This window comes from Sparus aurata, chromosome 23 (genome assembly GCF_900880675.1).
Source record: "Sparus aurata chromosome 23, fSpaAur1.1, whole genome shotgun sequence".
NCBI classification, from domain to species: domain Eukaryota; kingdom Metazoa; phylum Chordata; class Actinopteri; order Spariformes; family Sparidae; genus Sparus; species Sparus aurata.
Genome location: NC_044209.1, coordinates 25,702,812 through 25,774,900, shown reverse-complemented (window position 1 = coordinate 25,774,900; position 72,089 = coordinate 25,702,812). Strand labels below are relative to the sequence as shown.

At 44.3% G+C, this 72,089-nt stretch overlaps 1 protein-coding gene across 2 annotated transcripts; it reads right to left on the bottom strand.

Moving 5' to 3' along the window:
- Positions 1-23,608: 23,608 nt before the first annotated feature.
- On the bottom strand, positions 23,609-68,302 carry gcgra (glucagon receptor a). 2 transcript variants are annotated; one of them, XM_030408271.1, is made up of 14 exons: positions 67,980-68,302; positions 37,640-37,788; positions 37,070-37,166; positions 34,270-34,377; positions 34,031-34,125; positions 33,783-33,877; positions 32,805-32,997; positions 31,467-31,626; positions 31,312-31,372; positions 30,750-30,819; positions 29,648-29,736; positions 28,226-28,370; positions 27,147-27,188; positions 23,609-26,864 (listed from the first exon to the last, which is right to left on the bottom strand). In XM_030408271.1, the coding sequence occupies exons 2-14, from the start codon at positions 37,691-37,693 to the stop codon at positions 26,499-26,501; spliced, it is 1,575 nt and encodes a 524-aa protein (XP_030264131.1). In that variant the 5' UTR covers positions 37,694-37,788; positions 67,980-68,302; the 3' UTR covers positions 23,609-26,498. The 2 variants fall into 2 exon arrangements, with proteins under 2 accessions (XP_030264131.1, XP_030264132.1); XM_030408272.1 differs by having other exon boundaries at positions 33,783-33,874.
- Between the last annotated feature and the right edge of the window lie 3,787 nt (positions 68,303-72,089).

Genomic DNA, 72,089 nt, shown 5'->3' with positions numbered 1-72,089 from the left:
TATGACGTCTTTAAACTCGTCATTACAAACCTAATGTGCCTCCGCTATTAAGCAGCGGAAGAACAGAGTTAGTGGGATGTTGTTTTGCTCACACCTTGGCCTCTGATATAGAAGCAATCCCGGGGGGCGGCGGATGTCGGTCGTTAGCGGAGCCGCGTGTCGGCCGCCGGGGAGCGAACGCTTTCTGCCAAAAGTGTGACAGGTCAACGGGTGTCAGCACTCTGTATTCAGAGAGACACGGCGAGCTGCAACAGGCCGAGTCCAGGGAGGATAACTTACATTACAGGGTTTGTCTTCCTGTCATGAAGCGGTGAATCAGTATATTTACCCTGACGCTGCATGTATGTATGTACACATGTATGTTGTTTTGTAACGACAGCTGCTGGAGAACCTAGCTGATGAGACACAATTGGTTAAATTGCTTTGTGCTTCCTGTTCTGTTCTCGTTACAGTGAGTAATGTAAACTGATGTTTATGGCGCGTTCCACATCCATTTATGGCGAATCATGGGAGAGGAAACGGAGCGTGTGCCAGTGACAGAATCAGAATGGTGAAAATAATGTGTATGTATGTGTCTGTCCTTTAAAGGGATATTTTGGTATAATTTTAATTCCATGGTCTAAATCACCGTGAAACTGTGTTAGACTCCCTCTCGAGAGATCAAGTTAGCAGAGCGCTAATTTACGGAGTTTTATCAACCTCAGAAACAACCGCACTACAACAATACACTGCAGTAAATGGGTCCAAATATAAACCGCCACCAAAAAGCCACAAATAATGCTCAGAACAGCACCAAACTTCAGCAACAGTACAAATAGGGTCTCAGCACATAGTCCGGGGCATCTAACCTCCGCTAGCTTAGCTGGATTTCTGTTGTGAAGCTAAAAACAGATTTCAACTCTCCTCCATCAGCTTCCGGGTCGGGGAAGTCCCGACGCGACGATTACCGAGTGCGGTTAGAAATGCTCAATTCCGTTCTTTTCCCTGTCCGCTCTCCATAATAACTGTTATAAACTGGCAGGTAAGACACATATGAACTTTGATTGCTTTTCCATGGAGTCATAATCATACATTTTCATCCATGAGCCGCAGAACTCTACTGCACTCGGTAATCGACTCGTCGGGACTTCCCGTCAACAGGAAGCTGCTGCAGAAGAGTGGTAAATTTAGTCAGCTTTTCGTTTCTGAGGTTGATAAAACTCCGTAAATTAGCGGTCTGCTAACTTGATCTCTCGAGAGGGAGTCTAACACAGTTTCACGGTGATTTAGACCATGGATTAAACTTACACCAGAATATCCCTTTAAGATGTGAATCTTCACATTTATTTTAGGGTATTTCACATAGTTTGGAAGCAGTTCTGCCGTCTGCTCGCCCAGTTCTGGTTCTAGTGCCCATTTTGGTGCCGCTCCCCACCAACGTTCCCTGCTGGGTCGGGTATAAACACCAACATTCGTAAAGCTAACAATCTAATGGCAGCTGCAGTTCCTCTGGGGATACGCTGCCCCCATAATGCACTTTTAAAAGATTCTTAGTCTTTTTGCCTTGTGACCCCTTGTTAGGGAGTCCAAAAATTAATATGGATTTGTGTTTTGATTTATCTCCTGAGCCTTTAAAACGTGGCCGACCCAGACATTGGGAGCCGCTCGTAATCAGGATTTTAAATGCAGGACACTCTTCCTCACAGAAAGATCACAACCTGCAACAATATAACACTGACTCAACTATCAAAAAAGGAGCAAAGGAAAGGAGAGCATGGATGGTGCACTAGAGATGGTTTGCCAGTATGTTTTGAGACACTTGTGCAAACATCACTAAGCACACGAACCAAAGACGGATGATTCTCCCTACAGTCCGAGCATTCGTCTCTGTACATTTTCAAAGAAAACCTTCCACCACTGTCTCAACCGCATATCTCCAAGTAAAAGATGTCCTTTTATGCATTTTTTAAATGCCGTAATTGGACTGATTTATCGCTGTGTTTGGTTTTACACAACCTCCGCACCCAGATGTGGCCAAAAAAGGTGAAGGAATGTGGCGCGCTCTGTTTCCCACCGTGGGCTCTTGATGACAGTCATTCAGAGACAAGAGGGGCTGGAAAACGGAAGGGGCTTGATTTGCTTTTCCGCGGCCGAACATCAACCACTCTCATCGCCGGGGTTATTTGCATTTTATGTCCAGCTATTCAGATGGAAAAAAAACTCTCCGGGGAAAGGATGGAACAGGTAAATGATCCGGAGAAATGACACTTGAGAGATACGACCGGGCTCGATGGGGAACACTGCTTATCACGTGCAGCCGGCGGAACATGATTATAACCTGACTCGCCGACTATCAAGGTGGAAAAAAAAAACGGATGCGTCTAATGCAGCTTCAGAGCCTCCTCGCTGAAAACACCGGCCCGGTCATCACATGGATGGGCCCATTAATCCCACTCAGCAGAGGACAACAAGCCTCTAAATCCTCTAATTGTTTAATTATCTCTGTTGAGATTCGCTCTCACAAAAGACACTCGCACAGAGAGGAATGAAAATGTCAAAAAAAAAAAGAGCCTGCCGTGTGCGACTGTAAGTGTCTGTGAGTGGCTTTTATCGCGAGGTCGACGGGTTAAAGGAACAGTTCGTCCAAAAATAGAAATTAATTCATCATCTGCTCAGCCATCGCTCGTTGAACCAGCATTTGAACGCACGCATTTGCAGTTAATTCATATACTTTCCCGGCAACATGAAACCTTTTTGCACGTCCTTCTTAAATTCAAGACTTTTGTAGATTTTATTCATGAGTATGCAAAACACACACTGATTCAAAGTTAAATTAAGATTGCTTCCTTTATTATACGCTCCCAAATGCTATTAACTGTGCAACCTTTGCATGCAAATAACCCGTACTCATTAAATATGTCGGTGAAAGCCACATTTCAATCACGCTGCCCGTGTTTGAGGGAACAGGAAAAGCCCATTAAGTCCCTACTAATCATCCCCGGCTGCCCCTCGCTGCCCCGCTGGCGTCTCCATCAGCGACTCCAGCGAACTTGTGTGTTGTTTTGAATGGCCGCTGGACGGATCGCGTCACGCTGCCGACCACAACAAGGCAAAAAGATTAATTACATCTTAGCAGCACCCTTCTCACCTTCACATACCCCCAGAAGCAGTTATCATGAACGCCGCCAAATGAAAACGGGGCGAAAAAACATGCCTAATAAAACAGAGCCTGCAGCTGACAGCGCAATCATCTCGTCAGGGACGAGGCCGGTGCCACGGCACGGCCGGCGCTGTTAACTCTGGAGCATGCAGGGGAAAACAGCCCAGAGAAAACAGTGCCGGATTATCACTTTAACTGTTAAAGTAGAAGAAGTGACGGCAGGGTGAGGATAATTGAAAATATGGTAGTTGACCTTTACGTAATGAAATGCAGATGAAGTGCGAGCTATTCTACAATTATTTACCGCGTACGCTCGATGTAACGAGCGGCTCTGCGCAGGTTATAATCGTTCGCAAATGGTCCACGTCTGATTTTAATATAGAAAATCACAGGAAACACAGGAAGCACGGTGGCCGTTACATGAGACGAGAAAGAACCGCTTCAGCCTGAAAGAGTGCTTCTCATTAAAAATAATTGGAGATGATGTGTTTTTCATTCCTGAGCTTTAAGTGATGCGTTTTGAATAAGAGGTCTTTCGACAGTCGGTGATAAATTTGTGAAAGAAACTTCAGGGGCGGATTTTCTTTTCTCCCCGATTCAAACCAAACAACTGTCACAACGAGTCGCCTTATACAGAGAGATGAAGCTTACGGAGAGGCAAAACTTAACTTAAAGCTGCTTTAAGTGTTATTTTCTTTATTCCAACAGTGTTTTGGTCAGTAACACATATAGAAAAGACATTTTCTGGTGTCCCTGCTTGTTAATACAACTTTTTAAAATAAACGATCTAATGAGAAAATAATTCCTGAATGGCGTTTTGCACGAGGCTCTTTCTAACTATTTCCATCGCAAAACCACAGCGCGACTCCATTTCCAGTCTTGCAGTTATGCCAGATAGCCTCTTGTAATTGTTGTGTAATTGTTTGTTGCGCAGTGTTTACACCCGGCTCGTTAGTGCCGGCTGTGTGGCTCTGTGGAGAAAAAAAGCCTTCGCCGCTGCCCCGGGCGTCTCTGTCCCCACCGATGATGCAACGGCTCTAAATTAGGAAGAGCTCTGTTACAACTGAGCTCTAATTTGAACTGACTCAGAGCCGACCATGCAGGATCATGCCTTTAAGGTTAATATGTTGGACCTGAAAATGAGAGACATCCGCTCTGTGGGTCTAACTCGTGGTTGTGAATGCGAGGTGTGTGATTATCTCATGCCTGCTGTCAGTCCGTTCGACCGTCTGCAATCATGTTTTCTTACCACAACACAAACTGGGAAACCGAATTAGGAAAAATATAAACATAATCCCTTGGAGGAGGCCGTCCTGAGACGTCCATCAGTTGTTTCAGCAATCTCCAATCTGGTCTAAAACAACATATGCTTACGTCCACGTGACAAAAAGCCCTCTCCCTTGTCCCTCCGCCGCAATCCCCTGCTGGCCTCTTGTACGGACATCATGACGTTGTAGTGTGTGTGCATCATGCTACAACGTATGTGTATGTGTCGTTTTGGTCATAGACAGCCTCTCCAAGGTATCATGTTCATGCAAGGCGGCATAATTCACATGATTATACGTCATGTTCACGCTGTGCACCCGAGCAACTATTGGAACTCTTCCAATGCAACTTCTGGGGGGCAAACGTGCGCCCTAACAGGGAAAAATACTGTTCAATTCCTGTTTCCATCCAACAGTTGTTGTTTCTTTTTTTCAAAGATCACCACAATTGTTAACCACCATAACCACGTATTCATGATTCCACGCATGATCCATTGACCTTGAAGGGGAAAGTCTCATCTTAAACCACCATGTTTCCGAACCTGACACGCCAAATGGTTTGTTACATGGAAAACGGCAGGCGGTTTAAAAAACATCTCTAGTCACAGATTATTGGGTGACCACAGACCAGACCTGAACCCCTTGATTCTGGTGTCACAATCCTGCAACTGCGACTCCAGCGCAGTTCTTAAATGCAGTGGGTTTTTTTTAATCAGAGACGTGGTGCAGGCACAGTCTCCATCTTAAAAAGTCTTGGGTGTTTAGCGACACAAAGGCCTTAATTGAGTTTCTAATCAAGCAATGATCGGGATACAGATGAAAGAGGAATCCGTGAACCGCTTCAGAACAGCTTAATAAAAGTACTCACAGTTTGTAGATAAAATGCAGAGAGTAACTCAGCTGCGTTCAGACGACAAAGTCGACAGCAGATGAAGCGAAGGATTGGCAGAGTTTTGACAAACCGTGACAGAAACTTTTTGCGCTCCTGTCCTCTTCGCCTCACGCCGGACATGTTTGATCAGCTGACAGACATTATCCGCCTCTCCCTTTTCCACTCCACACTTCTTGGACTGCTCACCTAATTCCACTCAGCCTGCAGTCAGGTGTGAACCGCAGCAGTATTCCTGTGCCAGCGTTGAATTAATGCAACCTGCCTTCCAGAGATAACTACCCCCTTTCCTGCCGTCTAGTTCCCATCACCACAATACTCCCACGTGTCTCGCACAAATCTCACTCTGGCACGGCTGTAAGCTATTTGGACATCGGTTTCGTGTTCCGTCAGCCTCGCGAGGAATAAGGAAAACCGCAGAATCTGAGGAAATGGCCATTTTGTCAGGATGAGGATTCGTGGGAACTGACACTGTCGAGCCGATCAGGACCCCCGCTGGGACGAGGCGATGCAGAGACGCGGGACTCGTACCAGCTCATGGATGGTTTCATTGACAGATTGTGATGTTCTTCCTATGCATTAATTCATTCTCTGTTTGATACATACATTCATTGTTACTCATAACACATAAACAGGTAAATGGACTTTCTACAGCACATTTCCAGTCTACTGAGCACTCCAAGCGCTGCACTAACACAACAGTTAGAATCACTCAGTCTGACACACATTCATACCTGGATGACAGAGGGCGCCATGGAAGGTGCCAACGGCTCGTCAGGAGCAATCTGGGGTTCAGTGTCTTGCCTCAAGCAGCCGGGGGAACCAGGGATTCGAACCAGTGACTGTCCGATGACTGGATTACTTTACCTTATGAGGTACAGCATAACTCTATATCAAAAGTCCCCAAGTTACCTTCTTTTAATGGTGTTAAAGTATCAAACTTTGATTAATAACTAAATGAATTTTATAATAAATTGGAACTAGAATGGCACTCAGTAGAACACATACCTCCATAATAGCCCAACAGTCTCCTTTCCATGCACTTTTATTCTGTGAGATATTAACTAAAATATCGGGGAAAAAACGAAAAGTTTTTGGATCCGTCCCTTTATTCAGATCTGCACCAGAAGTTAACGGGGTCTATTCTGGGCTGAGACCCATCCTTACTTTTGTGTAATCCCTCTGGCAAACCTGACACTGATGAGAGAATATCCTCGTTGGCGGAGGTATTTCTGGGTGTTTACAGTAAGTGAAAAGCGAGACCTTCCCTGTCGCTCTTGCCCGTACAAGCCTGTGGCAAGCGTCTTCTTGTGTATTTGTTTCTTTGCGGAGGACTTTGGCTCGTATTTTCCACTACGGTCCAAAGGATGTGACTCTCTGCACGTTCTCGAGAGCCTCGTCTCTGCCTGAGATCGACAGCGGTTAATGTTGAAAAGATCCACAGAGGCCATTTAACAGACAAAATGTATTTTCAGTTGTTTTTGGGACAAAAAGCCCAGAATTAAAAATCTAAAACAGCAAAAAAAACAAACTGAACTAAACACGTTTTGCTCTGAACTCTCACGTCTCCTCAGGAGACTATAAAGATAAATCTATCTGTTAAATCTTTTTTATGTCTCCGCTCCAATTATTCTGTTGATCAGGGCAGAGACACGGTTTCTGCAGTTTGGGCTGCAGAGAAGAAGAAAAGAATCACTGGAGCGTTCACATCAGATGAGTTGACGCCCCCGCTGCGAACAGAACTGAAGATCCACAGAGGAACAACAGGGGAGGGCTGATGTTGTAAGGCTGTGGATTAATCTCAGACAAACACAACTGCAGAGGAGTGAAACTGTGTTTGGGTGGTTATATTAATATTAATCTCTTGTATCTGTCATGTGCAGGAAATGTTGCTCTCCTCACACGCTGCAGGGATCCTCTGACGTTAAACAGAGTCCATTTAAAAGGATGTTTAACTGCGCTACGCTTAACTGCAAAATAAATAATTTACCATATGTTTGCTGCGCTCGATGGATATATTTGGGAGTTTTTAATCTCCCAATAAAACAGCAGAGAAGAGACACAGTATGAACAACTGTCCTAAAAATTATAGCCTGCAAATTGCTCGAGGGCAAAAATAAATGATGATGATTATGATGCAGGGAAAATATGCGAACAGAGAATCTGACAAAATTAACTCCCAAAGATTTCTTGTTCTGGTGATATAAAGGAGAATTTATCCCATCCCGACCCACACAGACGACCCTGCACACATCCACCCTCTCATTGTCTCTAAGCACTCATTTTCTCTAATTGAATCAGTCTTTCCCGCTGTATTAAAATACGATCATCATTTTTCAGAAAATGAGCAGAGCAGTAGTGTTTTAGCATTAATATCTGCGAGCTCTGATGACGGTATACCCACTGATAAGCGATAACTCTAATTACACTAGATTGTGTTAATGGTACGTTTGGGATCATTGAGCATGCTTAACAGCAAGACTCCCCCAAAGTCATCTTAAAGAGTAATCAGCATCAATCTGTCAAACTTTAGGACAGCTAACTTAGATACACCGCATTAACTCCTCTCAAACTATTACGGCTCATGTGTTAAACTTTACGTTTCTCTCAAGACGCAGAAGCAGATTAAAAATAGATAACGGTGACGGATTTACCGAAGTGATCTCTGAATCAGTGGATCCTTCATTGTAGACAATAATGATTAAATGACGTGATTGACGATGTCTTTATTAGCTGTATAGCTAGCTAACTAAGCTAACGTTAGCTCCACAATTTGGTTGCTTTCATCACGGACTTGTTACGACTTTTTACGTTTTGCGCAATTGTTTAAATTCATCTTGTAAATATGATTTGATGGCAACTTAGCGAGAGGTTAAAGGTGGAGAAGTCTACGAAGTCTTACAGTTGTTTGCACTTCTTTTTAACCAGTTCTAATCATCTGGTTTACGTATTGCAGCTTAATACGTTTGAGGCTACGTAGCTACGTGTTTGTATTTTCAAGCAACATGTTTACACTTTTAATGTAACGTGCCTGAGAAGACCGGTTGGCTGTGGTTGCGCTCTAAATCCAATGAAGAGCCGGACAAAGCTGCTGCGACTTTAAACTCTATTGCTTCCAGACGGTACGACATTGTTGGGGTAACCTTAACTATGCAGGCCTGGTCGATGTTCCTCTTGGAAGTCTTTGTTACTCGAGTAGGTCGTTTGCTAGTTGGACTGGTTCGCTAACGTTCGAGCAGCCATGTAATGCATTCCTTCCAGTTCTTCTCTTCTGTTTTTGGTTTTTGGTATAAATGGAAGAAACCACCATAGAAACTCCACAGACGGTCACGCTAACTCAAACCCCAGCGAAGACAAAACAAAGGGTTTAGCGAGCGGTCACTTTTTATGATGAGCTGTTCCTGAGAGCTGCAGACATTATTTGGCGAAGCCCTTCAAAGCACACATAATGTCTTTATTAAAGTCCTCTACCGTTTTCATCTGCGTGCGCTTACTTTTTCGTGTTGAGGATATTTTAATTTGCGAGTTCTTAGCGCGGCAAACGGCCGCTGGCTTCTCTTTCAGCCCTTTATTCTCACGCTGGAGGGGCTTTCCCGTGTTTTGCGTTTGAAAATCACAGATTTAACGAACTGAGCGTCGGGGCTGAGAGGATCCTTCTATCGCATTTAAATCTAATCTGCAAGGCAAACTAGCTCTCGTTCTACCCCCCAGCGGCAAACGAGCCGATGTGATAACGCGGATGTGCAACGCTGCCGTGAGTGTTGGAGAGAGAGAGGCTCATGGGATGCTTCGTCACCTCTAAGCAGTGCAGATTGGAAACACTTAACCCCCGGGGCAGAGCATTAATGCCATACATCCATACACGGATGGAGGTAGCCAGAGATAACCAAGTGAGGGAAGGCAGAAACAGTGGCCTGATTCTGTCTACAATCAAGTGGTCTGACTGTTTCATATCTCAGCTGTTTCCATTACGGAGCCTCTCGTGGCTCCTGTGCTGCCTGCTGCTGAAAGCCTGTCACAGCGGGGGGGGGGGGGGGAATCTATAGAGCTGACAGCAACTCCACTTAATGAAGGTTTCATCAAATCCTACAGCAAGCAATTACGCAGGCTGCTGATTTAGTCCCTATATAACTTTAAACGTGATTAGACGTGCACGTTATTAGAGGGTTTTTATTTTGTCTTGATAGGTTGCAGCTTCACGACGGAGAGAAATTAATAAACGTTAAGATAAGGACGCCGCTGCCGTCCGCCACGAGCAACCCGTGTTATTTTCAGCCCCCGCGGCGGAACACGCGCTGATTAAAAGTGAGAAACTAAACGACACAGAGCCTGACATGTTCACACCTGGTGTTGTGGGAATATTGGGAGATATTGCGACAGAGGAAGATGTAGAGCTGCCGTAATAAATACATCAGCAGTGGATTTAAGGGGAAACTGTAGCACATGTACATACAGAAATGACACCTTACAGGCACAGTTTGATAAGATTTAATTTTAGTTTCATTGCATGTGTGTTTTATGTGTTCTTCCCTCCTTCCAGTCTTTTCAGTCAGCCTCTTCTCTGATTCTAGCGTTTCATTTTCCCCTCACCTGTGTTTCTCCACCTCGTTAGTTCAGTTTGTATTCAAGCCTTTTGGTCAGTCATTGTTCAGTTTCCCCCGAGCCTTTTCCTGTTTTTGCACCTTTGTTCTTTGTTTTTGCAGTTTAGCTATCTGCCTTTTGTTTCTTCTATTGTCGGGATTTTATGTATTTGGACTTTTATTTTATTAGCGCTGGCCTTTCGTTCAGTTACTTGGCTGCCTGTGTCTCATGCATGCTCCTACCAATCAATAAGGATAGATATGTAGCGTAAGAAGCTCCTATATGGTTATTTATCTGATGGGGAAGGGCTGAACAACCCTCTCCTCGGCTCTACAGAACATTTTTTCATCTTTTTTTTAATCAGCACTTAGAGTTGGTGGACAGAAAACTCACCTGGGTCAGCCGGTTCAGGCACCAACAGGCTCAGATTGACATCGTATCACAGCGTACAAGTTCTCTGGAGTGGACTCTCTGATTAAAATAACAGCGTCTTTGTTCTCCTTTAAAAGAAATAAACACAGTGTCGAGGTGGATTTTATAGTTAAACACGCTCTCAGCTCTATTTAAACACATTAGAGTTGCCGACCGGGCAGCAACATGTGGATGTTTGGCTGCGCTGCTTCCAGGGGAAATGGACTTTCCTCGTCTTGGGCTCATTGGTGGGTTCAAAAACAAAGAAAAACATTCCTGCTCCTCCGCTACATGTTCGGATAAATACTGCGTTCGCTGATGTATGATTGTCTAATGGCACGGTGTGAGGTAACAAATGGGGATCTGTCAGACGAGATGCAGCGTTGCTTTGCGAGTTCATTGCCAAGGTGCCTTAACGTTGCCTGTTGACGATTGATGGGCTCTTAAAAGCCCTCCCAACAACTCCTCTGAACGTCCACTGGCTCCGCTGGAGAGTAAAAAGACTGATATGTGGGCAGGATGGATGTTGTAATCAACAAGGTCTTTATGTAAGAGTAGACTTGATGTCCCCTTTTACTCTCTGGGCTAAAAAACCACTACATCCTCTCAGCATCCCTCCACTGCTCAGCTTTGGGTTTTTTCCATCAGACACATTCACTTTCCGCCACTTAACAGATCTGGTTGTTTTTTTCGCTGCCTCGGCCTCATTTCTGCTTGTTTTGCTTCTCTAGTGTGGACACATACAGAGGTAACGATAAGTGATGAGACAGATATTACTTTAGCGTCGGATGCGAGGTCATTAACGAGAGATGTGCAGTAAAGAGATGTGTTACCGGAGGGTCACAGCTGTTCTAGCGTTGTACCATCTTCAATCAGTGCATTAAAGGCTCCACGGTCTGCGTAGGACGACTTTTAGCCTTCTGTAAGTGCCCTCGAGACATTATAAACACTCCGGGCTCCATTATTCTACTTACAGAGATGTAAGAGCAGCATGGTTTGGTTTATTAACTATGATAGCTGCTTCGAAGTTATTCGAAGTATGTGATTTTCAGCTATGATTGTGCCGAGGCGTAGTGGATGGTGATGTCGGTCTGCTGGTGAACCACTTTGGTCCAGACTCAAAGAGCAGAACCACTACTGGATGGGTTGACATGGAAGTGGGAACAGATCTGGTCCCCAGAGGATAAACCCTAATTGGTTTGGTCACCCACAGACTCTTTACGATCTACTAACTTCTACTAATGCTGTGAAATGTGTCAACTGTGCAAGCAGATAATTCAAATTCATGTTTACAATGACTTTGGCTGCTGGATTTAGTCTAATTATGATGGGAACAAAGGAGGAAAAGCTGGTCGCTGGTACTTTAGGGCAGCTGTGGCTCAGGGGTGGAGCCAGTGTCTTGATATAGTAAGGTCAATGGTTCAATTCCTCTGGTCTGCATGTCGAAGAGTTCTTGGGCAAGATACTGATCCCCGAAACTGCTCCTGGTGTGCTGGTCGACCACCGGCATCAGTGAATGAATGTACGTATGAATCACTGAAGCATCTGCTAAATGTAAATATACTTTCCATTGGTCATCGGCAAGCAATACAGGAGAATCCACTGTCACGCCACCAGACTACAGAGCAGATATCTACAGAATGACAATAGACCTTTACAGAACAAATTATAGACACGAACGAATGAGCCGTGATTTGTGTTTAGAGCTAATCTGCTAAAGTTAGCATGTCAGCGTTGTTATTGTGCACGCTAGTATGCTGATGTTCATTCAAAGAAATGCTGTGATGTCACGACAACATATACAAGGGAATTTATGCAAACTAAGTACAGTAAAACCACTGATTTGTTTACCTAGAGTGACATCCTGCTCGTGTTTTGGCCGTCAGCTCTCAACAACGACAACACAAATCCATCAGAGTGGATAATTTATTTTTTTTGGTCCTGGTTTTAGTCCCTCCGTCCCTCTCAAGTTCACGAGGTTTAGAGAATACGAAGTGTGTGTATATATGCAACGTTCGCTTTGTTTGTTTTCTCCAAGTGGGCGCGACACCGACATGCTGTCATCATGCCGATGACACACGTCAGCGTTTAGGCCGAGCAGGTCGAGTGGATGGATACTGAAGTCCTCCTGTATTCGGCTGAAATTGCAGGTGGGATCAGGGGATAAAAACGCTGCATGTCTCAGATGAGCAGACTAATCTTTCTTATTCTTCAGATTACAGACGCTTGTAGTGCAGACGGCAGATGCCAACCACTGAGAGAGGAGCCTGTGGTCGGGGGATGTGGCTTTGTGGCGAGGGGCGAGCGCTTGTTTTTTAAATCAGGGGTCTTATACTCGATGGATTACACAGAGGATGGAATGAAATGGCTTAAAGATGAGTTATGTTCTTTCCATTTTCACAAGACAGGCCGCTCTCTCGATTCCCCCCCCATTCGGATGAAAAAACATTTGAACCTGCATCCGAACGTCGAAGTTTTGACTAACACAACAAAATAAAACAGATCCACACCCAAAAATGAGATGCCAGATGTGTTTCAATCGAGTGAATGAGGAGATGTGGCAGGCTTGACCTTTCTGATATCACGTGGTCTTCTATTTTGAGTGCAAGTAATATCCAGTAGTTTACCGTTTACTGTGGTTTCGGAGTCGGAGCAAGAAGTTTAAAGGGGCATTCAGAGCAAACACGATAGACGCGAATTGAGCGGCAACTCTACATTGAAAATCAATGTAAATGGCGCGATGACACGCAATTCAGGCGACGGGGGCGCGAATGAAGCGTCTGAAGCGACGCAAATAAAGTTGAAAATATCGAACTTTTCAGGCGGCATCGCGCCGCGACATCCAATCAGCGACGAGTTCAAGTCGACGATGTCACTTCCCTCACGTACGGTTGTTTACGCTCAGACCAACATGGAGGAGAAGCTAATTGTAGCTGTGTGTGGGCACCGACCCGAGCTAACAGGTCCTGGAACTGGGCTCCGGTCAGCCTGAGGTGCCGCTGGAACCGGTCTTCATCCAGACGGAGCTCCTGGAGGAGACAGTGAAATTCCCCCAGCTCCGCGTGTCTCCGGAGGACTTCATGAACCCAGACACGATGGCGGGTGGTTTTCCAGCGTTTCTGGGACTTGTACAGCAGGTACAGTGCAGCAACGGTGGTGATATCAGCCATGATCAACGTGGAAAGAGAGCAGGTTGAGAAATACCGGTTCAAAAATGAGCTGGCAAGCACGTCGTCTTTTCCCCCCTGAGCTTCAAGCACGACAAGTGCGAATGACGCGAATAGTCCAAAATGATCAAGCGGGGCGATACAAGCGATTGTATTCGCGTCTTTCGCGTTTGGTCTGAACGTCTCTAACTGTAACGAATTCTGCATCTCTTTCTCTTCATCGGAGGGCAGATGGTTAAATCCTGTCTGATCGGACTCTACTGAAACATCTGATTGAAACACATCTCTGGATGAACTCTCTGTAGAGCGTCCCGGTGAGGATATCACTGTCTGCAACACTCCTGCTCCCCTGCGGCACTGCCAGGGAGTCATCAACCCTGCAACATGGAGAGAGGAATTATACGGAAGAAATTCAGAGCAGCCAGTTTTTGTATTTTACTTAAAACCACCTGCTCGGTAGATTACCGCAGTAAAACTCCCAGCAGGTCGTCATTAACTTGTTAGGTTTGTTTGTTTAAATTGTCCCAGCAGGGGCGGTTGAGTTTTGCTCACCGGGCCGCGTCGTTAACGAGTGTGCAGAGCGCCGGCGTTAATCTCCTGGCAGCTTCTGTTCACCGGAGCCGTTTCAGCAGCTGGTTGCAGAGCAGCGTGATGCTTCTGTTCCTGCTATCACATGTTCCTGCTCACTCTTAAGTAGAAAACCATCAAGGAGGTCATGAAACTGTGAACGGGAAGCTCCATTTGGTCCTTCAGGCGAGGGGGGGACGGACCCACGGATGTGACACTGTAATAAGAAGGTCGTCGTCTGGTCACTGAGTCACATTAAGGAGGTCGTCGGGATGTCAAGCTCAACCGCTTCTGGTCACGAGGCTTATCGATTGCAGGAGGCAGGAAAAATCCACCGCTGATATACGGATATTAAAGAGCCGAGCGGACAATAACAAATCATGAAAATAAACTTCTTTTTTTTTTCAGATGTGAGGGTGAGGAGGAAGAATTCAGGAGGTTCAAATCCTGAAGCTGCTCCTTGACATTTTGTCATCTCACAAACATGCCAATCTTCGTCTGCATTTAAAGAACACGTCTGAAAAGCTTTTATGCACCAGGTTGTTCAGGCTTTTATGAAATGATGATGATGAGTTTCTCCGAAAAACCACTTTAGGTTCATTTATGGGAATAACTGATTGATCTGTAACAGGAACTTGAAGACGTCTCTCTCTCTTACGGTGTATTTCTGTGGCTTTTGAATAGCATGAGCGTTTTTATGTTTCATTTATCGTTCAGTCCCGTGTAAATTCTGCATGTGCACACGTGTAAGCGAGCGTGATTTTCCTCTCATTACGTCGGACGGTAAAGCTTTAAATTCAATTCGAGAGCAGAGAAGAAAGAAAGGTTGTTCTTTCAAGTCACGATTCAGTTCAGGATGCAGCCAGATTCACGGCTTCTAGTCGAGGTCAGGGCAGTTTGAGGAACCTACGGAAGTGAGATAACTGGAAGAATCAGAATAGCAGATTTGAGGAGTTTGAGGGGAGCTTAGCGCCGTCTGAGAAAAGGCTCAGCAGGCTGGTAGTTTAGCCTGGCACCGCCTGAGGTGAGCAGAAGTGTCTCAGGGAAACTATTCAGCTGCCCAGTCAATAATGTCTACTGTCGGTCCACAGAAAATCCCTGAAAAACAGCAGTGCACGTTCGGCTTCCCAGATTCTTTGGGATGTTTGCCATTCACCATAATTGCTAATTTCCCTTAACAGAAACATTTTTTATTTATTTTTTGCAATTCAGAGTAAATCACGTCATAGAATCTACCCCAAAATCTGTCTTATTAAACTGCGATGAAAGCCCGGGCCACATTTGTTTTTCTTCACCGCTGTTTTATGGAGTGTTTCGCCTAAATGATATGCAGAAATTAGCCCACAGGCATCCTGTGGTGTAAAATGATGAATTGAGTTTAAATCTCTTTATCGTGGGGGCTCCTGGTTTTGTTCCCGGTCAGTTTCACATCCGCACGTTTACATTTGTATTGTGAGGGAACGTAAAGTCCACAGACTCCAGAGACAATCATTTATTTTTCTCATGTTGTCTTTTTTTGTTTACATGTGAAAATAAATGAATAAATGTGGAATTTACATTGGAAAAAGCAGATTTTATGTGATTTAATGAGCCTTGTCTGCATCTGGAAATCTTCAGTCATTTATAAATAGAGCAAATTATTGGTGGAAATGTCAAATTTACATGTGGCGTTATTTCATTTCACATTTTTAGTTGTCCACATGTGATACTATTTCCTTTTTTTTTACAAAATAGTAGATCACATGGAAATTAACGAATATATTTGTTCCATGTTTTGTTTCCACATGTGTAAATTCTAATCCACATGTGAAAAAACACCAAACACATGAATATGTTTGATTTCACAGGTGAACATTTTCATTACATGTGCAAAAAGCTAATTACTTGTGAAAATGTGACATCATTTTAGTTTCACATGTTCAAATTTGTGTTCATGTGTAACAAAAATAGATTTAAAAAATAGAAAGTTGTGTGTAAAAATGTGAAGAAGCAGATTTCATATGATTTTTTTGAGCCATGTTCACCTTCCACCAATGGACATTTGGTTAAATCTTCATTATTTCCTTTTCACATGTTAAAATTTGAGTTCACATGTTAAAATACTTGATACGGTGGAATTCACATGTACATTAATGTCATCATGTGCCGTATTAGTTTATTTACAAGTGGTAATTTTCATCCTCATGTGGGAAAAAAAAGCCAATCATATGAGTTTGTGTGTATTTCACATGTGAAAATTCTAATTTGGCACATGTGGAATTTGATGTTTTTAACCAGGAAGACAGGAAACGCTGGAACACATCCTTCTTTCTCTGATTCCGGTGAACAGTTCCTTCCTGACCTCACCTTGAAGCCTCTGCTGGGACTCGGTTCGGACAAATCCGTCTCCTCGTTGCTGCTTGACTTGCTGCTTTGACTCGGATGAAACACAGCAGTTGTGAAGTGGCCGACTGACGGATAAACAAGGACGAAGTTCAGTCGGGGCACAGTTATGTACAGCAGAGCGGCGGCGTGCTTCTAGCGGGGGTTGCCCTTGGAGTATCGGGAAGTTTGGTTTGTCACTTTGAATCGTGGACGCACTTTTCAGCCGCGACTTAAAAACAATACCGTCTGCTCCAGGAGTCCTCAACCTGTCTGCACACATCTCACACAACCACTAGAAGAGCCCTGTTTGATTATTTTAAACTTTACAGTACAGATTTGAAGAAGAGTTTTACGTAACGCTGCTCATGCTGATCAAATCTCCGGTCCGCTGTACTGTAGGTCAAAAGACAGTACTTCTAAATTCAGCTAAACGACTAAATGACGGTTATTTTCCTCGCAGTCTGACCGCCATTATTACATTATCTTATAATCTATCAGAGTGAACGAGTCAGTGAGTGCGAGAAGAGTCAGCTGCTGATAAATGCTTTTATGTAAAAGTCGTCAGCTGTCAGATTCATCAAGTCGTTCACCACTTACGGACGAACAAATTGTTCAAATCTATTCGTGGGTTTTCAGCCACATAATAGGAGAGGAACAGTGAACTTTGCATAATAGCAGGACGAACGCAATTGAAAATTGAAATTATAGCTTCTTTAAATTGTCTCCCAGTCATCGTCGGGGCCTTATTGAGCCCTAATTTGAGTAAACTGCTGCGAGTCCGGCCGTCTATTTTTGTTCTCATCTCCGCTGGAAATGATCGTCGAGCAGCGAGGTAGAAAAAAAAACCTCTCTTATTTTCAACTGGACACGAGTGTTTAAAGTAAGACTGAAAGTTTGATTCCATGGTGAGGGAAATATACCTCTTTGCAGCCGAGGCGAGGCTGTTTTATGTCTATTTCAGTCGTCTTTTTATATTTTTAACAATTCCCCATCTACCTCAGTTGTTTAAGAGTGAATGCTCTGAATGTTTTGCAGTGAAGCTCCAGAAATGTCTTGTGGACTACGAAACTTCACATTTCTTACCTTCAACACGGTGGGGTTGGAGATGATGACTGAATTTCCATTTTTGGATGAACTTATCCTTTAATATTTCTGGCTTATTAGTGCTTCAGTTAATCCTCCAACCAATATCCACGTTACTCTCAAATTAATTTACCATGTTAAATGTCCAATTGTATGAAAATTGTCCAATGCTTCAAACTCATTTTAGTGCAAAATCCTCTTTTACAGACCGACCTGCTCTGTTATACCCATCCGGACTGTTGAGACCTCTCTGTCGACCTAATACTTGATATTTCCTTCTATTTAATGAGCAAAGAAATACTGTATATGTCTCTGTCCACGCTAATCTACGTAGCACCACAGATAGGCTTGTGTGATAAACTAAAACTGGTACGTTCCTGACTAACATTTTATAAGAGAACGGGTCCTCTGATCCTTTTCTCTCGACTCTTCTGACCATAAACACACGACGGTTCTTCTCACCTAACTCTCGTATTAAGCCTACTTTCTAAAATGTCAGAATACTCTTTTAAAGGGGATTTTAAAATTGACATTTCTACCGTACGAAACCAGCGGTGGCCTTTCACTAAGAGCTCTCCTGTTAATCGTCCTCTGAGGGACGCTTTCGGTTATCAGACTCCGATCCGGGCCGGTGAATTTACCCGGATCCACGTCAGTCACTCTGCCTCGGCGCTTCCGCTCCAAACCACCGCACTGTCTGAGATATTGGATTTATTCAACTTCTTCTGTGTTCGATGGCGATAATCTGATTGCGCGTTGGGTTGATTTAATTTAGCATGCTTGAGACCAGACCATGCGCGGCTGTTGACAGACTATTAGGTCGCGGCGAGGGGGATGAGGCTGTGTGTGATTGTGTGTGTGTGTGTGTGTGGGTGTAAGCTGAGACAGTTCTTCTTCACGTGACGTGATGTCGTAGCTTTAGTAGATTGGGTTGCCTCGACCCAGAGCGAGTGTACTCAGGGGACTCTGCTCTGCTCGAGAGAGACGATAACACGACCTCTCAAACAGCTAATGAGCTCTAACAACCCGACTGATGACGCTCATGCATTAACCAAACCAGCCGGTCTCTCCGTCCGCTCGCCTCTCGTCCTCCTCCTTCTATGAAACTGAGTAAATTATGCTAATTAAGCCGAGCAGCTGTCCACGCTTTTAACATCGTGAAGTGTTTGTGTTCAGCCCGCTACGCTCTGCACATCTTCCCGCTTTCACAGGCCGCAGCGACACATTTATAGCGACTACACTGACTTCATCAGAGTGCATTTAGATTAGGCAATTCCAAAAACCTAATCATATATATTAATTAGGCTTCACGCTGAATCTGCTTGTTTTTGTTTGTACTTGGGATCATTTCTAAATTGCTCACAGTCAGTTTTGCTCACTATTCACATCGGGAAACTCTACAAACACAGCTGATCTTACTGTGCCGAAGGAGACGATTAACTCTGAATAATTCAATGAAACTTTTAATGTTCACTTCACTATCTCAACTCTGGGAACACAAACGTATAAAAATGGCACCAGAATAAATGTTGGCAGTGTGAGTTTCTGCAAACAGCAGCTAAAAATGTAGGGTAAGGAAACGATCAGGTTTTGGCTTAAAACACCATCATTTGTCCCCTTAAACTCGGCTGGAGGTGGTCGGACTTCTTGATAAATAAAGACGGAAATTATCCCCAAGTTTTCCTTAAAAGTTTCCCGTGGTTTAACGCCTACAAATCTTGAAACACAGTCTTGAACCTTTGGTCACTGGTGGTCCCAATCACCAGAATAGATGTTTGCAATGTATGTTTCTGCAAACCGTGGATATGTTGAACCTTTGCGTTACGTTACTTTACGTTACGTTACTTAACGTTACGTTACGTTCAACGTTCAACACTGTGAATATGATGTCGTTAGGTTTAGGCACAAAAAACACTTGGTAAGGGTTCTGAAAAGATAAAGCCAACCTCCTCAGGGTGTTAAAGTCAGCTTATAAACATGTAATGTGATCGTGATATAAGTCTTATTGTTTAAATGTGATACGTATGTTTCATACGTATCATATGTATATGATACGTATGAAACATGCAAATTTAACGGATCAGTGATTTGCAGAAAAGTTCACTGGCAACATTTTATTCCACTGATCTGGCTGAAAACTGTTTTTAGATCATCTTTGGATCTTTGGTTGTTACTATTTACGTTACGTATGTTATGTATCCTCGATCGTTGCCTTGTTTTGTGTGACTGAGCTGCTCCTGACGGTGGCAGCGCTCGGGCTCGCTCGCTCGCTCGGCGTGGGTGGCGTGGTGCGGTGTGATGAATGGGAGCTGCCCGGTCAGGAGATTTATACGACGGTGGAAGAGGCTGGTAATTGATGGCTCCGTAGTCTTTACAGTGATCAATAGCTTAAACGAGTTAGCAGAGGGCGGTTTAGATAAGCACGCAGCGAATTCAATAGTTTCCTGTGATTGTTCCCAAGCAGCCAGAAGTAAAGAAACATTCTTTTACTTTCTTTTGTTGGTCTTCAGTTCGGGCTCTGTTGGACAAACAGAGATATGAAAAGAGAGACGGAGCGAGCGAGAGGAAGATAACAGTGCTGAGATGAAGCAGCGGCGCCATATGTGTGATATCTGTCTTCATTTTTATGTCGACGTGCGATATCTGTTTTTTTGGTGCATTTCCTGCTCTGGCAAAGTCATAAGAGCAGAACGAACAGCTGGCTTTTACACTTCAGCACTTTCAGCAGAGGTGGAAGAAGCATCTAGATCAACAGACACTGTATTTGTTTAACTCATTATTCTGATGTAAATACTAGTGACACAACTTAATGACAACGTCCACATATAGACTGGTTCCCTGTTACCACCTGGTTTCCATCGGGCTCATTTCTACGACGTTACGTTACTGCTTATCCCACCGAGAGCGCCAGTTTAAATGTAAATGTACTCAAATGTTCGATGAGGTGAAGTGAAACAAGATCCTGTAACGATCCGTATCTCGGACGCTGCCGCAATCAGCTCGGACGACCATACTGCGGCCGAAACGCTGGAGGTTTCCAGAAAAATATAGGTGGAATTACGGCACAAAGGATGAGGCATTGTTTCCCCCGGTTGCGATCCACAGGTAATAACTGGAATAACTTTGGAAAACTCTCCACTGCAAATGTAAAGATGGTGCAGAGGAAGAATTAAAGACGAGCGAGCGAACAAGCAACCAAAACAACACGACCCCTTCCTCCAGATAAACAGATGAAATCCAGAAGTCCCGAGACGTCAGGGCAGAGTGTGACAACACTAAAATCTCCTCCATGAATGCAGTTTATAATATCCGGTGATGGGTGACACTGATGTAATCCCTTGTGATTTTGTCTTTACTCATGGCCCAGAGCACATGTCGGAGTTCCCACACCGCGCTAACTAATGCAGTCACATTTGCGTGCGCTGCTGTCAGACATATAGGATTTAAGTAGCTCGGTGACTCGGAGAGAGAAACGTGGACGTTTAAATATTCATTCAGTCACCCTCGTCCTCACCAGCTGTGGCGCCGGGAACGGATGACGGCACGGGACGCCCAACCTGTCCCGGAGCCGAGGGTGAAGAATAACACGGATGTCCACGTCAGGACACGAGGCCGGTCCACCGTCCTCAGGGAGACGCCATAAACACACCTGACCTTTACCCATCTATTGACCTTTACCCGCTTCTTGTGCATTACGGAGTGCAGAGAAGACGCTCTTTCCACCACTTCCCATCCCTTCATTCCCCGAGGATGTTAAATTGTTCCATGCTGACAGGAGCTGCTGTGGTTCTTTTTTTCTTTAAGGGAGCCAAACTTGGTAAACAACATCCTGTGTGTAATTAGCTGTTAAGGCAAACAAGGACACGTCAGTTAACGCGATTGAATATTCTAGAGGCTCGTATTTTGTTTCTTTGTTTGTTGGCAGGGCTGCTATTAGATCAGAAATATAGTCATTACGAAAACTGCCGCTGTCACTGGATGCCTCGCTCTGTGCTCCAAATGGCCCCGCAGAAATAAATGTTCAACCACATCTCATCAGAGTTTGAATATTTAGTTTTCTCTCGTTAATCACGCGCTGCCGAAGAAGCAGTCGAGAGGAGTCCCCGTGCAGAACGTTTTGCCAAGAAGTAATAATAGCCGCTCAAATTGGCCCAATTAATTACGAGCCTTTTGAAAGTGAGAACCTTTAACGACGTTAAGTGTTTAACGGTGGGTTTCAAAAGCCAAAAACCACAAAGTTGGAGAGCAGCCCAGACGACGCGGTGATCGGGACTCTGGACGCAGTTTGTGTTTTAAATCTGCGGTCAACGTTTTGTCCCCACAACGAACGTCGTACTGCTGAAAGAGAGAAACCAGCGGTACGGGGAGGAATTCACTGACGAAGAGCGAAAATAATCACCTCTGCTCTCCGAAATCTCTCAGCGTTTTCCCCGAAGATTTGAGGTGGAGCCGCGGAGGTGTCGTGCGTGCAAAAACTATATTGAATATTTCATCTGGAAATTCAGACATGCACATGAAAACCCAACATCAATTATGGACGACGCGACTGCAGGAATTCTTGAGTTGGTCACAAAAAGAAGTGCTGTCACTCTTGTCTACTACGAACACTTCTGGTGGTGTTTCCGCTGACGTACTGGAGGAGGCAAAGCACATCGTTCTCAGGGCGCGAGGTCATGCCTCGTGGGATTTAAGCCTACGTGGTTTGCCAAACAATCTCATCTCATGTGCGACCCTGAGACCCCCCAGATTGACTCCCCTGAGGGAAGCTGTCATCTGTCTCTGATGGACAGCTGACAACGGTGAGGCCACCGGGATGTAGGAGACAGTCGGTTCATGCTGTAAACCTTCTGTCTTTGTATCAACAATGTTGTTTATTTCACGGATAAGTGTTTTCGCCAAACGACTACATTACCTGTTCTCGTTACTTTGCAGTGTACTTGTTAAGTTGCAGGACGAGAACGATGATCCTGACTCCATGTTTAAGACCGCTAATTTACGGAGTTTTATCAACCTCAGAAACGACTGCACGACAACAATACACTGCAGTAAATGGATCCAAATATAAACCGCCACCAAAAAGCCACAAATAATGCTCAGAACAGCACCAAACCTCAGCAACAGTACAAATAGGGTCCCAGCACATAGTCCGGGGCATCTAACCTCCGCTAGCTTAGCTGGATTTCTATTGTGAAGCTAAAAACAGATTTCAACTCTCCTCCATCAGCTTCCGGGTCGGGGAAGTCCTGACGAGTCGATTACCGAGTGCGGTTAGAAATGCTCAATTCCGTTCTTTTCCCTGTCCGCTCTCGATAATAACTGTTATAAACTGGCAGGTAAGACACATATGAACTTTGATTGCTTTTCCATGGAGTCATAATCATACATTTTCATCCATGAGCCGCGGAACTCTACTGCACTCGGTAATCGAGTCGTCTGGACTTCCTGTCAACAGGAAGCTGCTGCAGAAGAGTGGTAAATTTAGTCAGCTTTTCAGTAGAAATCCAGCTAAGCTAGTGGAGGTTAGATGCCCCGGACTATGTGCTGAGACCCTATTTGTACTGTTGCTGAAGTTTGGTGCTGTTCTGAGCATTATTTGTGGCTTTTTGGTGGCGGTTTATATTTGGATCCATTTACTGCAGTGTATTGTTGTCGTGCGGTCGTTTCTGAGGTTGATAAAACTCCGTAATTTAGCGGTCTGCTAACTTGATCTCTCGAGAGGGAGTCTAACACAGTTTCACGGTGTGTTAGACCATGGATTAAATTTACACCAGAATATCCCTTTAATAAGCTCCTCCTCTCTGTTGATGTGCTCCAATCGCAGGTGTGTTAACTGACCTTCATATGAAGCAATCATGCACAAAATGTTTTAACATTAAAGTAAGTCTTCACTGTGAAAAGGCGTCCTCTCCTCCTCATCGATCCGTCCTTTTAGGCCGTCCGTCATAGAGAGGTGGGAGACATATCGACTGAACCCAGTCTGGCCTTGAAGGTATTCGCGGCGTTGCACTCGGTTGTACTAATTGAAACGCCACGAAAGAGTTGACAAATGAACAAACAGAGCTCGAGAGAAGTTTGCCAGAAGTGCACATATTCTCTCACGATGAACGCTGAACCAACACAAAAGACGCCAAGTTAAAAAAAATCCTCTTTCACGTTCACTGTAATTTATTCTTTCACCATTTGGACAGAGTTTTGATAAGCGGACACAATATATGATGAACTGTACACACATGAGCTCTTTCAGCTTCTCACTGACAGAAAATATACTGTACATAACCACCTTTTTTTAAGAGAAAAGTAAAAAGGGAATTGGGGCGTCTTAAAGAATACATTCAGGCAGAACCGCTTTGGTCCAGAACGGGGGGAGTGACCCAAGCTGCTGGCTTCGAAAAAACATACATGGTCACAGCTTTAAAATACATGTACTGGTTGGAAATAAAATCAGCAATATACTTATATACTCTACTAAATACTATATTTGACTCAAGGTGCACAACATTCCTTTGTTTCCGTGTCAGTGTCTGAATATTTCTCCGTGAAGATCGCTGCAGATTCTCCTCCAGGCAGCGCCAACGAGTATCCACCTGCTCGATTACGATCCTCGACAGACGCTGATGAAAAACAGACTCGGCCCGCAATTTTTTTTTTTTTTTTTCCGACACCAGCACCTGGCTGAAGTGTAAATGCAGAGCTATTATCTGGGGATCGCACAGGCGCAGCTTCCATGATGAAACCCAGCCGTGTCGTCCTCGTGCCTCACAGCGACTTATCGTCCCTCGCTGCTGTTTGAGGGCCGTTTCACTGCTTTATATCAACCCAGCGGCCGATGATTCATCCGACTGTAACACATCAACAAATACTGAAACTACGCACATTCATACCGGCCTGAAAATATACTTGCACGCACGCACATTCGCACCGATATGTTATGAAATATATCGACAGCAATCAAATAAATCACCTGTATAAACACACACACATATATATATATTTACACACACAGTATTTACCAATTATAAATTAACATTGTGCAAATAGTCATACATACAAAGTCAAGTTAGTTCTGGCGAAACTCAAAAGATTAATGGCGGCTCGGCAGGCTCGGCGTCTCTTCTTTAATAATACATGTGTTCAGAAGGGAACGTACCGCCGCTCGTTCAGCTTCCTTTGACACGCGAACGCTTCACTGGAGAGGTTCTTTTGTTCAACTTGTTTTTTTAGGCTGCAGAGTTCTGTTCGGAGATTCGAGAGGCTGAATAATAAAAACACTGTCTGTGGAGTAACCGGGCCGCGTGCAGCAGAGGTGGCAAGAAGTACACACATTGTTTACTCAGTACGTACAGATGCTTGTGTTTTAAAAACAAAGACGAGAGGTGGAAGAAGAAGAAGAAGTGATTCAGCTTCAAGTACAGGCTCTGAAATGTACTCAAAGTATCTAAGTAAAAAAGGATTCCTCAGTTCTACCAGCTACGACTATAAACTTAAACGTAGAATCAGTCGGATTTGTCCCAGCTGTTCCTGAACGCACCACAAAGACAGTCGATTGTTGCGTTTTGGACATTTTTTGGTTGGTAAAGCGTCCCGAGCAGCGACAAAGTGAGAAAATAAGTAAAATCCGGGCAGAGGGCTGCAGAAACGAGACACTAACACATCTTCTCTCCACGTTCCAGTCGCCCTCTCTGCACTTAACTGTAGGAAAAGGCGACGAGCAACGAGGCGAAATAAAAAAACTAATCGATACTTCCGCTCGGATGCGTTAAAACTAAAGCAACGAGCCTGTTTTGAAATGCAGGAAGGGAAAAATTGTCAGAAAAATAAATACTCAAGTAACGTACAGACACCTGAAACACTTAAGTAACAAAGGATTTGTACCTCGTTACTTCCCACCTCTGGCATGCAGTCACTGATTTCGGCCTTTTTTTTTCTGCACAGTGGATACAGATGTGACGCCGCTCGTCCGATGACTCACGCGGTTATTAGCGAAGCTCGCCAAATCTGCGCGATCTGCATGCACGACAGCCTATATTCAACGTCGACAGCACCCTTTTGTTCCAGAGATGTTATTTTGAGTCACAGTGTTGAGACTCACACCTTCATGCATGTGCGGCTTTTACAGTTGCTGCGTATTTTCTATCCTTTGATTTGAGCGGCACGGTCTCCCCAATCAGTGTTCATCCCAAGGGGACGCTGAGTGCACCGCTGTGTAGAAATTCAAATAACGCGACGAGGCGTGCGTGAGTCAGACGGCATCCTGATGAGACGGCGGCGGAGGGGGGGGGGGGGAGAAAAAACATATTCAATGGCACAGATTTGCAACTTTTCCCCAGCAGCTTATTAGCTTATTTATAATTCATCTCTGGACCTTTTTTTTGTTGTTAATGTCGACTGTACATGTGAGCCAGGAATGACCCGGTGAGAGCAGCTGCCAATATCCAACAGAACACTGAGGTACAGTCAGCAGAGAGCTTCTTCTAATTCTGTACATTTTCATTAAAGGAATAGCAAAGCGACAAAAGAAGAAGATGAAGAAGAAAGAAGACTCTGTTCTCTGTCTGTCTGCGTGCAGTCCAATGTCCAGTTTGTCTTTAAGCTCCAGTACCACAAAACACACATTTGATACACAGCACAAATAAAAGCAGAGGCTCGAGCGAGGACCCTGTGTCTTTTTTTTTTTGTTGTTGTTGTTTTGTTGCCGCTGTTGTTTGAGGTTTTCTCGTTATTTTACATGGCTTATCTGCCTCCGGATGGCTCAGCGCGCATCAGTTTTCTCTCAGCATCCGACAAACATCCACAGAAGTCCACTCGCGAGGCTCACAGCACACATTAGACATTTCGGCGTGGACGTCCGCTGCGTTCGCTCTCAGGCTTGTCGTGAGGGCTGAGTGCCGCTCAGTCTCCCAGTCACGCTGATCTCTCTGATAGATGGCTCCATCAGCCCAGCTCCTCACAGCCACCCGGGGCAGCATGTCAGAGCCGCACGAGAGCCGAGCGCCCTCCAACTTTATCCATCAAGTTCTCGTTACAGGAGCCCGTCACAGGTGGCTCTCCACGTTCTCTCGCTGGCCCTCGTAGCGCTGCGCCTTGTCCATGAGGCCGATGTCCTCCACCAGGGTGCAGTTGCTGACGGTCCCCTTGTGCAGCGGCGAGGTGCACCGGTCGTCGTCCTTGCCGTGGATCGCACCGTTGTGGCATCCGGACACAAGCATGTGCCTCTCCTCGGGCGTGCAGGCCGGGGTGGAGGATTTGGCGATGTCCGGGAGATGAGGCAGTCGAGGGACGTGGTTCAACAGGCTGCCCGTCTTCGTGTTTGGGGTATTGCTGTACGTGTGGCGGTACTCCTCCTCGATGTTCCTCCCGAGCTTCCAGCGCTTCCACTTCTTCAGGATCTCGGACTGCACCTGAAGAAGAGGACGGAGAGGAAAGGGAAAAGGATGAAGCTGACAAAAGTGCTTTTCAGGGTTGTTCTGATATCGACACAACTGCTTAAAATGCTGGAGTCTGTATCAGCTGTTACACAATCAAATACCACATCGTTTATTTATTAGAAACTGGACTTTTGAGCAGCGTCCTGTCCAGCTGTATGCAACAGATTTGTTCCCACACAAGCAGCCAAAACCCAGAAACAGAAAGCGAGTCGGTATCGGGAACTGTGTTTCCGTCGCGCTGACGAGGAGACTCACTTCTTTGTTGACGAAGCAGTACAAGATGGCCACCAAGAGACCCTGTGGAGACAACAACACCGAGTCAGTACCAGAGATTAACACGATCGTCACAGATACAAAATCAATAGCACTTTATTTTGAAAATCAACAGGGTGTTTATTGACGTGATGCGATAGCGTGCGTCGCAGTTGAGGACGTCGGACGTTGAGTTTTATGATTAACACTTTAAAAAAAACAACTTTGAACGTCTTCTGAAAACAGTCTGATGATTTATGTGATCTGCTGCTTGTTACTTCTCCCGTTTGGGAGTCAAAAACCGGCATATAAGCATTAATTTAATTGTTAAAAATGGTCTTTATTCTGTCTCATGGCTGAACTTGATCGTTTCTGACTGTGGCGTTCGGACTGCGTCCACGTCTCCCTGTGGTCCAATCAATCAAGCCAATTTTGTCCCCCGTTGTTTTTCCGCTGTAATCTGAAAATGTCCCCGCAGCCAAAAGGTCACTGTTGTTATGTCACAGCGTGATGCAGCCAGTTAGCAGCGCAGATGCGGCATTATGTTAATATAATCCCTTCTGACACAAATGTAAACATCGCACTTTGCAAAATGTCTGGGGGAAGGGAACCTCAGACGTCTGAGCAGACCACTGAACCAGCTCAAAGTTAACTTCAGTGCTCCGCTGTCAGTTCGGTGCAGCGTGAACGTTGATTTGGATTTGATTAGGAGATAAATGAATTCTCGGCTGCAGCCGTGCGCCTTCCAATTAATCTCGTTCGACTCAGATACGAGAACAGAGACGGTGCTTGAGACTTTGTGTTTTATCCTAATGAGGCATGTCTATCCATCGTCTGTGGCGCTCAGCTCTCTCATCTCTCACCCCCAAAACAAATTTCATTATTCATTTTTTAATTTTGTCCAAGTGCAGGATAAACAGAGGGACTCACAGACCCATAAAATGCCTCAACAGTGTCTCAGACGCCAACTCAACCCTGATTCATCCTGTTAGCCTTGAAGCAGGATATTTCATATTTTCATATTATATTAAAGCCGTGGTGTTTTTTCATGAATCATTCAAAGATGCTTGAGTTGGTCCGACCTGGAAGGAGGAGAAGAAGAGGTCGATGAAGAGCTTGGTGAGACGCAGCCCGATGGTGCTCATGGTGGACTCGTCCGTCACGAAGATGAAGACCACCTGGTGGATTCCCAGCAGAGGGATCAGAGTCAGCGTCGACTTCGCCAACCTGAGAGACAAAAGAGAGCGAGAGGGCACAAGTGAGAAGAGAGAACCATATAATTAAAGTGAAACTCGTGCCAAAATGCAACCTAGACTTTTTTTGTGAATATACTCAAGTCAAACATTCGCGTAAAAGCATAATTACGACGAAAGAGGCACTTTTAAGATTTACCGTATTTTCGTTTTCGGGTCAAACTCATTTTCAATGGGAGTGCTACGGGCACTTTAGCGATAGCTCAACTCAACTCAACTCAACTTTATTTATAAAGCGCTTTAAGCAGCCGCAGCTGGGACAAAGTGCTGTACATAAAACATAGGAAACAACAAATAGAATAAAATAAATAAAAAAAAATAATAATAAATAAAAAATAAAAAAAAAAAAACATCAAAAGCAAAGCAATAGCATCAAAATCTCTATTTTTAAAACAGTAAGAAGGCTCAACACAACATGAAACTTTGCTGGTAGTATCACCAGGGTCTCTACACATGAACACGAGCATTGAGAACATTGTTTGTGTACACAGAGTTTACTAAAAAGAAGGTTTTAGAACAACTCACGTTAGCAGTAGCTTGTTCCGCTCGCCGCCGTCCTGCCAGTGGAGAAGTGTCGACCTCAGAATGTGACGTAACCTGGAGGACAGTTAAGGTGGAACGCTCCTAAAGCTTAGCTCCATATAAATGCAGGATAATTTGTTGTTTTGTCGTTAGCGAAAAACAGTATTGACCTTGAAGTTGAAAAAGGAGCCTCATATAAGAAACAATACTAAAATCAAAAGCTGGAAAAGTCACGTGAGATCTCGCGTGGTGTTGTTGCCAGAAGAGAGCAGTTCCACCTTAACTGTCCTCCAGGTTACGTCACATTCTGAGATCGACACTTCTCCACTGGCAGGACGGCGGCGAGCGGAACAAGCTACTGCTAACGTGAGTTGTTCAAAAACCTTCTCTTTAGTAAACTCTGTGTACACAAACAATGTTCTCAATGCTCGTGTTCATGTGTAGAGACCCTGGTGATGCTACGAGCAAAGTTTCATGTTGTGTCGAGACTTCTTGGTGTTTTAAAAATAGAGATTTTGATGCTATCGCTAAAGTGCCCGTAGCACTCCCATTGAAAATGAGTTTGACCCGAAAACAAAATTACAGTAAATCTTAAAAGTGCCTCTTTCGGCGTAATTATGCCTTTAAACAAACGTTTGACTCGGGTACATTCACAAAAGGACCCCAGGTTGCATTTTGGCGAGAGTTTCGCTTCAAAGAAGAAAAACCTGCTTCGAGGTCAGAACTCACCTGAATTTGTAATCCGTGTACCTCATTTGGTGCGCTCGCAGTTTGGACACGAGTATTTTGATGATATGGATGAAGATGAGGAAGTTGATCTGTGGAACAAACAGATATTCAGTTCAGACAGAAACAAAACAGCTGGACAGGAATCAGCTGATGTATCAGAAGTCATAAAACGAAACTATCGGCACTGGTGGGACAAAGCAACAGAAAGAGTACAACACGTGTTTCGGGTCGTTTGAGTGAACGCAACCTTTCACATTATTACACACAGCAGAGGCCCTTTGTTATAAGTGAAGCCTTCACACTACGGCTGACATTTCCCAACACAGCGGGGGGGTTCTGTAATGAAAATCACATCCAGTTTGGCACTTTGTGAAACACAGGACTTTACTACACGTGACATCTGCAAAAGTCTGCATGATGGAGGAACGTTTACCAAATATAATCAGGATTAGATGAAGAGATAAGGATTTAAAGAACAACTGCAGGTCACACAGAGACACGTTGTTTACTGCTGACTGCAGCGCTCTGCTCTGATGTGCAGCCCGGCTCTGGTGGGATCAGGAGAAAGAGGGAAACACTGAAATGGGAACCGGCCCTCCCGTCCCTGCGACAGCTCAAACACAGGAATTCCTGCGGGATACAGGCCACTTAGCAGGACGATTAATGCATGGAAAAAAAATGCCAGGATGTCTGCGTAAAGTGGGCTGAACTTAAAGAGCCGTGATGAATCGGACTTATATAAAAAGCTCTGAGATGACCTTCAGCGGCGCACACCTATAAAAAAAGAATCCATTCACAGCGTGGATAAACTGCTGTAGTCGGTCAGAGCACGAGAAAATTCATATTTCTTTAATCCGAAAACCTTTGAGTCTCAAGATGTTTCCCCCGTGTTAGCCCTGCAGCGCAGACAGCCTTTTACACTTCATGAATAAAAGAGACGTGTTTAATATTGTAGAGAGTTTGAATGGAGGGAGAACTGCTGAATTCTGGCGAATGTGTGAGGACTTATTTAACTTCTTTTTGGATTGAAATGTTGGGAAAGGAGGGAGGGAGCGTGGAAAAAAGCAAAGTGACAGCATCGGGATGAGAAGAGGGAAATTACCACAACTGCCAGCAGTATCGGCGATCGGATGATCCACCAGTAATTCATGTTTATATTTTGCTCCCAGCACCTGGAAGAAAAACGAAAGTTGTTAGAGGGAAAGATCGGTGAGAGACGAGCGGATATTCACGCTGTACATTTTATCACACTTTCCTGCAGCTGCTGCGAGACTGGCGGCCAAACGGTGACACGCAGCATCGCCGCGGGGTTTTTTTTTTTAAAGCTTTACATAACAACACATCGCGACTTGCCTTCAAAATCCCCCCCACAGACGCTGCAGGCCCTCAGAGATTGTATAACAAAGTTTGGGCGCTGACTGTTATCATCAAATATTTAAAAAGTTTTTTTCCAACACGACTGCTGTTCTGACATAGTTTCTATATTTGGCGTCCAGTTAATTTGCAGCCTCGTCCAGTAATTACGTGGTAAATTGACCGTGAGCTGAGGAGGAGATGAGCACATCTGCCAGCTTTCTAAGATGAGAGCAGGAATGACACATCCAGGAGGGAGGAGGAGGAAGAGGAGGAGGAGGAGGAGGAGGAGGAGCGCTGTGGAAACTCACTCGTAGTTTTCATCCAGGTATTTCGACACCACCCAGGGGACGAGGAATATTAACGGGGTACCTGTGAAGAAACGAGAGAGCGGCCTAAATTGCAAAGCAGCCGGTCACATTTATCTGCTCCGACTCAGTTTCCCACACATTTGATTTGCACTCACCCCAGCCGATGCACAGGTAGATCTTGAAGTAGTTCCTCTCGGTGAACACGGTGATGACCAGCAGGTTGTGGAGGTAGATGCCCTCCACCAGCAGCCAGTAGCTGTTGGCCATGATGCTGTACTGCATCATCACCACGGCGATGCGGCAGCTGACGGTCGTCTGCGAGATATGAAAAAAAAAAAAAAAAAAAAACATCACATGGGAGCTCCTTCTGCCGCCACCTGGGTCCACGCTTTGTGCTGACGGCCGCGAGATTGAACAGCAGCCGCAACTTTGACTCCGACCTCCGCCAGATGTGACCCCCAACACACAAACTACACACTCTACACACTCCACACACCGACCCACGTCGTTAACCCTCAATGCTTTCATGGATAATTAGCAGCTGCAATTATCTTCGTGGCTACAATTACTATTATTATTATTTCCCATACGTACAACTGTGTATTTATACGGATCATAATTACAGCTGTGCAATATTTAATAGATCTGATGTATTCTCGTGTTTTTTTCTTTTTATAGTCAGTTATCTATATTATTTAAACATAATCGTCATGTACGGACGGAAAAATGTAAATATTATCCGATGTTAAAAACACAGATTGCGCGGCGCTGAGTGCTTTCTGGGTTTGTTCTGGATTCGTCCCAGATTCTGGGACTACTATTATTATTTATTATTATTATTATGAGCACTTATAATAAACTTCATGATGATTATAGACTGTTTCAGAACATTAATAAAGTCTTACGAGTTTCTTTTAACTGTTAACAAACATTTACTGTGTCTAACTAACTTTAAAATGTATTTATTAGCAAATAATGAACATCTTTTTTTGTTAAAAGGACTCGAAAGGGCCTTTTTACTTATTACAAGGACTTCTACACAAAGTTTTACAAAGATGGAGTAATCTAATTTAAGCTTATGTATATTTATGAAGCCACCAGTGAACCAAAAGTTAAATTATCTGCTTTAAAACATGTGACAAATAAAGCAAAAAGCTCCAAAATGTATTATAAAACATGCAGAAAAAAGTGAAGGACGACTCTTGTTGGAGATGTTATTTAGCAAGCCTAAGACATTATCAGGATCGTCGTCCTCTGATGATCCGCTGTTCATGTTAAAACCCTCGTCTGTGACTATTTATTTCCCTTTTTAATTAATCCCACAAGCGGAGGCTGGAAGATAAATGCAGGGTGTTAAAAATGAAGAGCCACTTTCTCAGACGACCCTCCCCGTAGCAAAAACAAAAATCACATAACCCTCTAATAATATCTCCGCAGTCTGTCAGTGATCGCTGAGCGGCGCTGCCTTGTGCAGCTCGCGGATCGGTACTGACCCCGTTGTTGACCAACAGGTCCACTGGAGGCATGGACGCCTGGGGGAATCCCTGCTCCTGGTCCCTGCTGAGGTCCTGCGATGTGATGTTGGTGGCCTCCAGCAAAGCGTCTTTAATGAGGATGGACAGCGCTCGCAGGATGAAGGAGGCGAACAGGTTCATGTGGATGTTGTTCCTCATGCAGTGCAGCTTCCTGATTGAACGGCAGGATAGATTCTGTGATCAATACAGCCGCCGCTGCAGCACAGCTTTATACTTGTTCATTCCAAGTCTTAGCTGACTTATTGACGTGGCAGGAAAATGACATTTTAAACTTTTATATAACGTTTTAATTAGCGCCAGGCTAGCTGTTCCCCCTGCTTCCAGTCTCCGTGCTAAGCTAAGCTAAGCTAATCTGCCTAATAGACCACATTCACACAGTGGCCATTTTCACTGCAGCTGGATAACACATTTGACAACCGATGACTTCACATTAGACAACAGCTAACATATGCAGGGACCACTTATAGCCAACATCTGTTTATTTATTTCAGTCTTGGAAGTGATTCACCCTGGATTAAATCAAACATTAGCTAATGGGTCATCAAATATGTTGTTTTACTCAGAGATAATGCCCGATGTCCCTCCAGATTTTCACTACACATTTATCAGATTCTCTACATTTGTATGATTTGCAACCCGGAACACAGAAGTGTCACATTATCCCAGCATTCAAGCCTCCCACCCTGAGCCAAGTACGTTACATGAAGCCAAAATTGTTCGACTTCCCGGCTATAAAATCACCCGGTCCTTCGTGTCGTGGGGAACAAAGAGGCCGCCGCGCATCATGTCACTTTGTAATTACACTTTTTGGCCGCCACAAAAGTTAGCTTCACATCTGAGTAAAAATGGCCGTCGTGTTAATATTAGATGGAATTGTGTCCTCGTACTTCCCCCTGTATTTCTCAGAATTGAATTCAAAATGAAAATCATTATTACCTGAAGAATATGAGGATGCCCAGCGCCAACACCAACGCCACCAGTGACAAGGAATAGCCCACTGTGTACATGACCCGAATGTGACTGTAATACTGCTTCAAATGAGAACACACACATACACACACACACACACACACAGACACACACACACAAAGGACTTTAGAATCATTGTCGTTCTGTGAGAAGATACGTGATTAGTATCTTATTTGTTTCTCTGATAGAAAAGACGAACAAGAGACTCCTCTCACCTCACTTGGATCACTAGAGTCGCACTCGCTGGTATTCTTCATGGTCACCCACTGGCCGTTTGCGTCACATTCCTGATACACCATGCCGCGCCGAACTACACACACACACACACACACACACACACACACACACGGTCTCTGTGATTTACTGGAAAGTGCAGTCATCACGGACAGCTGTCTGTCTCTGCAGGATATTTTAAGTTGCTCTGCATCAACAAACCCTCCCACATGTCTCTTACCTTCATGGTGCCAGGGCAGATACCACGGACACGACACGCTGACCGTCGTGTTCGGGAGTCCGTCGGGCCAGCAGGCGTAATTGTCAAAAGTCCTGTTGCACACAAGACCTGAGGACGGAAAACAACATTTTGTATATGTTGGATTGTTCCATATTTCCACAGCCCTTATACTCTGTGTGTACTGATTGGAGTGGTCAGGGAAGTAACATGTCTTTGATCTGATGTTGGTCATTATGGTCGATGTGGCCGACACATCACGGTCTTTCATCTTGACTTCAGAGTCGTGCGCCGCCGACCTGCTGGTTATATTTCAACTTTCATCTTCTCAACAAAGGATATAAACAGTTGTGGTTGTTAGTGCGCAGATGACAGTTACCGCACTGGTAACAGAAACATGTTTTAACAGCCGTTCTGTCTGTTTCAAAGACAAACTTATGGCTGTGATCTCGGCCTATCAGACCTTATATCTTCAGTTCAGACGCTACAACTACAACTGTGAACTTGATTGTTTCTAAGCATTAATTGAGTTAGTGGAGGAGGGGGTATACACTCATTCATACATGTTCTGGGAAATGTAAAGCTTACAAGATGATATCAGTGCTAGAAACAGGCTAAAATCAGTGTTAGCTTCAAGAAACAGGCTAACATTGATGTTTAGTTCTCCAACAGGCTAACACCAGTGTTAGCTTCCTTAACAGGCTAACACCAGTGTTAGCTTCCTTAACAGGCTAACATCAGTGTTAGCTTCTTCAACAGGCTAACATCAGTGTTAGCTTCTTCAACAGGCTAACATCAGTGTTACCTTATTCAACAGGCTAACATCAGTGTTACCTTATTCAACAGGCTAACATCAGTGTTAGCTTATTCAACAGGCTAACATCAGTGTTAGCTTATTCAACAGGCTAACATCAGTGTTAGCTTCTTCAACAGGCTAACATCAGTGTTAGCTTCTTCAACAGGCTAACATCAGTGTTAGCTTCTTCAACAGGCTAACATCAGTGTTAGCTTATTCAACAGGCTAACATCAGTGTTAGCTTATTCAACAGGCTAACATCAGTGTTACCTTCTTCAACAGGCTAACATCAGTGTTACCTTTTTTAACAGGCTAACATCAGTGTTTATTTTTAGAAAAAGCTTTACATCGAGGTTAACTTCTTCAAAGGTTATCATTAGTGTTAGCTTCAAGAAACTGGCTAACATTGGTGTTAGCTTCTTCAGCAGGCTAACATCTCTGTTAGCTTCTAGAAACTGGCTAGGCTAACATTGGTGTTAGATTCTTCAGCAGGCTAACATTGGTGTTAGCTTCTTCAACGGGCTAACATCTCTGTTAGTTTCTAGAAACAGGCAGACATGTATATTGACATCTCCAACAAGGAAACAACCGTGTTTGTTTCTCCACCCGCCTAAGATCTGCGTTAACTTCTGAATTTAGGCCATCTTAATTTAACTAAAGATAATCTTCTGATAGGATGGTTCTGTAACAGCCAAATTCTTAACCTATGATAAGAGTTTTTCCTAAATGCACATGGGAATCACGTGACGGCAAAAATCCTAAATGTCATCCTAAACTGAGGTAAGAAGGATTTACGACTTTCCGAATGTCTACACCTGTGATCCTGTGTTCAGTGATGGAAGCGAACCTTTTTGAAAGGTGGAGCATCTCCACATCTACAGAACAACACAAGCTAACAGACTATAATGCAACTCGAGGACAGCAATTCATCATGTAGTTAAACACTCAAACTGGCGCTCCGTGTGTGTGCAGACAGCAGCGAGTGGTGCAGCAAACAGAAAACTGGGAGCGGTTGGGAGCAGAGTGATTATACAATGGTTTCAAACCCGGAGAGGAAATTGCTGCCACTCCACAGTCTGGTGACCGAACCATTACCTGCTCGGCTGCATTAGAGAGTTGCCCCTGCACACCGAGGTGAGGGTAAATACTGACTTCCTCTCTAATGTGAAAGCAGATTATGTTGACGAAAAATATCTCTTTCACAGAAATGTTGTCAGCAGTACTGATTAACCTGAGATTAATATATTCACACACTGATTTTTCATGGATAGGAAAATGTTCTCAGTGCTTTCAGGGTTTATTAAATGGTGATATGCAACAATTAGGATTTAATGATGGGCTCGTTCTCGTGTTGAACTCTGAAGTTTATTCTGGCTTTTCATTGCTTTGTGGTGCGTTTTCCACTGTTCAGGACTGCATCAAACCACAAACAGACCATGTTAGCAACTACCTGGCAAACATAACGGAGCTTTTAGCAGCCAAAGGGTCAAACATGTCCATCGGGAATTGGTGGAGACCAAAGCAGAGCTTAAAGACAACCAAAATATAACTTATATCCCTTTTCCATTGGTCAAAAAAAGCTGGCTAACTTTCAATTTAGCATCCGGCTAATTTGAAGGGGAATAACATAATTGTGCAGCTCTTCTGGACTTTCCACATGTTATTGGACCGACTGGCTTAAATTATGACAGTGAAATGAGTCATTTTGCAGGGATTGTGACGCACAATGGATCTACTGTTGTTTTCTCTTCTGTTACAACTGTTTCTGGCACATTCGCGTGGATCAAACCTGTGTAAACTCGCTAATTTTGGCGGAAAAGTGGTATAATTTTCATCAAGTGCCCAGAGAGACGTCTGCTAATCACAGCTAATGTTGCTCTGTATCTGCTGGATGTGTAAGTAGGTAACTGTACGCTTATAAGTGTATTATGTCAACTTTAAAAGGTGAAAACATGCCGGTGTTGATTTCCTTTGCAGCCAAGTGGACAGACGGTGTGTTCGGCTCACCGGTGCTCGGTGGTTCTCGGCTGTTGTTGCTCTCGCACTCGTTCATGTACAACCTCCAGCTCTCCTTCAGCTTATCCAGGGTGGCGGTCGGAGACACCTGAGGAAATGGTGGAGCACATGAAGTCCAGTTACACCAGGATGGAGAAAAGTGTTGAGAAATGTTTGGACTTCACACAGAAACCATGAAGACAAGATGGCTGCATCGCCCGACTTGGCATTCACGTGTTCCACTGGACCTCACATACACAGCAGCTGTAAACATCCCAACCTCAAGACGAGGATACAATCCATCAAGGTGACGTTTGTCCCACTAACGCGTTGACTGTATGTGGGGGGGCTTGTGTCTTGTGTCATTAAAACAGCGACGGGAAGTTTGTTTCGGCTTCTTCTTCTTCTTCGGCTCTCTGGCTTGTTTCAGACGGCAGCAGAGGTACAGAAGCAAAACCGCCCCCGCACTGTAAAGGCCAGTGACTAATGGAAGTGCACCGACTTGCATAGAGGCTGTTCACCTCGGGGACAAAGTGTGTGTGTGTGTGTGTGTGTGTGTGTGTGTGTGCTCTCAGGACCCACCTGGACGCTGCAGCAGACAATGAGCATTGCCAAAAGGAGGAACAGCCGTGACATCCCTTACTCCTGCTGTTGGTGCTGGGAGGGTTACTGCAGGACGGGGACGGGGGTTTTCACCTCATAAGGGGGCTTATCTACGCTCGCCACACTGCCTGGATGACACAGAGACACACAATCCATCAAAGCTCATTGCAAACACACCTCCCGGTACCTCGTTTCAACTTGGCCACGTGCATCAGGCGGGCCAAAACAGGAAAAGGCCGGGACAAAGAATTATGATCCTGAACAGGCTCAGTTACTGTGGAGGGAGATGTGCATTGTGAAGCAGATCGGGTCCGTTTATACCGAGCAAAGGCACGCTTAAATGGTGATGCACGAATGAAAGATGCATCGGGACGGTCCGCCCAAATTTAGACCGTCCAGGACATCAAGTACAGAATCAAAAACCTCCAGGAAAACGCTGCTCGTCCCATCAGCGGGACAGCTGCGGCTCAGCAGAGCGGCACTCAGTCTGTGACTCACAGTTGGCGGCCGTCCACCTTCATCTTAAAGCCCGTCAGTGTCTGACTGAGCGTGTGTGCCAGAGGTCACTCACCTGCGTGTCGACGGACGCCACAAACTCCCCCGAGAGAGCTGTCTGAAGCCGGAGAACGGAACGAAATCTGAAACGTTTCTGCAAAAAACACCTTGACCATGGAAACATTTTTGGCTAAAACGTTTCAAATTCCATTCCGTTCCAGTCTCGTGGCGTGGGAGGAGGACGGGCTCGTGCTGGTGTGTGTGGACTTTTCTTTTTTTGTTTAGCTCAAGCGATAAGAGCAACAATGCGTCGTGAGAGATGTGCAGCTTTTTTTTTTTTAATGTATGCGCTCCATTGCAATATGCGCCTGAATTCAAATCAAAGAGTCTCTTAACCCGACACGTCAACATGCTTCTGAAGTCTGGACTGAATTAGCCGGCGGGAGTCATGATCTAACGGTCCGCCCTGTGTATTACAAAGCTCTAGTGGAAGTCGGAACTTCAGATAATATCTAAACCAAAGAGCCATACTTTCTTCTTAATGGCCTGTTCAGTGTAATGACCACAGGATGCAGTTAGCATTAGCTGGAGTACAGACTGACTGATTGCCTCGGGCGCCTCGGGGATCAGACTCACTCTTGTCTTGTCTGACATCAGGTCACGACTGGTCCAGCTGAGATCACAGCGCTGACTTTTGTGCCCCTAACACCATCAGACACATGTCACAGTGCTGTGTCCACTGCGACTACGCCGCACACAGCGACGCGAGTGCCGTAAAACAAAGAAGCATCTCTGGTGTGCGAGGATGGAGATCAGAGGTCGGCTTTGATTTGGGAACGGCTCATTTGGACGTTGGAGGCACTTCAAGTCGTGAACATGTGAAACTGACAAAATAAGAGCCACATTACGTCAGCCACACCAGACTGAGCATTAAGAACATCTGAGGCCTCATTATATATACATAAACCCAGACTTAAGGGATACGTTCATGCAGAAACAGACATTTGAAACTCATTATCTTCTCGTCTACAAACAGTTCTGGAGCTACGCAGCATTCTCCTGAACACCTGAAGTCGACAGGGACCTGGTTTAAAACGTACAAAACACATTAATAAAGCGGAGTAAAGCCTCGTCCGAGCCGTTTAAAGCCAACAGAATCTAATAATAAGACTTTTCTGAAAGATCATTTCTGACTGTGTGCTCACGTTTAATCCAGAAATGATCCTCTGCAATAAAACTCCCCGATAAACAGGTTTTATGAATCCAAATTCCACCCTCTGTCTCGTGATTTTCCCCTCACATGAGGCAGCACAGTCGAGGGTTTAGTCAGGAACAGAAAGAGAAAATCAAACTGTTTCGTTGAGGTGATCGAGGAGATTGAATACTCGGTGAACTAAACGGCACCAACAGGACGAAAACGCAGCTTCAGGATGTGAGGAAAGGAGCGAGGGTTTGTTTAGGAAATCAATACAAAAAGACTAGCAGATGAAGTGCGTCCACACATAACGACTGTGGCTCTTTAGGTGCATTATAAATAAAGCTTTATTATGTAAGAAAGTGCTCAGTCATCACTCTGTGTGTCCCGCTGCAGCAGGCTGACAAACATGTGGCCGAGCACATGCTGTCGCTCACGGGGGCGTCGGTGCTGTATCACGCTGGTGTATCACACTTTCCCAAGGGTTTCCCTCCTTATCTCTCTCTCTCTCTCTCTTTCCCGTTCCACAAACACACATATGGACCACCACTTTCTGCAACTTAGCACCGAGTGGAAGCAATGATTAACCAGGAGGGATGACGAAAGAGAGAGCGCGCGGAGGTGAGACAGAAAAACGGGCGTCTCAACCCTTCCTGGCCCCCGAGACCCTCCTTTTTTTTCCTTTTTTTTTTGACCCACTCGTCATTGCATATGCTCTGAGTTTCCATGTGGATGAGAAGCGCATATGTTCCAATGTGTTTCCAATCAGCACAGAGAGAGAGAGAGCTCCAAATCTAACACATATGTTTCTGCACAGCTGAGAACAACATCTCTCGTGAGAGAAAGTGAAGCATGTCCTCAAATCCAGAGACAAACCGAGACGCTCCTTTTTAAAGTTTGACTACTTTCTCTCTCTCTCTCTCTCTCTCCGGTTAGTTTTTCTCCTTTGCCTCATATCGCGTCTGCATGTTTTTAGACCCGACATCACCGAGTGCCCCCCAGCCGAATGCAAAATAAGGCTTTCCCTAAAAAATGTGCAGTCAGTGCTTGTAACGCTCACTGCGAGAAAAAAAAAAAAAAAGCAAGAGAGGATTTTAACAGACACGCCCTGAAGACAAACCTTCCCGCGTCTCTGATGTTTTATTTGTGCAGATTTGTCACGGACAAACACGTCTGTCGGGCCGTTTGGCGGCAGCTGACGTGGAACTAATACCCTCGAAGGTGTGAGGCTAATTAGCCTTGTGTATTCTGCTGTCATGATATCCAGCCGGAGCTTCGGGCCCCGCTGTGGATCCACACCGATCAAGGTCCTCTGGAAACATGTGTTGTTCGGCCTCGCGAGCGCTCTGTTCCGGGAAATGACCTGGAGCTTTTATCACTATTGTTGCACATCTGATTTAAGAGTGGTATCGACGGCCAGAGAGACCTCTCGGGTTTTTTCTGGGCCCGTTTCACTTGTGGTGATTTCATCCTGAAACAGCCATCGGGACGTGCTGTGATTCAAATGTTGTACAAACTAAATAGATGATTTAAACAGGAACTCTAAAGGGTCATCGCTCCCCTTTTATTGAAAAGGACGGACGGCGATTAGTTTGAATAACGCTTGTGTCGTTTTCTTACATTTGTGTAAAAAAAAAAGAAAACACGCCGGCGATCGCAAATGAATGACGCAGATTCTCTGAATCGTCCCCGAAGCGCTCTGCGTTCAAGTGCACGTTGTGGAGGGGCTCGACACAGTGGCCACTAACAATTACTGTTGTTTTGCTCGAGAGTACTTACCTTTCATTCGATTACGCCGTCTGACAAATAAAATTACAAAAGAGGGAGTATGCGTGCGTGAATGCGGGGCCGAGGGGGAGCAGCAAGGATCAAAAACAAACCTCTTGGAAAAACACAATGACTGTCCGGTTCAGAAAAATGCCCCCGAGCAACAATCCATCACGCGGCCTCGCAAACGCATCCTGCATCATCAACTATCCGTGTTATTGATGAGACACGGTCGCTCAGGAACCTCGCTTTGTTTCTGAAACACGTCACGGACGTCAATCAAGTAGATTGCGAAACTCTGAGGGTGTGTTTTCGTTTGTTCACTAACGGCATGTTCATACCTCAGGCCTGCAGATGTTACGCTGAGCATCTGATAATGGGGTGACGCAGAGTTCGGAGGAGACGGAGTGTCGTGTTGAAACACGCCGCAGCGAGGAAGACGCGAGTTCAAATCTAGGCGTGACTGACCCGAAGTTCAGTCTGATAGCTCGCTGATCTGTTACCGATCTGTAACACTCCATCAGCCTCAGATACATGACGCTGTAAAACTCTTCTTTGGTGTGGTCCGTCTCTCTTTCTCTGTGATGTTCTGCAGCCAAAGATCACAAATCTGACCTGGTGTCGACTTCGCGCTCATTTCCAGCCCTCCTGTGATTGAATGTACTGGTTTGTGCGCTGACGGGATGCAGCGATCGCAGATTTCAATTAGAGTACGACATTATCGGCCTGTTAAAGACAGATGGGTATCTGCGTATACGTCGTCCCAAATGTACTGAGATGAAGTTAGTGTCGGAGATTATAATCACAAAGAAATATGCCTGGGGTAATCTACAATCACCACACTCCCAGTTGAGTTTATCGTCCCCCTCCTCTGTAAGACATCCTGCCGCTGTCACATCGTTGCCACGTTCACGTTTATTCAATTTGTGTATCGACATTTGAAACATTTGGGCTGCATTTCTAATTCCTACCTGCTGCTGTTATATGAGCGGACGCTGTCCTGATGTGTTAGTGTCGTTCAGAAGAAGATTAGATAAAAACTAAAGACGAGTTGTAGCTCGCTTATTGTCCAGAGAGACTGGAGAGCTGCTGAACCAGGAAAACAAGGGCTACGGTTCAGTATTATCTTCAACACTAAGAAAAAAAGGCCTTTTTAATTGGGGTTTTTGTTGCATTTTGTCCAAACAACATTTCCCTGTTGGCTTTTGAAACAGTGTAAAATAATAAAACCATGTGCTTCAGTGCAGAATGATGAATGAAACTAAACAGAGAATCAGGTCAACGTTTGGTTTTCAGTAAGAATGATCTCCAGCAGGTGTTTTGTCCCTGAAGCTGTTGATAAGTGCAACTCTCAGCTCAGCTACTTTGAGAAATAAAGAACAGAAACATGCGTCGTGCCGTCGGAGGCCTTCGCTGGTACAAAAACATGACATCTTGAACTGTGGTTGACGGTGAAATAGGTTAATCGCTGCATCCCGACATCTGATTTCATGCGTCAGCTATTTTCAGACGTGTTTTTTGAGGGCGACGCTTCTTTATACCAGAGGATATTTCAACCACGAAATCAGCAGAACCTCAGTAAGATCGAAGCGATTCACGCTTCAGATCTGACTCAACAGGAAGTCCATCCTGATGACAGCTTCCTGTTGACGTCCTACTTAACCGGAACACACATCAGCAAATGTAATATAAAATCAGGGCAGTGATTACGTTTGATTCTCGGGTTCAGCGCCAAATGGAAACGTTACAAAACAACACAGGACGAGGAACTTCGTGTGGCTGATATCCATTATGTAACTCATGTGATTCACAGTAACACCACAATCATCAGCGAGACCTGTTGGATGGAGAACAGAGTCCAGATGCTGCAGATGTGAGTTCACGACAAAAAGCCTTAAAAAAAACTGCAGCTATGCCTCTTTTATTAAGTCTGTCTGACCCTGGACGTGCCTGTGAAGCGTATTAAAACACGTTGTATATACAGCGTCCGCTCGCTAACAACCGAGTGACCCCGGCTCATCGCGGCCTTCGCCTAATTTGGTCGGTCTGACTGCGGGAGTCAGTCGTGTCAGGTCACGTCGCATTAGTTACAAGATATGACACGAGCGGCTCGGCGACTCGTCGGCTGCCTGCTGGAGCTGTTTGGAAAATGTGTCAAGTCGAACGTTTTAGCTCGTCGGCTCGTCTCTCACACACCTCCTGCCTCCGTGAGTGTGATCGTTTAAAAGAAATGTTCGATGAAGCTGCTCTTACATGGGAGAATTTTAGAGCCCGTGTTGAGGAGTCAGTTGTTTCACCTGATTTGTGCCAATGTTTGGTAATAATTCAGAGTGCAGCTTTTGCACACCTGAAGATCGACGGGTGAGTAGGAGAAGACCGAAGGCCGACGAAATCAGGATAAAATCTTGTGCTAACCTCATTTAAGTACCAAGACGTTGTTGTCGTTTAACTCAATTGCAAGTGAAGTGGAGTCTTGTTCCTGCAAGATGTAATAAATGTAATAAGCTACACTACTTTATGCAGTATGCATCTCTCTCTCTTGCTTCATAATCAGATGACTGCACTGTAGCTGTTGTCGTTTCCGTGCTAATGGTCGCTAACCCTCCGACGACCTCCCGTCACCTCAGATCTGAGCTCGTCTGAAGGCCGCTCCTCCTCGCATCCACCCAGATCTCGTCCACTCGCCACCGTCCTCGCGCTACGACTCGAAATCTGCTACATCTAAAAAGTAACCCAGGGATTATGGCGATATAGTGATTTCAATGTCCGCAATATAGTAACATCTCATCTCCAGCATCTCCGAAATAATAACATGTGTACAAAGTGAATCACTCGATTTTAAAAGCAGCACTCGGGAGAAGTGTTTGATTATTCATCACCTGTCTCCTCACCCCACTTATCCAGAGGTGTTTTTCACCGCAGGGAGGAAACATGAAGTATTTACAGCCTGCAGTCGGTATTAAAAAGATCTTTTCATCGGCCACCCATGTCAGGGTACTTTCATTATTCAGCGCGGACACGGCGAGCGCGATGGTGTGCGAGCGAGACGGCGGACAGAGTGTTAAGCCTTTTAAAAAACACACGAGGAGCGGCGGTTCAGATTGCAGCAGCTGTGTAATATGGCCGACCTCTGCGCCGCTCAAAATGTTTTGTCGCTGACCGCGCTGCGGTGAGAGCGACCCGTCAGCGCCGGGCCGTCACAGCTCCACCGACCCCGGCGGCTCCATTCGCTCGACGCCGCCTCCGTCAGCCATTGTCCTCCTCTGCGTTACTCACATGTTCTGATAAACATTCGGACGCAGAGGTCACGTGTGATGCACGTGGGTGCGAAACAATGGAAACCTGTTGTGTAATGCGTTATGTGCACCTGTATTGTGTGAGTGTATGGGGCTGTTTTCATGTTCTGAACATTGGGCATGTGTGTGGGAGGCGTTCAGTGGACCCGTGAACCGCCGTCAGGCAACAACAATCCCAAAGAGAGCCTTCGATTATAAGTTATGCTCACAATCCTACACCGTTCCTGCATTTGTAATACACGTAGTAAACACAGAAGTTAAACATGGAGCTAGAACGATAACAGCGTATTGCAGATATATCAATATGTCGGTAAACGACTAGAGAGTACGAGAATCTGCATTTCCTGAGTGTAAAACGTAAATGTCTTGGTCACAATTACGTTGCGATGTTGCGTGAGGGCATATTTAATGATTATTAGGCTTCCTTATCATGAGGTCATCAATATTATGCTTCATCGTTTTCTGTTTTTCAGCAGTTCTGCATGAAAGTGAAAGAAACATGTCCGAGGGAATTCATTATTTAACAGGAAGGAAAATCTGCGCGTACAGCATTTATCTGAGCGGCTGACTTTATCTGCAGCCGTACCGGAACAAACTATTATAGTGTGAGAGCCGTTTTCTTGTTTGTTATCGTATGTATATAAAAGATAAACATAATGGGCTCCATATCAAGATTGTTCCTCTATGTTATCTAGTAATCAGTGATTTAAAATCAGAGTCACGAATCCATCATTCGTCTGGTTACAGTAATAAAACAATGAGTGGCACTGATGAAAGTGAATTAATTAATAATTAATCAAATATAAAAAATGAATAAATACATGAAAGAGTACCTATTAAGCCAATTTCCTGCTCTTTATTGTGTCTCTATTTATCTTATATGTGAGCTTTTATGTCGCGCCTCATTTCATCGTCTGAAACACATCGCCCGTCTCTTTAAGGACCCAACTTCCTAAAACCCTACTTTCTGATTGGACAGATCTTTGACCCAAACACCACGGACCTAATGAGGGAAATCTGGAAACAGTGTCGGAGGCAGAGACCCAGTCAGATGACAGCTGCTCGGTGGAGACGTGAAGCCAAGAAAGCTCGACTCTCCTGATATAAAGGTACCCGGAGCTTCTGCAACGTTATAACATGCGGCACTGAACTTGATGATTCCTGGCTTCCCTGATTACTACGCGAACACACAACGTTAAAACTTGACTGGATCATACTTTAGGGAGAAAAAATAACTTTTGCATCATCCGGAAACTTAGCTAGTTAGCTCAATTAGCAGGTTTTGAGGCCCGTGGTCAGCGAATAGGACCGCAACCTGCAGGGCTAATTGTGCTAACCACCAAACGGCAGCAGTTAGAGGTTATTTTTAGCAACAAGTAGAGACATCTGTGACAGAACAGCCGGAGGACATCAGAGCGAAGACACACACACACACACACAAAAAAACATTTTCTCCATAAAATATGAACCAGATCGGGAGTCACGGCCGCCGTTTATCACCTCAGTACGAACGGACAGACCGGTGGATGGTCGCGTCCTCGTACTTCGTGTGCCCGGGGCGAAATAAACGAGCCGTCATCAAAATGTCATCAGATCGTTGTGAAGGCAGAAAAAAAAAACCATTCAGATAAGGTGCTTTCAGAGCAGCCAGGGAGAACTTTTACATGTTTCTCTCATTATATGAAACTCTGCCCACGTTTAACAGGAACATCTGACATCGTAACATATAAACATTTGATATATATGTGTCATGATGACAGACGGCAGGTTTCTGTTGCCTATAATGGTGTTTGTGTCCTATTTGTGGTTGCCCGATGTGTATTTTGGCAACTGCACCTGAATGCACTTTCGAGGGTGTGTGGGTAATAATAAGGTGCAATGCAGAGCAATTCTGGTATCAATAAATACAGGTTATTTTTCTTTCTTGTCTCAAAATTGCAGGGCTCCGTCCCTCCATGCTGTTTCTGTGGCCTCAACACACAATCTGATCCGATTGAAAAGCTCTCCAGCCCTGATCACGGATGAGAAGCTGCACACTTTGATAAACGATAATACCCTCGTTTACTCAATCCTCCTCTCCGCGGCTAATTTGAGTTGATTTAAGTGCTGAATATTCAAGTTTTCCTCTCGGGTGAACCTCTTCTGCGGTGCCAGGACCGGGACTGTGCTCTCCATCACAACATAGTTAGAATTTCCCCCCTCGCACAAAGCACACCGCTGTTAAAGAGAGGCTTATTGATCCTGAGCCAAGCAGGCCAATAACACCTCCTGACAGCACGAGCCAACAGTTCCCGACTGTGCTGTAACCTCTCACCACAAAGTGAACAGAGATTAGTTGAGATTAAAACCTGATTGTGGGAACACGGCGTAATTACAGCGGGGCCGACGTTGTTTTGCCAGTTTCAGCAAGGAGCGGGACGAAACATCCTGCAGAGAGCCGCCTGCGATCGTCTGAGCTCGGCAGGAACGAACCAAGAGAAGAGCAGCACTGAGCTCTCTGTTCTCCGACTGTGTACTCGCTGATATTCCCTGACGAGGCTGGCACGGGGGGGGCGCAGGGGAAAAAGGGGCTCGAGACGATATCTACATCATCGGTTTTGCTTGCAGGTCTGTGTTGTTTCTGTGGTAACCCACTCGCCTCAACAAAAACATCCAACGTTCAATTTACGTCTCAAGAGCCGTGAAGCTGGACTCGACCACGAGTATCTCGTGTCAATACGTCTCTTTACAATATACGCCACGAATAATACCCCAGGAATCTGAGGAGGAACCAGAATCAGACTGGTTAGGTACTTGTGCTGTACTTTCAGTTGTATTTCCACGTTAAGCAACTTCATTTCAGAGGGAAACACTTTGCATATCGCTGCAGCTACAGTTACAAGATACTCTGCAAGTGAAATGTTCTGTGCGTCCTCAAGTATCACCTCCTCTACTCTCGCCTCCAGGTAAATGATCGCCCACCTGAGCATCGAACTGAGGAATCTTTCACAATCCGAGCCGGTTCAGCTCCTTGAAATTCTTGAATTCTATCGCAGGCAATTGCAAACCAGCGAGTTATGACCGAACGTCTCCCCGAGAACAGCAGAAGGAGTCACGGTAATAAATCTCCCTGTGACACTCGCGCCGATCGGCTGAGATCTGGTGCAAACAAAGCGAGCGAGGAGCGAAGCAGCAATTTCACCTGTCACCACCCGCGAGGCAGCGTGACGAGTCAGACACACTGAGTCGACCGCCCGCGAGCAGAAAACAGTCCTTACTTTGACATTTACTGGAAGTGTGATGGGAGCCGCTCAGCTTGTGGTATCAACAGGACTTTTACGTCTCACGGATGTGGTCGGAAACAAGCGGCAAAAATGTTGAGTGTGTTCCAACAGCTGAGTGATTCTGTGACGGCAAAAGTGAGGATTAGGGACGAAACCGGAGCGTCGGAGCTGCCTCGCTCTTTAAACAAGACCTTTAGGGGCTTTTCGTCTGATGCTCTGACAATGTACAACTCCTGATAAGGCCTCGAGTTCAGGGCCACGGCCTCTGTTTGACAAACAAACACTGTAATCTGAAGGAGACCACGCGATAAACCTGCCTAATTAAATCCAACGGGGACCAGATCTGTAAAGGGAAACAAACAAACACAGATTCACCGTCTCTGAGCAGAATGTAAAGATACGTATACGAGCGCAAAAATCCCACCGCGAAAAGACTCAAAGACGATCTGAAAACTTCAGAGAGCGGCCGATTAACACTTTGAGGAGACGTCGAGCGCCCAGATTGGCATCGCCTCGCTCCTACACTAATGAGACTTCTCGTGATGGATGTTGCACGACGGACGGGATTGTAAAAAAAAGAAATGCCGTAAACAGAAAAAAGTGAGGAAATGGGAAAAACAGCCTCGACAAACAAAACAAACAACAAGCGAGGGGACCGACGGAGAGATAAAGACACAAAGGACGCACATTAACTCGCTTTACTTCCTTCCGCTGCGGCCACATTCAGAGATGTTCCCACACAGCGCAGGAGGTTTGAGCAGCATATGATTAATGCATACGTCCAGCGGCTGCGACGCCCTCTGTAATATTTAATGTTTACAGGGAAACTCCAAACAAACCCTCTGGATCATGAACAGGCCTGGGTGATCCCTACACCACGTCTCCTCCACCTCGTCTCCACACGAGACCTCATGGACGGTGCGTTTACGTGCAGTAATCCCCCCCTGTCGTATACAGCGGCCGCGCAGCATAATGGACCCTATACGTAGATACACTGAATATATGAAGCCATATTTAGCAAAGTGTGAGAGAAGGGACGTCGCTGCAGGAGAGGAGTTATACTGCAGCTCAGGAACAGGAAGAGTAAGAAAAGACTCGGAGATCACTTTCACTGTCGCTCACGTAAAGAAAGTCGAGCAAACACTTCACATCTTTCTTCTGCTGCAGAGAAAACAGACGCCCCAGTGGATGTGAAAGCATTTGTAAATTGATTGTTGGGCTGAATCACTTCTGCGACAGAGAGGCTGTTATTGTTTCTTTATGATTGTCAGATTCCCCCCCCCCCCCGAGGCGACCGGCAATGAATTTATCCCGCTAACGACTTCTGTCTGCAGCCTCGCTATGAAAGTCCCTTTAATGCACCGCATGTCACATGTCGAGAGGAACAAACAACTCTGTCACCATGATATACTGTTTATACAGCGGCGGAGAGTAAACATACACAGTCGTATGAAGCACACTCAGCGCTGGAATGATCTGCTGAGTCTGAGCTGAATCCTCTGCACAAGTCAAAACATGTTAAAATGACATTTAATCGCTCTCAGTCGCTGCAGAATCAACGCCACTGAAATGTCTTTACACCGATACGATATATGGAACAGTTCAGATTAGCAGCACTCTCAACAACGACTACATTAAAGTAGCACATGCAAAGTTATCGTTTATTCTTTTCTTTGACGGACTTTGTCCCCCATAACTGAACAATACTTTCCTCCATCTCCGCTCATCTTTTCACATCCGCCCTCCGTCTGAATCATGTGACTGTAAACAACCTGCACTCCAAAACGTTTACCAAATTAAATATTTTGAATGCAGGACTTTTGATGTTTCTAGTTGAAGGTGCACTTTGTAGTTTCGGGGGAAGAAATGTTAATGAGAAGAGAGAGAGATCGTCACTGAGGCCCAAACAAACTAAATAAACATGCTTTTCTTTGATTTCATGACAGACTAAACAGACTTAAAGGACTTTAAAGGACAGCACTGGTTCACTTTGTTGATATGTGGCGGACCCTGCCACCTTTCTTGGCTCAAACAGAGTTCTGGGGACATTATTTCCCTCTGTGCACAGCTTGTTTACTCAGTTATGGAGAAAAGTTTGTATTATTACCTCATGAATATTGTAAATGTTGAAATTCTTCTCCTCCAAAACATTTACAACATTAAAGTGTTTTCCAGACATTTCAGGCTGCGGCTAAAAGCAAAATACTTGTTACAAGAGTAGTAGTGAGTCCATTATTCATTCTGGTCTTCTTGATTTGTTGAGGATATCAATAAGATAAAATAACATCAGCGTTATTGTTTCATTTCAACTACAAGATGGTGATTTATTACTTTATTACTTTGCTCACCAAGACTTTCCCAGCTGGTTACAGACAGTCTAACCTTCAGGCCTCCACAGTGATTCAGTGTGTGTGTGTGTGTGTGTGTGTGTGTGAGTGTGTGTGTAGAGAGAGAGTGTGTGTGAGTGTGTGTGTGTGAGTGTGTGTGTGTGTGTGTGGCAGGTCCCTAAAATAACTGGTGAGTCTGAAGTTCCTCACAGCTGACAGTAATGTCATCCCAAGCGGCAAAAAAAAAAAAAAAAAAAAAAAAAAGTGAATCCCATTAAGCTCTGATAAAAATAATACTACACTTACATTACTAATATATGAAAGCACATCCTGGCTCAGCAGACGTCAGCGATGAATTATCTATAACTTGGCTTTAAGCAGACGTCCGAGTCGGAGGATCTTACAGCATTCCTATCGCGCAACAAAGCAAATCGAGGTGATTTATCTCGATTTCACTCGGCCCCTCCTCCTCCTCTTTCCCGCCGCTCCTGCTGATCTGTGTTATCTCACTCCATTTCCCTCCCCTCAGCATCCGTATCATCCTTAATCTAAATGAACTCAGCTGCTTATGAACACTTGCCAGAGAAAGCAAAGAAACGTATCGCCTCCATCTACTCAGTTGTACACACATCACGTGCTGCCGCTCCCACACAAACACACACACTCGCAGGAGATGCTCACAGCCGTCATTATGTAAACTCTGCAATGTTCCCAAAATAATTACAGGTAGCCGGGGGTGTCCCGTTTGTTGCTCGCTTTCGTGCTTAGCCAAGTTGTTGTTGATTCCAGCTGCTTGTTAACAAGAAAACAATACGCGATTAATTCTGAAGAGCCGTTTGAGCCGCACGAAGCCCGCGCGAGGCCCGTGAGGCGGCTACGCTAACACTTTTTGTTTCGCTCGCTCGCACAGTTACCTAAATAGCCCTCAAGTGTCATTTATTCTCCCATGAAGAGCTCCGGGTTCACTCGCTGCGACTGACCCCACTCACGAACGAATTAACCACACAAAAACAGTCGAGGCCGCGGCGGCAGACGCAATCTGCAAACACAAGTGAGTACGCTCGGAATGAGATGCAGATAAAAAATTTTAAAAAACAAGCAAAGCAGAGAGCTCATCCGTGAACGTGTGTCTTCAAACATGTGTGGCCTGGTTTGTTTTCAGGCATTAATTAGGCAGGCGGGACACACTGCTTTATCTTTTTCCCATGTCCGTGCGCTGGATGTGCAGTTTATATACAGTGAATCACAGAGGAGGGCCGACGTGCACTGGGCAACGTCTTCGTTCACTCATGAGAAAGTACGCTTCCAAGATATTTACACGACACGCAACAGCGAGCAGCAGAGTGAGCGAGGGGAGAGGAGAGCAGCTCGGGAGCTGAACTGTAGATGTAATATAGGTCAGGGACATTAAGAATACATCCAAGGCCTCCTGCAGTTCATATGGAGGCTGCTGCACGGCTACAACACAGATGTCAATGACCAGAGTGAATGTAATCAGGACGGGAGACGCAGATGAGTCATTTATTTGTCTAAAATGTCTAAACTGGATGAGCTGACATGAGGTGTTGTTAAAGCCACGTGAGACGACGCTTGTGAGCATCCATAGGAGATTTTTCACTAGACGTCGGGTTCGTTTTCTGTCGTGTTTGTGGCAGCGACAACTAGTATTTTAATATAAAACATGATATTTTCTGAAGCCTGAACCAAGTGGTTTTATATGCCTAAACCTAACCGGACCATAAACGCAGCGTTGCCACAGCATAACATTAAAAAATAAACATAAAAAAGCGTCCAAGATTTGCAAAACTGTATGAAATAAACAAGCATCAAGCTTGAAGCAAGTTACAAAACAACAAAACAGAAACCTCTGGGTGCGATGTGATTAATAAAGCTAAATATTCACAGCGAGCCAGCTGCTATACAAGATGGCTGCCAAGAGAGACCGCGGTTTGTATGAAACAGCGTTTCAACATTTGTGAGCGTCACGTCTCGTCATGGATATATTTTATTGAGATGTCTGGAGGCTTTTCAGTCGTGTTCACAGTTGCCAAGTCCGCTTATTATAAGCGACTTTGGGCTTGTTTTTCTGTAAAGTCACTTATAAATATTGGTAGTCATGGGTTGCGGGTTTTTGGGCTTGTTGTCAAAGTGTTCCTCTTCCTATTGTATTGCATGTCATATTGTTTTGAAGTCCTGGAACTAAAACAAAAAAAAGGATCATAACATATAAAAACAATAATAAATCCAATGACATTTCTGGATTCAGGGTGATATTTGTGTGAGTGCAAAGTATAATAATCTCTCTCTTTTTTTTTACCACGAACGGAGAAGTCGCTTGTTTTGGTCTTGTTTTCATGGGCCCGCTTGCTTGTTTCTCTCGCGATATCTGGCAACACTAGTCGTGTTTGTGGCAACAGTAATCCAACCAAGTAAACATCTTCTCCTACATCGAGCCAAATACTTTGTCTTCCAAAACATAACCAGATTAAAAACACGGCGTTGCAGCACAATCCTGTTTAAACTGTTGGAAGGAAACTGGTAAAAATGAACCGAGGAGCCTTTGATGTAAAGTGAAGAACAATATAAGATAAACACGAGTCAGCCCGCTGTCATAAAGTTCTGCCGCAGCTGCAGTTGCGTCGACCCGCTGACGCGCAGCTGTTAGAGGCATTTAGCTGCCTATGCAGTGCAGGTAATGTAATCAGCAAACAGAGACTAATTGGGCAGTAAAACAGATGAGCACACACACACACACACACACACACACGTCTTCTTGCCTTGTGAGGACCCTTCACTGAACACATTCACTCTCAGTACATTAACCCTTTAGCACCTGCGCTTCACGTGGAGTCTTTACATTTAAACGGCACATACGACACTGCAGCATCGCAGCTGTCGATCTGCTTTACAGCTTCTATAAAAATGTTTCGCTCTGTAGTGTCGATAAACAAACGTGGCGTATAAACGAGGGGGATCACGCATAAATGTCAGCGCCTCGCATCGTGTTCGCATATAAGATCTGATGTGCCGATAACCAAAGACGGAGAGACGGACGTTAGACGGAGGCCGTCCTGCGCTCCTGCGAGGCTCCGCAGCAGCGGTGTGTTAGCGTACGATGAATATTTGATGTGTTTGGTTTGTGACAACGCAGCTCAGTCGGCGGGGGGAGGAGAGGATGGATAATGGGAGCTCTTTAAAGGAGAGGAGGAAATGAGGTTTGACAGGAGGGAGCTGTGGAGGTGAGGCGGGCAGGCGTGAATCACCGTGCAGAAGAAGAAGAAGCAGACAGGTGAGGAGGAGGCTTGAAGGGAAAATAAATGCCTCCGATCTCACAGCAGGTGATAAATAAATAACAGATAATGGTTGAGGGGGATCTGTCTCCTATAAAAAAACACTTTGAGCGATCAGAACAGAACAACTACAGGTAAGATCTAATTATGAACACCATCAGGATAATATGAAGGTTGAACAGCTGAGAAATGCTGAAAGGAATTCGATACACCACAACTTCTGTTATGATTTTAATACAAAGTGAACTTTTCCACTGGCTTGGTCGTGATGACTATAACATCTCCGCTCCCCGAGCTGTTCCCACACAGAGCACGGAGCACAATATGTGAAAGACGGGACGGCTACGATATGAGAGTGTATTTTTTCAAACATCTATTTTTAATGAATCGAACTAGAAAAGAGGTCTCAAACTTCTCAGACTTCCTCCTCAAACTATTTTTATAATTCTGCTATCTTGTTACCTGGCAGGTCTCCTGGGACGTGAATGCAGAGAAGAGATTTCACCGACTTCGTATGTTCACGGAGAGAGAAAACAGTCAGAGGAGGTCAGTGACACTTTAGGATAAAGTGTCATTTCACTGTCAGACGAAAGCATCTCGACGTGAGTCTGAAAATAAAGTTGACATTTATGCGACAAACGTCGTTGGAGCTTCGACTTCTTCCCGTCCAGTACTTTGGTTTGTGCGTAAATACATGCTCAACAATCCCATCAGTCTCAGCTCTGCGTTGTGTTTAAGGATCGATAGCAGATTTTAGAATACACACAGCTAAACTAAGTTCATAAACATGGGAAACTGTGCCTAAGACAGTCTCAGAGCCCCTCAAAATCAAATCAATTTTTATGTATACAGCCAAAAATAACAACCACATCGCCTCAGTGGACTTGACTCTCGATTCAAGTGAGCGAAAACTTCCCATTATTAAAAAAACCCTTTTTGACGGGAGAACAAAACAAAAGATGGCAGCTCAGCTGGAGCCTCACTCGCACCTTTTCAACGTCTGATTTTTTGGGGCTGTGTCCGACCATTTCTCTGATTTTCCTAAAAGTGACAAGCCAACATTTACTCACACCTCACGCTGTGATTGGCCAGCTGTTGTTGCAGACGAGCCAGGGTTGGAACCGTTCCCTCTAGTTCTCGTCTCTCCCTTTGTACACAACAGTTCCTGTCATTTGAATGCAACACCGTGAAGGCCTTCCAGGAGATACTGTGCACCATTCTACCTGTATTTAAATTATAGAGGTTATTGTTCAAAGATATGAATGCGCTTTCTCACAACCGATATGTCAAATAAAGCAGCCTGGTCAGCAGCATTACACTTCAGAGTTTGACACTGTAGGTATCGCTCTACGTCACTTACGGACAAACGTTACAAGTCTGAATGGAGTTATTTTAACCCAAAGTATCATATTTTCCTAAATCGAACCAAGTATGTTCTTTTGGGGGAAACCACCCAAACTGTGAGTGTTTGTTGAGGTTAACAATCCAAACATCTTAATATGTCGTACAATTTGAAGTGTTTGCCAGTACGCTTTATTTTGAAAGTCTAACCGGGTGATGTATGCTACATATTAAGTGCTAACTTGCCTGTGGAGCCCGTCAGGTGTAACACTGACGCTGGAGCTGCAGGTAGAGCGTCACAGCTTGATGCTCCAGGGCTCTGACCTGGCTGCCCAGTTTGATGAGTTGGGGGTGAGAACGTGATGTCAACACGCTGTATGAACTACTTCTTTTCAAGAATTTACCAAACTGTGCAGAGGATCAACTTCTGGTGCACACGCCTGATCGAAGCTTCAAATATTTGCAGATATTTGTCACCGAATCTCTGAGTAGCACACTGACATGTGTCATTTTGGACTATTTTAGGCAAACATGTTTTTTTTAGCAAGCCTGAAGCAATATTTCCATATTTGTCAAAGCCGTTTTTGTACAAAGGTCTGATTAAGTCACTAAAACCAACAGTGGCCCTTGTGGGTGTTTCCTGTGCTCTTGTGACAGCCCTCAGCTGAGAGTGTGAGTGTGTTACATGTGGATGGAGGTCAATGTCTCCCGCTGTGTACACAGCATTTTGAGTCCAGCCCCTTCGGGTCAGAGACACACTGACATCAGCAGTCTCTCCGGTGACGCAAGAGGACATGTTGTTTTTCGACTCCGGCTTACAATCAGCACCACTGACGACCCGGCAGAAAGCCCGCTTTTACTGGAAGGTAACAGACGAAAAGCGCTGGTCTGGAAGATATTAGTCTGAGTCTGCAGCACGGCAGCAGTGTTGACTACCGCAATCACTTACAAATGCCAGAGAGTAAAAGTAAAAAACATGTCGACTTAACGAAGACCATCCAAGGCTGACATGTTGAAGTTATGAAGCACCAGAATTATGCGTACGACCCACTTTGGATAAAAACACGGACAGTTTGGGAGGTTTGCTTTTTGGGGAGAGTTCAGCTGAGTTCGTAAATAGTCCTGGCGAGCTCCGGGGCACCGTTTGGCCCAAACGGCGCCGTTAGTTGGAATACAGCGGTCGGTGATTGAGAGCACCACACTCTCCCGACAGCAGAGAACAATCTGGGCACTCTGTCGGAGGAGACGGAGCGGCGGAGCGCCAACAGCAGTCAGCGCATCGTTCAAGTGCTGAAATCGCAGTCCGAGCTAAATGTTGCAATTATGTGAACTGATGAATGAATGAACGGGAGCTATCCAACACAGGTGTGCAGAGAAGAGTGAGCTCTTTGTCTGTGTGATGTCAGCTAACTGCTACCTGGAAGCCCGCTTTTATAAAACGCATTTTCTCGAGGTTACAGTAGGAACGATGTCATTCGTCTCACCTTTACGAACGCATCCTTACCGCGCGCGAAAAGATTGAAACCGCGCTCATGTGCAGCTGGTGAATTGAGCAGCGGGTCGCCATCCCTCTCCATCCCCCTCGAGATCACTAAAAGGCAGACCAGATCCTATAACCGATAAATTATTGATCGTGTTTTTGATAGAAGCGCTTCTATTTTAGCCAGAGCAGCTCGCCTTAACGGAGACCTCGCCGATTATTAACAGCAGCGATGTGATGCGACGCTGCGACGCGGCACAGAGTGTTTTCAGCAAACTCAAAGCACAGGAAGTGAAATATTTTACACGGCAACGAAGCTACTAATTCAAAGTTTCATGGGACATTATTCGACAGAACTTTTTTAGGCACATAAAAGCAAAAAAACATAATTTTACACTTCGGTTTTTATCTGAATGTTTCCTGTCTTTGCCCTGAGTGTCATCAATCTAACCTTCAATAAAAAGAGAATAAATACAATTCCCCTCAACTAATCCTTGAGCTGAGTTGACTCGTATGACTCGTGTTCTGTATTTAATGACGATTAACACGTTGTTCTCTTTTCTGCATCAATTAAACAAAAGGTTTTTCCTCCACGTGCACATGAACGTACGTCCTTTATATTCCTTAACAATGATGAAGTTATCTCACAGTATTGTGCCTCAGAAAAGACACTCTGTTCTTCATCCCCACCCAGAAGTGGGAATAGTCTCCACTCCCGTCGATTCTGTATGTCGCTGTAGCTCCTCACACGTCAACTGCACTCAGACTGAAGTTAAGAAATACAAACGGTACCCCTGTGACTGCACAGCTCCTCCTAAAGCTGGAGGGGAAAGTGAGCCAAGCCTCCCTCTGTGGCTCCATCGATTTTAAATGTTTTTCTGGCACATTTTCTGCTTGAGGTCAATAAGCCAAATGATGATCTACAGCTGTGTTGGATCCAAAACCTACAAGAAATACTCTGAAGTCCTGATCCATTTCATGAGCGATGGTTCTTTTAGTGGACAGGTGGTTTGGCCTCCGCGGATCGTTAAGGAGGTGTTTAAAAGCGAACAAGAAATAAACTCAAACGGTTGTTTATTCTGCTGAGTAGCTCGGATTACCTTTTCTAAGGCTTATACATTTTTAGCTAGTGATGTATTTTAACATGTGACAGTCTGATTTTTAAACATACAGATCAATAAATGTACATTAGCAACAGCTCATTTGTTGTTTTTTTTCTCTTCACTTCTATGACCGGAAGCATTTTCCCCCCCGGCTGCGTTCGTCTCGTGAGAAGCTCGCTGACAGAAAAACCACAATTAGATCCACTCGGTTCTTTCAGACGGAAACACGACAAAATAAAGACGCCTGGGGACGTGAAATCTGTTTATTCTGAAACAACGAGCTTTATCTGCCATTTTTCGATGAATCCATTATCAATTCCTTTTCTTTGCTTTTTTTTATGCTCCTGTTTTGATCCCGTTGCTTTTAACGTATTATGTTCTATATTTGAGCGAGGACACTAAAGCATCTGATGTTTTTTTTTGTCTTCACATTCATGTAATCCCTTCACTCCAAAATGAGCAGCGCGCCAGAGTTTACAGACCATTTGTCTTTGGCAGGAGATAAAAAAAAGAAAAGCGGGCCATGTGGACGACGTGCGATCCAAAGCCCGTGGCAGAGGAACGGTTGTGACAGTTTCCAGTTGAGCTGCCGTCGATCTAGCGACTGCTGTTTGTGCTCTGTAGTGTGATAATAGGCCGTGTTGGGGAGCAAAAACCAGCTACACTTGACCCTCGACCCACACACGTTGCGAGGGAGGAGGGGGGTATTTTTAGTGCCTCGCCAATGTGGATCTGAACAAACAGAGAATGGCTCAATACTGTTGCCTCCCCCAGGGTTCACAAAGCAGTTCAGAGAAAAGCAAAACCTTGTTGTGTTCTTTTATCTTTTCAAACCGTTCGCCGCACCTCTGCTGTTATCGATTCTCCTGCGATAAATCTTTTTTGTTCCAGTCTCCACCCTACATGGAAATGTCTCCGTGTGCACTGAAGGGGAATTCACTTCCCACCGGACCTCAGGTTAACTCCCACGCTGAGTGGGCCGCGAGCCAAAACGTGAACTCATCCGCCACCTTTTCAAATCCTTGAGATCTGATGGGCAGCTTGACACCGGCGACCCCCTGTCAGCCACGTGCACATGGCCCCTTGTTCAGGCAACACTGGAGCGTGTAGGTTGGTCATTACTGTGTAATCGTATAAGCCACGTTGAGCCTGATTGTGTGATTCATCTCAGAGCAAGATGAAGTGTTTCCATCATCACAACCCACCGGCTTCTCTCAGAGCAACATGACTTATCTGAGGCCTCGGAGATAATTCAAGTCATGACCTCCCGAGTATGAGGCCACGTATCTCAGCCCATCTCCAGGTTCTGATTAAATGTAATGGGCAGGTTGATTGTCTGTCGAGTGCTACGGACCAGAAAAACCCCCAAAAGTAAGTCTTAACATATGAGAGCGAGCAGTAAATTATCATCGATCTGTTGAGCTCAGACATCAAAGACTCCCCGACTTTGTTCATTCCATACAATCAGAGGTGCTGACAGGTAAATGAGACTGTAGGCAAAATTTAAAGAGACTTTCTTATCAGCTCAGTATGTTCAATCTAAATTCAAATTAAAAGAATTAAGCTTGAGGCAGTTGATTTCTTATTATGACTGACAATGTCCCACTGTCATTTGATGGGTGTAATGTTTGTAGGCGGGCACTAAAAATAGTTTATAAAATCACCATGCGGTCGTTTAAACTGGAGGGAAACATGGATATCTTTGCCGTTAGTTCAATCTGGTGCCACCAAACGGTGTATGAATAACACATCAAAGTCATTTTGTCATTTATTTTTATGTTATCACAATGCTTTTTTTTTTTTTTTTGGCTTTTTGCACATCATTTCACGCCACTTAGTCTCTACTGACTGATACAGTGCAGAGACGGTGTGTCATCACAGGGACAGGAAATGTCCAGGGACGTAAACAAGGTCAAAGTCAGGCGAGTAAGGACAAACAATACGGTAAATAAAATAATAATGTTGCAATATTACGGCAGATATTGTCATTGTGATATGAGTCACAGTTGGTAGGAATGATGATGTGACATTTGTTGGGGTTTATATCCAGAATATGGGATGAAGGCAGCACTGTGTGAACGATGATGATGATGATGACTAAGCAAGTCTAGTGGGAATTATTGCTAATATTCTGAAGCTAGGCTAACTAGCTTCCACTTCTGATCCTTCTTCAGCTCCTCCTAAATCTTTTTATAGTCGTTTGTAACGCTTTGTGGAGAGTTTGCATCCTTGGACAACCATTTTCGCATCCATTTGTAGTTGTTTGACATTCATTTCTGGAGAATTTGCAACTTTTTACAGCCAATTCTCATCCCTGTGAAGTTATTTTGCATTACTTTTTTATTTTCCATCTTTTCCTAGTTATTCTGTACCCCTTTTTGGTCTTTTTGAGTCTTTTCACAAGTACTTGCCATCTCTCTCAGACATTTTCATCTACTGACAGCCAGTTTGCATCAGTTTGTAGTTGTTTCACATTAATTTCTGGAGATTTCCAACTTTTTACAGCCATTTTGCATCCCTTAGTTTGGGTTTTGCTTCTTTTGACTGCCATTTTCACTGCCATCTTTGGAGTTGTTTTTAATTGGTTTGTGGATGTTTTGCATATTTCTACAGCCAATTTGCATCCCTTTGAAGTTATTTTGCATCCCTTTTTTATTTTCCATCTCTTCCTAGTCATTTTGTGCCCCTTTTTGGTCTTTTTGAGTCTTAAAACAGTTGTTTGCCATCTCTCTCGGACATGTTTATCTTTTGACAGCCATTTTGCATCAGTTTGTAGTTGTTTTGCATTCATTTCTGGAGAATTCACAACTTTTTACAGCCATTTTGCATCTCTTATTGGAGATTTTACTTCCTTTGACTGCATTTTGACATCTCGTTTTTTATTTGTTTGTGGATGTTATGCATCTTCCTTTGAATGTATTTTGCATCCCTTTGTATTTATTTTTAATATCTTCCTAGTCATTTTGTGCCCCTTTTTGGTCATTTTGAGTCTTTTCACAGTTTTTGACAGCCATTTTGCATCAATTTGTAGTTGTTTCATATTCATTTCTGGAGATTTTGCAACTTTTTACAGCCATTTTGCATCCCTTAGTGGAGATTTTGCTTCCTTCGACTGCCATTGGACATCGCTTAGTATTTGTTTTATGCGTTTGTAGATGTGTGGCATCTTTCTACAGCCAGTTGTCATCCCTTCAAAGTTATTTTGCATCTCTTCCTAGTCATTTGTGCCCCTTGTTGGTCTATTTGAATCTCATTCTGGTCATTTTGAGTCTTTTCACAGTGGTTTGCCACCTTTCACAGACATTTTCATTTTTTGACAGCCATTCTGCATCAGTTTGTAGTCATTTTACATCTTGTCTTGATCATTTTGTGCTTCTTTCTGGTCATATTGAGTCTTTTTTTTATGCTGTGATTGGACAGACATCCTTCCTTCCCGATGATATGTAACTACTATGCTATGTGAGCTTGTTGACAGGAGAAAGAGGGTCATTGTATTAACGCTCTTGGAGGAGACGAGATCATCATGTGCTTCAGTCAGCAGCGGCAGCTCATTTCCCAGCAATGCCCTCACATGTCTTTCTAACACTGGCACGGTAAACACCTACACACCCGCGGGGTTTGAATCATGGACGCTGTTTCCACAAATACGTCCAACAGCAGTTTTATCCTTTTGTGTAAAATGGAAAATTATGCAGAAGTAGCTCGACTGACATTTTAGTTTATACAAAACAAATTTAATTTGACTTTTGGCATTTGATTGTATAATTGTTTCAACAGAGATTCATTCTCTGCACCAACCGTTTCATTATGAACGACCCGGATTTCACTTTGAAGGCGTCAAAAAGTCATTATTAATGACATTTCCTGGATGAATTAATCTCCCTCTGCTTCACTTAACAGCTTTCAGACATGCGTCTCTGAAACTCCTACACACAGGGACGCTGTCATCTTTAAACTATTCCTTGTGGGACTTTCTTGAACTTATTAAGCGAAAACCAGATTTAAGTGTTTTGATGTCTGGCTGATAACCAGAGCGAAATGCGGTGACTCTTCGTGCTGCGAGGCTGAAATAGCAGAACTCTCACATAACCGAGACGCAAATGATGCTTTGGGTTCATTTACGATGTTAGAATAAGTTTAAGTAAAAAAAAAACAAGGAATGATGGCATGTTTTCTGACTGTGGCAAGACACACAGACTCGCTGAAACACAAATATCTAAAAAAGCAATTCCAAAACCACTTTCAACAGCTTGAAGCTCAAGCGCTGATTCCTTCTGACCGCCGCTGCAGAAACAATTCGGTCTGCCCACCGTGAGGGGATGCGCGTCTCTTTTGGCACGTCAGGTTGATTCATCTTGTAGTTTTCCAGCAGCACGGCCGGGAACATCAAAACAATGTCTGTACTCGTTCACGGGGGCAGGAAGGTACGATGTTGGCAGCCGCTCCGGCCACAGTAAGTGATGGAATGTGCTTCACTTCGTATCAGATTCTGGTTCTGGTTCTGAGCGGAGAGAAAACACAGAGGATGCTACCCAGAGATCAGAGAGCCGAACATCAGGACAGCGTCGTTTAATCAATGTGGCCGACGTGAAGAAGGAAGAAACGCTGACATGTTTGGCTTCAAAGTGTGATGTATAAATGCATCCTTCATGTCGGCATGAATGTCAAGGAATAGAACCACGAGAGGGCGCTGCTCAGAAGAACCTGGACTTCTCCTTTGCCACAGTCCGACCCACATTTCATTATATCTAATGTTGCATATCTAACGTTGAGCCTTAACTGTTGGCAGTGTATGTTTCTGCAAACCACAGATGAGTCAAAACTTAATTATGTTGCAGCTTTACGTCTCTTTATGTTTCATTTTTGTGTTGCAACAACGTGTGTTCGAGGTCCGGTTGGGTTTAGGCACCAAAAAAAACCTCTTGGTTACGGTTCGGATCATGTTTTGGCTTACTTCGTTCTGTCGCCACAAAGACTGCTGAAGATTTTCCAGAAAATATCTGGTTTTGTTGCCACTAATGTCCCAACCTCTCATTAAACATATCCAGCGGTTTTTAAGACTATACGTGTTGAAACGCCGTCTCTCGGCAGCCGTTCGGTCTCAATCGTGATCTCGTGTTGATATGATACAAATGGAATTTAACCTCGGTTTGCAGAAACACACAACAACCTGCAATTTATCCACGCAGCTGGATGAATCGCAATAAAAACATCCTGCCGCCCGTCCTCCATTTTCCACAAGCAGTTCTCTGCTGCTGTAACAGGTCCATCTGTTTATTGTCCTATCAAAGACGTAAGTAATCTGATTTTTCCCCTCCACAGGTGTCATTAAAGGAACTGACAGTTTCTCTGCTACTGGCACACCGTGAGGTGCACTTGAGAAGATTTAATAAAGTTCTCAAATTATCCGTTTAACCCGGCTCGTGCCTGAGAGTCGGACAGCAGAATCGAGGCTCGGAGCGACGTGGGAGTCGATGTCTATCCAATAAGCAGTAGATGTTTCCTGCCGCTAACAGGAAGGCATCGCTTCTGATCCTTCCTGTTCCATCGTGTATAAACACTTTGTGTCTGTACATATAGATTACATGTGTGTGTGCGGCGAACATTTGTATGAGCGCGGAGGAAAGAGGTGCGTGTTTGTTTGTGATCTGCTGATTATTTCCTCACGTAACCGATTAGTTTGTCAGGAAATGGCACCAAAATGTCGTCCTCAAAGATATTCAGTTTAACGTCAAAGAGGAAAGAAAGCAGAAAATAATCACATTTAAGAAACTGGAATTTGATCGATTAATCACTGCAGCTCTAGTTTTTTCAACCTCGCGACTCCTGGATGGTTTAATCATTACGTGCATCAGATCTACAACCCTTCCACAGCGTGTCCGTCTGCACTCGTGTACCAATGACTGTGTACACATCTGTGTGTGTGCCTATAAGGTTTTATGAGCTGGATGGCACACAGGGCTAAAGTGGAGCCCGGCGGCTGTATACAGACAGACCCTTACAATCCAGAGTGACAGCTCTTTGTAGTGGAAGCTATTCTTAGCCCTCCTGCGTCCATCGCGGGGGTCCGTTTATATCGGAGCCCGTCGAGCCTCGCAAGGGCGGCCGTGTCACTTGATGGGCGCTGACACCGACACTCCTCCTCACACCTGTCCAACCACAGGCTGACGTCCATCCAGCAGAGGATTATCTCTCTTTGGTTCTTCCTCTTCTGTTTGCTCACTCGGTTCTCTATCTCTTTGCCTTTCTGTAACTCTCAGCTCTTTTCTCTGCGCTACAAAGAACAGCAGACGGGAGCGCAGCAGGAAACAAGCCACTCGAGTTCTCATCCATCCCGCTTTCATCTCGCTGGATGGCTCATATTCAGGAAACCACAAAAGGCAGATATTTGTTAGCGTTGTCCTCTTGCTTCCTCTCTCAGATCTTTGTCTCGCTCACCTCTCTTCGACCTCAATTCTGCAGCGTGCCGACTCTGAAATGAACTGTGTCATCACGGAGCGACCCGATGTGTTTTCGAGCGTTAGATAAGAGGCTTTCTTCCCTCTTTTTGATTGTCAGGTCAATCCCGAAAACACTCATCAAAAAGGTCAAAGCACTCGGTGTCAGAAACAAAACGTGGCCATCGACTGTGAAGATGTTCCGTACGCGTGAGTCAAGAGACTCAATTGATCTCTGTGATGAGTCGTCCTCGTCTTTCACTCTGTTTCTCCAGCAGACACGGTTTGTACGGAGGCCTGAAGCTGCCAAAACCAAAGATAATATTAAAAATAGAACTTTTTCCATTTCATTTGAATAATTTCTCCGTTTTTAATTTATTTCCATAAATATTTATGTTTCATATTTTATATTTATTCAGGCATCTCTGCTTCATGATGCAGTTCAGTGCACAGTGTTGAATGGGGCTTATTCTCTTATTTAATTAGATTGTGTTAGTTTAAGTACGCAGACAGAAAGCTGAATGTTTACAGCTGACAGTTGTTCAGTTTGATTTGTTTTGGTGAGCACACACCTGTCTTTTTTCTCATCCTAAATTAATACTTCCTCCGCAAAAAGATACATAAGTAGTTACATTAGACGCTCAGTTGGTTTATAAAGCTGCACTTTGGTTTAAATAGGACACACAATCCAACAAATGACATTTTTTCAGTCAAGCAAAACTGTTTTGGTAATCGATTAGTGCGTTTGAGTAATTTTTTTAGGAAGAAAAGTCCAAATTCTCTGACTTCAGCTTCTTTAATGTGAACATTGTCGCGTTTCTTTACTCCTTTCTGACCCTTATCTGCATTTTCCACCATTTCTTAGATTAGACAGACAGAACAATTATCGATTAATCAAGAAAATAATCAGCGGATTAATCGGCAATGGAAATCCGACAATGCGAACCCTTTTAACAAGCTTAAACACGAAGTCCAGCCGCCCTCACCACCTTTATAACCTACTAACTACTTCTACTTGACTCCATCACAGATCACTTTATTCCAAGATGTGTCGACCCTGCTGCTGTTCTCGAGATTGAGACTTCACATTTCTAGACAAAGAAATAAAAAGCGTCTCTCTTGAAGGCTGAATATGAGACTCAACAACTTCCGTAACAAATGAACGCAGTTCGACTTGACTGATCAGCCGCTCCTTGCCTTGTCATCATGTTCTACATATTCAAATCAACCGTGACCACCTGTCATCTCTCCGCTGAGGCGACAACATGTAAATGTTAATCTTGTTTTGAGACCACAAAGCCTCCTCGCGGCAGAGTACGAATCCACAACACAGCATTACAGCTCAGAGCTGGTTTTACAGTGTGATACAACAAACATCCAAGTTGACGGATATTCAACCACTCACACTTTAATGACAAAGTGCAACTACACGCATCACACTGTATAATACAGACGCTGCTTTTTCACTCGAGGCACAAAATTACACAGGCGGATAGAGAGAGAGAGAGAGGGCGGAGAGCGGAGTCATTTGAATATCAGTGTGTCTTCTCACACATGCTCATCCAAAGCTAATAAAGCCATGAAACAGAGGAGCATCCCCTCTTTTACAGACCTCGGGGGACACTGGAGCTGAACAGTCTCAGACGCTCTGACGTGCTGGACTCTGGGGGGGTGAAAGGATCAGAAAGCACTCTCTGCTTTTAGATCGAGCCCCTTGAGGCCACGGATCACCCTCGCTGCCGAGGGTTTCTGAATGCACAATGTGCTGCATGCATAAGAGAATGAAATATATGTGTAACCTGTTCACAGAAGCAAAACCTCCCCCCAACTCACTCTGTATTATCATTCAGCATTATCGTCCACATACATGATGGAGCTGGCGCCTGGGAAAAGTCCGCCCTGCTGATCGTAGCAGCACTCAGAGGAGCTTTCAAACGGCTCTAATATGTATTCTGTATGCGTCGGAGGACCTGCGCCACCTGCTTGTGTTTGCAAATTACCACTAAAGACAACATACAGCGAAGGCATCGCTCACTCGTGGCGTACACCTGTATGCATCAACAAGATATTGGCGCACAGACGTGTCGTGGCGGTGATGAATATGTTAGTTTTAGTTATGTGACAGCGCTGCATACAGTGGGATAAAACATGCACATGGGACCGAGAGCCCACATGTTGTTCTCTCACCAGCGTGATGCCGCCCGAGCAGCTCTAATTAGGATCAAAATCTGTCCGGAGCAATTACCTCTCCTAACAATTAAGTTCTCTTGTCTGCAGTGTTACAGTGAACGCAGACCAGCACTAATGTGTTTGTTCCGTCTGGAACACGATGAGAGAAAAATAACGTTTCTCTAATTTGCAGCCGCTCTTAAAATAGCGACGTTCTTGTAAAATGTAATGCATGAATTAAAAAATGTACACATGCATGTTATTTATTTGATTAAGGCCTTGAGCTCGCCCCTCACTTGTTTCCAGGCGTGAATATGTTTAATAATTCTGCTAATTGATGCACAACAAGGGCAGAATAACTCAGTTATTCAAAGCAGTGTTTGTTGTTACTGCTCCTACAGTTAAGTCTCCACGACATGAACCAATGTAAAATATATCGCGATGTGATTAAAGATTAGAGGGATCGATCATTTCTGCAGCACCATTTTCATTTTCTCCAAAAAACACAACTAAAGTCTCGATGATGTGACTTTTGTTTGGAGTTTTCTGACATCTGCAGGTCAGGTTTTAATAACAGCATCTTGCGATAATTTGGATAATGTATCAATTATGCAGCTTTAACTATGATCATAATGTAGGTTTAGGTTTACGACGTCCATTAGTGTTTGGTCTGGATGTGGACTTCTGTTCTGTAGAGACCTCATCCACAAAAATAATGATGATTAATATAAACAAGAGCAACACAAGATGTGTCAGAGAGGTTTGATCTGAGCACCTGTCAGTGCAAAGCCAACATGAGTCCATTAAAAGAAACACAGTGCAAGAGAATACGATCCAACAACAGCTTTAAAATTACATAAATAGAGTAAAATCTGCCCTCTAATCAAAACATGTCATCATGCTGTAATGTTGAAGTCAGTACTGACAACGATATTGTGGAGTAAAGCAAAGTCAACATCAATGTATCGGCTGATTGTCTTAAATAATGCAGAATATAAACATAAAGATTTTTTAAACATAAACACAAGATATGTACGTCTCCTCTGAGGTTTCTTCCATCTTTTTCCCTGTAAAAAGGGGGTTTTTTTTGCTCAACATGGCAACACAGGTGATTTTGAGCTATATAAATAAAACTGATTTGATTCGATATGTATCTGATGTCACAATTATCCTGTTCAGAAGGAATTTACCCCGAAAATCGTTGAAATATTCTTCAAAATACAGATTAGAACTGCAGGAAAACAAACTGGAACGGCTTTAATTTACTTGGAGAACACAAATGTTTCACATCCTTTTTTAGTCAAAATCAAAAGATCTTAAATACATAATCATAATTTATATGGTCCTCCATCAAAAATAGAGAACGCTGTGAAGATAATCATCTCGATGCACGATTTCACCGATGATGACAATTCTTCCCGATCAACTGATCGACTTATCGAGTGTTTTTTATCACGATCTGCAACAAAATCTCGTGTTGTCTCATCCATAAAAACAGGATATTTTAAAAACCTTCAAACATTATCATCCAAAATTACACTGTGGCGCTAACAGAGTAAACTGCAATGAGAATTTAATAACTACAAACTACACCAAGGATTTATTCCTGCATTATATTCTACAAGAAAGAAAGAAAAGATCATATTGGAAAACATATAGGCAGATACAGATATATATCTGAGATAGGTGTTGTATTGTCCCCATGCGGCCTAATTAGAGTGTGCAAATACTATTATTGTGCAATAAGCAGCGTGCATGCAGACAGATGTGTGCAGACAGACAGATGTGCAGATGTGTGCATGCACTTTTTTGTGGAATAAGAAGAACCAGATGCTGCAGAGGCGACAGACACTGACAGCATTGCTTTGTACCACACTGAGATCGGTCACATTTTTACCTTGACATACGCTCAACTAAAGCACACACAGCCCGGGAGGCAGCGCGAGGGCAGATTCCAGATAGAGAGGATGGTTCAGATAAGGAGAAACATTTGAACAGGAGCGATAAGTTCAGACTGAACCTGCAGCTGCTGGAAGTCTGATTCAGGGAAACGACAACACGCCTGAGTCATGAGAATAAACGAGTTTGAGAGTCCTCTGACAACATGTTCAATCTCATTCTCACACGAGGAGGGAAATTAAGATTAAATTAATTACCGCTGACAGTCCGGGATTCCTCTTATTTCCCCCTGAAGTCCTGCAGCAGTTCACCGCTGCTCATCTTCTGAGCGGCAGCTGGCGGACGGACAGTAATTTCCTCTCCGCTGCTGCTGCTGCTGCTGTAAATCCAACTTTCAACCATATATCACCGCCTGGTTCCGATCGGTTCCGGAGAGAAAGTCCTCGTGTGTGTTCAGGGTGTTAAATCAAAAGGGTTAAAAGCAGGAAACGTGGTGAGGAAATAAAAAACAAAGAAGTAAAGTAGACGGTGGAGCTCTGTGGTTGTAGTTGTTGGCACCGCGGCTGAGTGAGCGCGAGCTGCTAAGTTGCGCTCCTTTAACAGGGAGAGGGTGTGTGTGTGTGTGTGTGTGAGTGTGTGTGTGTGTGTTCGCTGACTGGACTTATGGTTTTAATATTGTGTGTGTTTCTTTGTGTGTTAACGACATGGGACTCAATAAAGATGTTAATAAATAAGATGTACAACACTCATTAAAGGGTAATTCCACCAGTTTTAAACATAAATAGGACATATTGTGCTTTTAAGTTTTTTGGGGGTTTTTTTGCCTTTTCTTCCATAACTTATGTGCATCACAATGTAACAGGCTGTACATAAATATGTATATTCATATACATATATTTTATGAAATTATACAATCGACTGCTGTAGCTGCGTTATTTTAGATCACGCTACCTTGCCCGTCATGACCCGCCCTGCTCTGCCTCTGATTGGCTACGTCCTGCTTGTTTATGTAATGTTCATGTGCAACTCTTGCCAAAGATTGAACAGATGTGAGATGTCTCACTCTGGAGCTGAAACAGAGCGTTCAAAACACAGTTTGAAAAGTTGTGTTGCAGCAGTGCATCGTATGATGAAAATTAAAGTGTGTAAACCTTTTCTACCAGGACACTCAAATAAAAGTATGAAACTGAAAATTAGCACAATATGACATCTTTAATGTGTGTTTACAGGTCTTGAGGACTACTGCGTCTATTTTTAGAAACCTTTAAAGGAAGCTGCATGTAATCTGATAAATTGCCTCCAGTGATGTCACTCAGTGGTTGAGTTGCATTGTGGGTAATGTAGGCTCCAGGTTTTCAGAGGCAGTATAGCCTTTAATACTGGTGAACTCGTTATGGATAGTTTAAAAAATATATATTAAAATCGATACCGCTGAATCAGAGATGTCTTTTTTATTCCACAAAGTCTCCTTCCTTCTCAAAACTGCCTACATTACCCACAATTCAACCTGACCTGCTGAGCGACATCACCAGAGGCAATTTACGAGATTTCCATTTGGTGATTTGAACTAATGTCTAAGGCTAGCTAAATAAGCTACTGTTAGTTAGCAGCCACCTAACTTAGCTTAGCATAAAGACTGGAAACAGCTGATCTGGCTCCGTCGGTCTAAAGCTCAACATAATACATTTTGTAGGTAAATCTTTCCAAGAACAGAAATGTAAACATGATCATTAGAGATTTTAGGGACCTGACCGGAGGTTTGGCCCGGGGACAAACGTCTGTGTTTCCAGTTTTTGAGGTTTGTCTTGCACCACTGGTAATTTCAGCCAACTGACCGAGTCGAATCTGTGCTGGAGCCTTCCAGTGAGGGCGATCAGTCTCAATTAGCTTAGTAAATTCTTGCACAAGAAGAGAAATGAAAGAGAAAGAGAAAGCCCCTTGAGTCTGCTGCTGTAGTACCCTTGAATGTATACACTTAATTCAGCTTCTCCTCATTTTTCACCTCTGCCTCTTCGTCTGTGACACTGGCAATTTAGTATCCGACATATCATTAATTAGTAGTAGTTATATTAGCAGGAGGGGCTCGGAAACCACCAGGTTCACTTCATGAATGACAATTACAGACTACCTGGTGGTACGGAGAATTATTTCCTTTCATACTGTGCAAAGAAAGCCCGTTGGCTGTTGGCTCTAGTCAATGCGGGGCGTTCAAGTGCAGGTTTTCGGCCGAGAGGACATGAGACGCTACACAAAATCTCTGATGTGCTCTCAGGTGTCTCTTTTCGCAAAAGCTGTTGTTCTTTTTAACTGAAGGCTGAGTGAAACTAATGCGCTCCTCATGAGGATTTGAGGCTGGAATAGTTTACAGCTAATGAGGGCTGAATTTGTTGTGATCACCGCCGAAAAGCCAAGCTGAAATACTCATGACAATCCTGAGTGATATTCATACTTGAATGAGTCTGAAGTTATGTTGTAAGCAGAGAATGCATCAAGGTAAAATGTGGAGTGGGTGGTTGTGGAGGGTCGGCTGGAGGATTAGCTACTGAAAATGCATCGAATACTGTCAGCGCTCTCAGGATTAATCGGGACATCGTAGTTTTCCCATTATCAAGCCTCGCAGTATATTAACGCTCACAGTCTGGGGAATTTCTTAGAACCCCTTCTGGGTAAGCAGCTAATCAATCACCTCGCCTTGCAGTGCGCCTGAGCTGCATATCGCACTGTGAATACAATCCTCCCCGTAACTTAAATGGAACTGTCTGGGGGCTGTGTGCAGTTGCGGTAAATCCCTGAACAAAACAGTGTTTCTGCTTGCAAAACAAACACACACAAACAGACACACACAGACACACACATAAGCTTTTAACATGAACTTTGCCCATAAACAGAGTTGAACTTTACCCATAAACAGGGTTCAAGGACCTCCTGAATGTGTCAATAAGCTCTGCAGAGCTGAAGCAACGATCTCCTGGACTGAATTCTCCCTGAAGTATAATGTTAAAAAAAATAAAAAACTATTCTGCCATTTGTGATAAATGTCTTATGATTTAATGCTTTTAGCACAGGAGAAGCTTGATGCATTCGAAGCAAGTCGAGTCGGCACGACACCTTCTGTCCTCTGACCTTTTCAAATTCGAGGGAGGAAAAACTCCTCCAACAATTCAACTGGAAAAATGATGGAAAAACCTTCTGGAGGAGCCACGGAGGAGGGATCCGTCTCCTAGGACTGACAGATATGCCACAACACAGACCAACTAAATCAATATTCAGCTATAAAATATCTAACGCAAGTAGAGGATGAAATAAAAATGAAGACTATCGATCCAGGAGGATCACACGATTCATAAATCATTATTTTACACTTGTTGCATCTAAATTGTTGCCTCACTCTTTCAGCTTTTCTCTAGTTTGTCACTTATTTAAAGTCAGGCATGTAACATCTGTTGTTAAAGATGCCCCCGTATGAGATGGGAATAGATGGCGAGCAGCTTCTGTGACTTTTTGTCCTCTTTGTGTGGACTGACGTTAAAACAGCCTCGAGCTCTCCCAGGCTACAGTGTCACGGCGTCCATCAGGCAGGCATCACTGCCTCTATACTGAAATGCTTTCAAACGACGTGAAATTAATGAAAACTTCAGTCGAGAGCTTGATGTACATCTCTCCCCCCCCCCCTGTCGTCCCCTGAGGCAATATAATAACAGCGTCTGAATCAGCCTACTGGCACATTTATAGGCTCTGTTTGACTCGAATTTGATCACGGCACCATCTGTATCTTGTTTTTCTGCTATAGAGGCACCGCATGAGCTATAAAAAGAGACACGTCTGATAATTTAGACATATTCCTCATTCTTTCAGACAACCTCAGGGGAAAACGCTTTAAGTCTTATTATATATCCAAAAGTGTTCTGGCTGAAAATAGCAAAACACAATATAGTATTTAACTAATGACAGTGAAGGTATGACTGTGTGTGTGTGTGGAGTGACTGGAAGGTGAAGCCAGCAGTACCCAGACTGTCCAACAGAGGGAGCCAGAGAAGTGAATGAGACAGCAAAGCATAAACATTCTTAATGAGGCTCACAGCATGATGAAATAAAACAAAAATGGCCTCTGATGTTTAAAAGACACGTACAGAGACATTCTTCTGGTTTGTGTCTTCCTTTAATCTCGCTCACCCTCCTGCAACTTGCACTTCTAAAGCACACACATCTTTTCACAGCTGTATGAAAGGATAATATTTGAAGAGAGATTAGTCCCACTGCAACAGGTAATCTTAACACTGGATGTATAGATGAGATATTTATGATCTGGCTCGCGAGCACAACAAGGATGTAAAACGAAGGCTGAGTCAAGTGTGCTTACATACTGA

Excerpts from the sequence above, each read along its gene's own strand:
- gcgra (XM_030408271.1), bottom strand. The coding sequence starts at position 37,693 with ATGTCACGGCTGTTCCTCCTTTTGGCAATGCTCATTGTCTGCTGCAGC. Across the intron at positions 37,167-37,639 it reads TTGTCTGCTGCAGCGTCCAG|GTGTCTCCGACCGCCACCCT; the intron begins GTGGGTCCTGAG and ends CCATTTCCTCAG. Across the intron at positions 34,126-34,269 it reads TCTGCCCTGGCACCATGAAG|TTCGGCGCGGCATGGTGTAT; the intron begins GTAAGAGACATG and ends GTGTGTGTGTAG.